Source organism: Calliphora vicina, chromosome 4 (assembly GCF_958450345.1).
Source record: "Calliphora vicina chromosome 4, idCalVici1.1, whole genome shotgun sequence".
Taxonomy (NCBI): Eukaryota; Metazoa; Arthropoda; class Insecta; order Diptera; family Calliphoridae; genus Calliphora; species Calliphora vicina.
In genome coordinates this window covers 99,433,712-99,505,800 of record NC_088783.1, presented here as the reverse complement: position 1 = coordinate 99,505,800, position 72,089 = coordinate 99,433,712, and the positions used below count along the sequence as shown (strand labels likewise).

At 30.0% G+C, this 72,089-nt stretch overlaps 2 protein-coding genes across 2 annotated transcripts; both read right to left on the bottom strand.

Annotated features, from left to right (window-relative positions):
• Positions 1-11,686: 11,686 nt before the first annotated feature.
• Positions 11,687-12,984, bottom strand: LOC135957024 (uncharacterized). The gene has a single exon (XM_065507681.1). It carries the CDS (start codon positions 12,967-12,969, stop codon positions 12,109-12,111), a length of 861 nt encoding a protein of 286 aa, XP_065363753.1. The 5' UTR covers positions 12,970-12,984; the 3' UTR covers positions 11,687-12,108.
• Positions 12,985-24,290: 11,306 nt separating this feature from the next.
• Positions 24,291-55,824, bottom strand: moody. The gene is made up of 6 exons (XM_065507848.1): positions 54,348-55,824; positions 37,107-37,166; positions 33,796-33,936; positions 31,435-31,605; positions 25,651-26,450; positions 24,291-25,579 (listed from the first exon to the last, which is right to left on the bottom strand). The coding sequence occupies exons 2-6, from the start codon at positions 37,163-37,165 to the stop codon at positions 24,879-24,881; spliced, it is 1,872 nt and encodes a 623-aa protein (XP_065363920.1). The 5' UTR covers position 37,166; positions 54,348-55,824; the 3' UTR covers positions 24,291-24,878.
• Positions 55,825-72,089: the final 16,265 nt, after the last annotated feature.

Below are 72,089 nucleotides of genomic sequence, written 5' to 3'. Positions count from 1 at the left end.
CAATAAGCGAATCTTCACTACTGTAATCTTCTTCATCACTTTCCGCAGCATTCATAAACTCCCTTATTTGATCGTCACTAAGTATTTTAAGATTTAACTTGTTTCGACGTTCCATACTTATCCAAAAATCTAATAAAAATGGTTGAAGCTGAATGTGTACAATTTTTGTATTTTTCACTTAAACCGGCAAGACCGTCTTGAGATGGTCTTCATATTACGTAAAAATATGATAATAAAATTATTAATTTTTACTTGAAACCAAATATACACTACAGTACGGATTATCCTTATCCGAAAAAAATTCCCGTTAGAATAAAATAACAACAAGTAATAAAATTTTCTCTTTGAAAATATGAATATAACAGACAAAAATTTTTTAGCACTCACATGTTGTAACTCCTTAGTTCGATGTAATTTTAATCGAAAAGAGAGTGCACTCTCTCTAAGAAATGTTTGTAGGAATGTTTTATATAGGTTCCCTTTCATATTTAAGAGAAAAATATTTTCCCCTTGATTGGAACTCAGTTAGAGGGTTAATGATGAACTTTGTTTTCGAATGTTTTTTAACATTATCAATACTTGAATTGTTAACTTTAACGTTATTTTTTGTTTTTCTTTAACAATAAAATATTAAAAAACCTAAATTAAAAATTTTAAATTATTCGATTAATTTTAACCGTGTGATCGAATTATTCGAACAAGTTAAAATCTCTTATTCGAATTATTCGTTTTATTCGAACAAGAGAAAAATCGAATAATTCGAATACCCTAATATTTACAGTCGACTTTAACGTCAAAAGTATATTTTATCTTGTCTATGGTAGACCTAAAGTCCACTCTTAAGTAAAGACGACTTTATTTCTCTTAAAATTTGGCACAAACTTTCGGTTAGAATTGGCCTATTATTTTTTCTAGACCCCATACAACTGCCCTATCTGGAAATAGTTAATCTCTCATAAATATGTTAATAATTAACATATCCAAACCAAATAAGTTTTAAATTAGCTGAACTCGTACTACCACATTTAGTAACGATCAGTCCACAATGTTCCATAGTTCCCATATAAGCACAATTCTCGAAAATTTCATGAATGTGTCTAAATCTCTGAAATAAGTTTGTGTCCAAATAAAATTCAACACAAATATGTTCTATACCCAAATCATCCCACCAAATTTTGTGACCATAATTAGTCATAGCTTCCATATAAAGCCCACTTCCGAAAATCGCTTTATAGAGCATAAATATTTAAAAATGTTGGTATTCTAATAATATTCAATACAAATAAGACCCCTTTCACACTAGGCAATTAAGTTGCGCAAGTCTCTTGCCCAACAACAAAACAACATGCAAAATTTTCTTCTCCTTAACCCGACATTACCTCTGGCATCAACAAACACAAGAGACTTGCGCAACTAAATTGCCTAGTGTGAAAGGGGTCTAAGTTTCATATCAAAAGAAAACTGTTTATAATTATATTGTTACGTTTTAACCTTTTCAAAACGCTGGTTTACTTCCTTTAAATAAACCGGATACTTTTGATTGCAAATAAAAGCCGTTCAGTAGTTTAAAAATTGTAACAACACTTTATTTATTTAAAATGTACAACAGAATTAAATAGTCACTCGTGTTTTTTTTACACATTTATAAACTCGCAGAAATACAGACACACTTTATAATGTACACGAATTCACTTGAAAATACAGCACATTTTAAGGCACTCAGTTGATGTTTATTCGAATAGCGTCTCTGATAAACTAACTCGCGACTGCAACCATGGCCACTATTTATAACACTGTCATCTGCACTCTAGATTGTTCCTTAACTGTCAAAGCTCGTATATTCGAAATCTAGAACTTTCGAATACACACGCCATCTCTTGTGAACTTTCAACAATGTTCTTTAACTGTCAAAACTCGAATATTCGAATTCGAATATACGAGTCTCAGCAAACATTCAGCGTTGCCATACTTACGATCAATGATCAACTCAAAGCTTTTATTCAATGTTAATAATGCCCACAGATATGTTACAGTTTGAGAGGCACTGCTATTTCAAAGCATTATGCAACTTTAAATCAGCCGTTAAAATCGTTATATTTGAATTCAAGTACAATTTCGTAACGATATACTCGGTGAAGGGTATCATACGGTCGGGCTTCATGCAGTGATATTAAATTGATTCATATTGTTATGAAATTGTACTTGAATACAAATATAACGATTTTAAGGGCTGATTTAAAAGTAGCATAATGCTTTCAAATAACAGTGCTGTAATAGTAAACTGTAACATATCTGTGGGCATTATTAAATAAAAGCTTTCAGTTGATTTGATCGTAAGTTAGCAACGCTGTATTCGAATTCGAATATTCAGATAAAGAACATTGTAGAAAGTACACCACAGATGGCGTATGTATTAGTAAGATCTAGAATATTCGAGTGCAGATGGCAGTGTTATAAATAGTGGCAGAGGTTGCAGTCGTGAGTAGTGTTTATAAACCGGTTAACCGAAAAACCGGGTTTTCTTCGAAATCTCGGTTTTTTGCGAACCGGTTAATTTAAAATGTTGATTTTCGGTTAACCGGTTTATCCGGTTTTTATCACTCGGTTAAACGGTTTTTAAAATTTGGGACTAAAATTGATAAATTTCATGTTTTGGTGCAATTTTTATATTCATTGTACACACATTATTGGTCTAATTTGAAATCTAAACTGCTGATTTACAATACAAACCTATTTAGACTGATATTTTTAAGAATTGCAATAATTCTAAATAGTAGAAGACGATGAGTTTACTTTAAAACTTTTTCACAATAAATTGCACATGAAACTATTAAAAATTAAATTCCGCATAATTCTAGAAGTTAAGCTAAATCGTAATAATGATTCATTATAAACTTAGTGATGATTTTACCTAACGTTAACTTGAATTTGATGTGCATACCTTCTTTCAATGAATTTGACTTCATTAGTGCATTTTGTTCTTAAAATTTCATTTTATTAATCATTTCGTTAGCTTAGTGTTCCTTTTAAGAAATAAACGGTCTAAAATCCATGATTTGAAATCTGATAATGGAGTTTTATTAATTATTTAGTATGATTTATAATGACAAATAATCACAGCTAAGAAGAAGTGAAAGTCGAGGTGATAATAAATTTTTAAAATTATCAAATATTTAATTAAAAAACGGATTTACATTTTTTGGTTGAAATTTAATGAATAAACAAAAAACTAAAACATATTTATACTCAATTCCATTTGAGTGAGATAACATTTTTTAAATTTTTACAAAATAAAATGGACTTAGCACTTTTGAATATTCATAGTTATTTAATATTAGCCATTACTGATTACTCTATTGGTCTTTTTATGTTTTCTACGCATATATGACGGTTAACCGGTTTAACCGGTTTTTTCAATATCGGTTAACCGAAAAACCGGTTTTCTAAAAAGGCCAATTTTCGGTTAACCGACAAACCGGTTTTTTAAAAAGTCGGTTTTTTATAAACACTAGTCGTGAGTGAGTTTATCAGAGACGCTTTTCGAATAAACATCAACTGAGTGCCTTAAAGTGTGTTGTGTTTTTCAAGTAAATTCGTGTACATTATAAATTGTGTCTTTATTTCTGAGAATTTATAAACGTGTATAAAAAAAACATTGAGTGGCTATTTAATTCCGTGGTTGTTGTACATTTTGAATAAATAAAGAGTTGTTACAATTATCAAACTACTAAACGGCTTTTATTTGCAATCAAAAGTATCCGGTTTATTTAAAGGAAATAAACCAGCGTTTTGAAAAGGTTAAAACGTAACAATATAAAGTTTGAAGACTTACACAATTATAGTTCTTCAGATTTTCGAAATTAACTATTTACTTTGTATGGGAGGATTAAACTTTTTGTTTTGAAGTTTGGAGGCTCACAATTATTGTTCTGCAGATATTCGAAAATAACAATTTACGTAGGCATGTGTGGTGCAACGCCCATTTTCAGCCAAGAACCACACAATAGTACCAATGTAAATTCTGCGAAGTTTTTCGGCTTTCACAATTATATTTCACCAGATATTCCAGAATAACGTATATAAGACCTACAATGGGTCAAAATCCGAATTTTTTTTTCGCAAAATATTAAAGAAAAAATTTAAAAACCAAACAAATTTTAAATTTAATTCGAAAAAATTTATTTTCCAAAAAATTAAAAAAACAACTGGAAAAAAAATAAATTTTGTTTACCTAAAAATATTTAAAATTTTTATTTTGAAGTACAATTTGGTGAAGGGTAAGTAAGATTCGGCACAGCATTTTTATATTTTATTTCAAATATTAAACAAACATTTTCGACACAAATACAAACTATTATGTTCCTTAAAATTTAAAAATTAACTATGATCTGAATTCTGTCGAGGTTCAACTTTTAATAAGAATGGTGTAAAATTGGGCAGTTTAAATTGTAAATAACTGCCTAACTAATTTTTACACGATTGGTCTGATAGTATTGGTATCAATATATTTCCTTTTTTTTATTTATTGTATCTTCATTCATGAACTAACAACAAGTACTTCAAATCTTATATCTAATAATTATAATTTAATTAGTCCATCCAGTGCCGGACGAAAAATTGTTTATTCATTTAGCTTTTATTAAATTGGCATTCTTCCTTCTATTCTTTGGATTAGGTCTGCTGTGTCCCTAATTTTTAACCGAGTGTGGCCACGGTTATTTAATATGTTGCGGGCCAGTGGGTTTGGGTGAATTTCAAGTTTTTTTAAATATTTTTCTACATTTTTCGTGATCTCAGTTTTTACAAGGGGCACGTTTAGATCTTTGTGTATATTCGCGTTTTTGATATACCAGGGGGCAACTGTGATCATTCTTAAAAACTTGTTTTGGCGTCTTTGGATCTTTTCAACATTTGACGCTGAGGCCGTGCCCCATAGCTGTATGCCATAACACCATATTGGTTTTATGATCATGTTGTAAAGTAGAAGTTTACAATCTAAACTAAGCGTAGAGTTTCTACCAATAAGCCAATTAATTTGAATTGATTTCAATTACATTTGAATCAACTTTGCATCTATATGACTTTTCCATGTTAAGCGACGATCGAGATGTATTCCGAGGTATTTCACTTCCGATTGTTGAATTATTGTTTGGTTATTGATATGAATAGGGGGGCATGATTCTCTATGCAATGTAAATGTTATATGGGTACATTTTTGCTCATTGACTTTAATTTTCCATTGATTTAACCATTTTTCTAATTCAAATATGTGATTTTGTAAGTAATGAGACGCTTCTTGAGGGTTTTCATGAATGCTTAGAATAGCAGTATCATCAGCAAATGTTGATGTATGAGTGCGATTGTTAGTTGGCATATCAGACGAATATATCAAATATAAAAAGGGTCCCAGGATACTGCCTTGGGGGACTCCAGCTTCAATGGGTTGGGGACTACTCAAAAAGTCTCCTTCTTTAACCTTAAATGTTCGACCAGTTAAATAGCTTTCCAATAGCTTATGTGTGTTTGCGGGTAAATTTTGACTCAGTTTGTATATTAAACCATCATGCCATACTTTATCAAACGCTTGACAAATGTCAATAAAGAGAGCGGAACAATATTTCTTTTCCTCAAACGCTTTTCTTACAATATTTACAAGTCTATGGGTTTGTTCGATAGTACTGTGTTTTCTTCTAAAACCAAATTGATGATTCGGAATACAATTGTTTTCAATTAACATCGGGTACAACTTGTTCATGAGTATCTTCTCAAATAGCTTTGATATATTAGACAATAGGCTTATTGGTCTGTATGACTTTACTTTTGTGTGATCTTTTCCCGGCTTAGGTATCATGGTAACCAGTGAAACCTTCCATTCTGGAGGATAATATTCAAGGCGTAATATAGCATTAAAAATAAAAAGAATTATTTTTATTGCTATCCGGGGTAGCTCCATAAGCATCTTGTTATTGATTTTGTCAATACCAGGTGCTTTCTTGGAGTTTAAATCAACAATAGCCTTTTCGATCTCTCGAATCTCAAAACGTAGGGGTACGACTGCTCCAAAATGGGGTACAACAGGTGGCAACTCAATTTCTTCATTTGATGTGTTCGGTGTAAAATTTACACTGTAAATACGTTTTTCAAATGATTAACAAACAGATTCCCTTTTTCAGTATCATTTCTTGGCCAACCACCACTTGAATTTCGCAAGGGGGGCTCACATATGACAGGTCTTTTAAGACTTTTTGTTGCTCGCCATAATGAGTAATCTGATTGCGGGGTTGCGTCCAGGCTTTCTAAATATTTATTCAATGATTCCATTTTTCGAAATTCCAAGAGCTTTTTAAGTCTTTTTATACAATCTTTAAGCTTCGATTTGTGTTGGGGGGATCTCTCTTCGAACTCTTCTTTTGTACTCAAAACATAGTCCTTTTATGAAGGATATCATTACCACTTTTTTTTTATCAAATATATTTATATTAACCCCGGTATTGTGAATATTCAATTCATATTTTTTGCTGTGATTCGTATTGTTACGAAATTGTACTTGAATTCAAATATAACGATTTTAACGGCAGATTTAAAAGTAGCCTAATGCTTTCAAATAACAGTGCTGTAATAGCAAACTGTAACATATCTGTGGGCATTATTAACATTGAATAAAAGCTTTCAGTTGACCATTGATCGTAAGTTGGCAACGCTGTTTGCTGCGACCGTATATTCGAATTCGACTATTCAGTTAAAGAACATTGTAGAAAGTACACCACTGATGGCATATGTATTAGAAACCTCTAGACAGTTAAAGAGAAATCTAGAGTGCAGATGGCAGTGTTATAAATAGTGGCAGAGGTTGCAGTCGTTATTGAGTTTATCAGAGACGCTTTTCGAACAAACATCAACTGGTGCTGTGTTTTTCAAGTGAATTCGTGTACATTATGAAGTGTGTCTGTATTTCTGCGAATTTATAAACGTGTATAAAAAAACATTGAGTGACTATTTAATTCTGTTGTTGTACATTTTAAATAAATAAAGAGTTGTTACAATTTTTAAACTACTAAACGGCTTTTATTTGCAATCAAAAGTATCCAGTTAATTTAAAAAAAAACAACGTTTTGAAAAGGTTAAAACGTAACAATTGGTGTCAGAAGTGGGATTGAAAAATAATAAGCTTGAAGTTTGAGGAACTAAAAGTTGAACAACTCAATAAAGAATTGAATAAGTTGGAGCTACTAACAGCAGGTAACAAAGCAGAATTGCAGAAGAGGCTCATATATGAATTCAAGCGGCGTGATATTGATATTGGAACTTACGAGTTTGAGTATAAAGAAGAGTTGGAAGTTTCTACCCGTGCAACAACAAGCAGCATGGATTTAAGCACTATGTTTGCTGCTATGATGGAAGAAGAAACAAATGAGAAATTTGCTTAAGTTCAAGAAAATTCAAGAGTCAACAATGAGAAGCTGTTAGCTGAAGTTAAAGCAGAAGTTCAAGAAACTTCTAAAGTAAACAACGAGAAACTTATAGCTGACGTTCAAGAAACTTCTAGAGTCAACAATGAGAAACTTCTTGCCGACAATGAGAAACTTCGTGCTGAGGTTAAAGCTGAAGTCATAGAAGCTATCAAACACTTAGCTGAAATGGAAGCGAAACTTCAAGAATCCTCTCGAGCTACAGATGAGAAAATTTAGGAAATGTCTGAGATTATTAACAGTAGAGTGGATGTCATTGACAAAAAAGTGTCCGAATTAGAGATCAGCCTAGAAAAACAATCCCAAGATGTTGATAATAAATTTCTCGATCTGGAAATGAAAATTAATAATCTTCAATGCCAAGACGGACCGGTGCGAATTATTTCAGAAACATCGAGTAGAATAAAGGCTCCTAGTTTTGATGGCAGCACACCATTTAATGTTTTCAAGTTCCAGTTTGAACAGTTGCCAAGAGAAATGTATGGAGTAATGAAGAAAGAGCTATAGAATTGATTTTGGCCTTGAAAGCGAACGCAGCAATAGTTCTTGAAAGCGTACCAGTAAGTAACAAAAATTGCTATGATGACATAATGGATGCTCTACAACATTGGTAGGCAAAAAGAGGCATTTAATTTATGTGCTCTTTTGGGTAAAAAATAAAATATCCACAACAACATCAAGAAACTGAATGAATTGTGTGTATTTTTACGCTCTATTACGCTCTTTTGTTACCATTCGGGTTGTTTGACGAAAATCATCGTAACCTGAACAATATGAACGCCTACCATGGCTCTACAACGTAAGTATGGCGGAGAACACATGAAAGAAATATACCGAATGTAGAGTACAAAAACCTAATGAGACGCTACAAGACTTTGCGGCAGAAATCGAGCGTTTGGTGCAGCTTATTTATCCAGGGGACCATCCGATTTTGGAGCATTTGAAGATCGAGGCATTTGTGAATGGTATTCGCGATCCAGAGATAAAATATGCGGTATGTGCCACACCAAAGTCATCATTCTTTGAAACCGTCTCATTCGCGCTGGTACAAGAAACAGCAAAGATAATTTCAAAGCCTCAGATGTGTAATGTGCGGAAAATCGAGGTTGTCGCTGAAAATTATAGATGTATGGTCAACGAATTAAAGGAATTAAGAGAGGCAGTTTTAAAGGCTTTAAGTAAGAGTTGTCTCTTACTTAAACAAAGACAAAGTTAAATGTTATAACTGTGGAAAAATGGGTCACATTCAGCGAAACTGCAGAGCACCAAGAAAGCGAAGCAGATATGTTTCACCATCAAGAAATAACCAGATGGCGAATCATCAAGCATTACAGGAGCCACATTTAAAGCGAGCTAGCACTGAGGGACAGGATCTGACATCCACACCTGATGGCCCTACCATCTCCATATCAGTACTGCAGCAGGAAAATAACATCAACGGTCGGAAGCACATCCTTACTATGGACACGGGAGCGTCGCAGTCTATCATCAGAACAGATTTAGTAAAGAAATCGATGGAACCAATTTGCAATGTAAGTCTACGCACCGCTACTGGAGAGCCTGCCGCTGTCCATGGTAAAGTTAATGTGAAACTAACTATTGGTGGTATTAGCGTAAATCATGTCTTTGTTGTTGCCGATATTGTGGACGAAGTAATCATTGGTGCAGACTTCATGATTAATCACAGCATTACTTTGGATATGGGACAAAAAGTCATGAATTGGCGAAATGTTAAAATACCCCTTGACGTCGGATATGAGAGCAAGTCTCAAGTAAGAAAGTTAGTTTTTGTTGAGCACAAAAGGTTGCCACCGCAGTCAGAGGATTTGGTATGGGCCCGTGAGGAAGTGGAGGATTGTATAGACAATGGTTTGTTGGTGTTGGAACCAGCGGATGTGAGAAGTGGCCATGTCAATGGAAGCCCTCGTTGAACAGTGCAACGACAGAATGGTTCCTGTTGGAGTGCTGAGATGTCCCGCAGAGAAAAGATCATCAGGCCGGGTTCCAAGATGGGTGAAGGTGCGTCAGACAAAGAAATGCATGAACTCGTTCGGAGACGAATTAAAATGACAAATGACCAAATGAAAACCAGATATAGCTCACAACGTAATAAGGGTTTGTCATCCAAATTAAGGAATCACTGCAAAGGACAACATAGGGTTGTTAAGAAATTGGACGACATGGTTTATAGAATACGGAAATGTGGAAGACCGATATCGGGAATTAAGGTTGAACATCTGAAACTACTAGCTGCCTATGGAAGAAGTGAATCTATGCCTATTCGGGACGAACAGGCTTAAGCAGGGGGCTGTGTTACGAAATTGTACTTGAATTCAAATATAACGATTTTTACGGCTGATTTAAAAGTAGCATAATAATTTCAAATAACAGTGCTGTAATAGCAAACTGTAACATATCTGTGGGCATTATTAACATTGAATAAAAGCTTTTAGTTGACCATTGATCGTAAGTTGGCAACGCTGTTTGCTGCGACCGTATATTCGAATATTCAGTTAAAGAACATTGTAGAAAGTACACCACAGATGGAGTATGTATTAGAAACCTCTGGACAGTTAAAGAGAAATCTAGAGTGCAGATGACAGTGTTATAAATAGTGGCAGAGGTTGCAGTCGTTAGTGAGTTTATCAGAGACGCTTTTCGAATAAACATCAACTGGTGCTGTGTTTTTCAAGTGAATTCGTGTATATTATAAAGTGTGTCTGTATTTCTGCGAATTTATAAACGTGTATAAAAAAAACATTGAGTGACTATTTAATTCTGTTGTTGTACATTTTAAATAAATAATTAGTTGTTACAATTTTTAAACTACTAAACGGCTTTTATTTGCAATCAAAAGTATCCGGTTTATTTTAAGGAAATAAACCAACGTTTTGAAAAGGTTAAAACGTAACCGTATTATAGTTAAGTATTATCCGTTTCAGAAAATTTTAAGATTTTTGGCATCGATTTGTTAGTGCATATTATGTTCTTTAAACTTGTCGGATGTTCAAGAGTGAAAAGGTAAATTGGTACTTTTTATCGACATAAAAGTTGCTGATGTGCATTAGATCGAAGTTAGAATCAAACAAAGCGAAAACTAATGGTACTTTTTGAATTGTTTATAATAATGTACATAGAAACATGAAATAGAGCATATCGAGGGCATATATTCAAAACCCTCTATCTTTGATTTTCACGAAAATTACGTTTTTATGGTAAAATATTCAGTAAAACAGCCCTCATCTATGGTGTGAATTTCATAACAAACATATTTTTTTTACTGTTTTATTTGCATTTTTGTTATTTCTGTATCTTAAACAATTAATTATTTCCGAATGCAAAACCTTCTATCTTTTCAAATAATTAATTTTCAAAATTTTTTTGGGAATAATTTCTTCTTGCAATTCTTATTTTCTTACTAATTTTTGCATACTGAACATGAATTTTACATTTTTCAATCATTTATCAAAATAGTGAATGCCGATTCTGAATTGAATTATAATAAAAATATTTTACCTTTTTTGTTTTTGGATAATATAATCTCCATGGCATAAAAATGAATGGTTAATGTTGGAGTTTACTTAAAAAAGTGTCTACTTTTAAAGTGTCATCTATTATTTTACGATAACTTACACCAATCAAACTCTAAAAATCTTTTTGTTTAATATTTTATATTCACCCTTATCGTGGTTGGCGTAAACATCTAACGCCTACGACTGCTTGGTACTAGATTAAAGCTAAAATGCAAACTGTTTCTTTAATCTAGTACGAAACTGACGTAGGCGTATGACGTTTACGCCAACCACGATAAGGGTGATTGTTCATTTTTATACCCTTCACCTTCGTGAGAAGGGTATATATAAGTTTGTCATTCCGTTTGTAATTTCCACAATATAATTTTCCGACCCTATAAAATACATATGTTCTGGATCCTTATAGATAGCGGAGTTGATTAAGCCATGTCCGTCTGTCTGTCTATCTGTGAAAAAAATGTATAAAACAACTTTGGAAAAAAAATAAGTTTTGTTTACCTAAAAATATTTAAAATGTGTATTTTGAAGTATAATTTGGTGAAGGGTATTTAAGGTTCGGCACAGAAGAATATAGCTCTCTTACTTGTTTTATATTGTATTACAATAATTGCTTCAGAAGATGTAGCGGGCTGACTTTCACAGGCTCGGCAAGGAAACCTTTTAATAAAAAATTAAACAAACTCATTTAAAAATATTGTTTTTGTATTTATTAAATTTTTAAAAAATAAAACATTTTAATAACTAAATCTTAAGGTAGGTCACACATGGAAAATATTTACTCAAAAAAGCTAACCACTTTATTTTAGCACAAATATGTATTTTGTTTGATCTTACAAGTGCTTTGTAAGATTAAAACTGTTCACAAGTGTTTTCTTTTGGCAGCTATCGGTTTTGATTTGATGTTGACTGTCAAAGTTAATATATAAAAAATACTCAGCTGTGCATATTATATCTTATCAAATCGAATGAACGATATTAGAATATAACGAATAGTTCTGGGTTATTGTGAACGCCATATTAGTTGGGGTTCTACTCAAAAATATACTTTGTTATCATAGGCTTTATTTTAAATAGAGTATTTATATTTATTAAAAACAAACAATAATTTATTTCTTCTGGAGCACTTTCAAATTGTCCACATCGGTTTTTGATTTTATTAATATTGGTTCACAGAAACTCGATCGAGTTTTCTTGGCATACACACAATTGTTTCTCCAATAGATTGAGGTGAAGCCATGGGTTTTTAATATTTTCGCATATTGATACAAATTGAACACTTCATCGCTCACATAGTCGGTGATTTCTATATCATTCAAATTCGACTGTAGCTTCAATTTTTCTTTATTCTTAAGAAATTCCACTTTCATTTCTGCTGTTCGAAACTGCACAATCAATATGATCTTGTCGGGTGTAAGACTGTGACGTTCGTAGAATTTCCGCTCCATGGTAGAAACCTTAATGATGTCTTTCTCTGATATTTTCAGTTTCATATGACGTCCCATGTTAATAATATTTATTTTGGGAATTGCATTCAATTGACGTTCGGTGAAACCTTTAACTAAAACACTATTTGCCTCGGAATTGTTGTCGTCAACATTGTTTGATTGCGGTGTTTTTATTCCGTTTGGTTTGCAATTGGTTTTTTTAAGTTCCTCCAATTTTTGTTGGATTACAGTTGCCTGCATTTTGAGTAGTTTATTTTCACAGTCCAGTTTACCATTTTGGGTCTGTATTTCTTGTATTAGCTTTTTTTGGAGTTCGTCATGTTTTTTAAATTCTTGAATCTGCAGTTTTAATGAAAAATTTTCTTCTTGTATATCAAGGCGTTTTGTTTCGTTTTCTTTATTAAAGTTTTCCCATAAAATACAGTTTTGTAATTTTCTCTCCAGCATTAGTATGTATATTTTAATCTGGGAGTCGGCATTTTCTAGCTGGTCGGCTGGTTTTTTTGCAAGTATTTCATCCATTTTATGTTTCCATTATAACTAAAAAGTACACAATCAATAGGAATAAATAAAATCCAAAGACAATAACTCACCCATACAAAATGAATGCAAGATAAAAAATAAAAAGTAGCCCCTTTGTTTTCTGTGTATAAAGAATCTACGTTCTCAATTTCATTAAATAAAATTGTGCTGAATAAACATATTTTAACAGAGTATAGTTGGTCAAGCCCGACCATATGATACCCTATACCGAGTATATGATTATAAACAGTTTTCTTTTTACATGAAACATTTTTAAGATATTTTTGATCGATAGAGTGATTTTCGGAAGTGGAGCTATGACTAATTATGGACTGATCGTCATTGGTGGGATGATTTGCGTATATATTAATGATATTTGTGTTGAATTTTATTTTGATACTAACATATTTCAGAGATTTATGCACATTAATGATTTTTTTTTGAGAATGGTGCTTATATGGGCAATTCCATATCATCGTACGTGACATTTGTACGCCTATAGAGTGGAATAGATTTTAGCAAAAATAAGAGTATCTGAAAAATAATTTGGTCTTTATGTTCCATTCAGAGGGTACTATATTTTAAAATAATAAAAAGTTCTTTCGAAACATTGTTGTCCCAAATATCGAGCGAAATAAGGGTACATGTAGAAATATGCGAAAATTTTCGAATCGTGAAAGGCGTTATGTTTTATTTTAATTTCTTACACTTAACGAAATATTTTTCCTTTACAATCCGTCACATTTAAATAAAAACAATCTTTGGATGATTTTATTATAAATAGAATTTAATATCGTACGTGACATACCGTATGTGACAGATTTTTCTCTGATAATAAAACAATATATATTCTGTAAATATATGTATACAAAAACTAAAAAAATTAATAGAAAATATACATTCGGTTTCAATAAACAATTTTATAATAGCAAATAAACAATCAGAGTCAAATTCATTTCATACTACAAGCTAATTGGGAGCCTAGTTTTCGCCGCAATTTTATCAGTTTAAACTATTATTTTTGTCTTTAAAATGTAATATGATCTAAATACTTTCACATAGTAACATTTTATTATTTCTTCCTATTCAAATCATCTTTAAAAAAAGTTTCAAGAGTTTTTGTTTTTTCAGTCGTGGTAGCAATTCTCGTGGAATTGCCCATATGTGAGTAGAATTTAAAAAACCGGTTTCCAGTTTAACCGAAAAGGTGTATTTTTGAAAAAACCGGTTTTGATTTTTATGTTTTAAAAAACCCGATTATCCGGTTTTTGTTTTCCAAAAAACCGGTTAACCGGTTTATAATAAATTTTTATTCAATATGAAAAATACGCTAATTTAAAATTTTTGAATTCTTAAAGCAATTATTTTATATATTTTACGAAAAATTGTCAAATGCTATAATTTTCTATAAAATTAATCGATGTTTTCAAAAATGGTATCAAAGTTTTGAAAAATATGTTTAAATGAGCTTTTGAAAATATATTTCATTAAAATCGGTTAACCGTCTTACAAAAACCGGTTAGTCAAAAAACTGAAACCGTTGGAATTTACAAAGATGAAAAAACCAGTAGATCGGTTTTCGGTTTCGGTTTTGGATACTCTATATGTGAGCCATGGAACATTATGGACCGATCGGTACTAAGTTTGTGCTGAATTTGGTTTGAATATGTTTATAATTAAGATATTTATGAGAGCTTAACTATTTTCATATAGGTAGTTTTCATATACTGATTCAATAGGCTTAATCCTTGGGGCAATATTAAAGTTTATGCCAAATTTTGTTCAATTATCTTTAAAATTGCGAACTGTAGTTTGATTACAAGGTTTACATGGACGGACGGACATCGCTTAATCGAATCAGATAGTGTTCTTGAGCAGATTGGTATACATACATTAATGTGGGTGTTAGGACAATATTTTTGCATGTTACAAACATCAGCACTAACCCAATAGACCCTCCTCCCCACTATGGTGGTGTAGGGTATAATAAAAAGTACTGATTAGGGATTCCAGGCTTTGAAAATTGTATAATTATACCCTTCACCTTCGTGAGAATGGTATATATAAGTTTGTCATTCCTTTTGTAATTTCTACATTCTTCATTTCCGATCCTATAAAGTATATATATTCTGGATCCTTATAGATAGCGGAGTCGATTAAGCCATGTCCGTCTGTCTGTATGTTGAAATCAATTTTCTGAAGACCCCAGATATCTTCGGGATCCAAATCTACAATAATTCTGTCAGACATGCTTTCGAGAATTTTGCTATTTAAAATCAGCAAAATCGGTCCACAAATGGCTGAGATATGAGGAAAAAACCAAGACAACCTCGATTTTTGACCTATTTTTGACGTATATCTGGATTACTAAGACATTAATATAGACAATATAGATATCTAATGATAGATAATTCAAAGACATTTGCAACGACGTATATAAGACCATAGTAAGATGGACCTACAATGGGTAAAAATCGGAAAAAAAATTTAACCCGAATTTTTTTTCACAAAAAAAATTTAATAACAAAAAAAAAATTTTAAATAACAATCGAAAAAAATTTTTTTCCAAAGAATGAAAAAAACAACTGGAAAAAAATTAAATTTTGTTTACCTAAAAATATTTAAAATTTTGAAGTATAATTTGGTGAAGGGTATATAAGATTCGGCACAGCCGAACATAGCACTCTTACTTGTTTTAGACTGTATTTGTCGCAATAGATTTGAATAGAACTTTAATTTAAAACCTTATATATAGAAAACTTTTCGATTGGGAACTAATCACAACGAATTTCCTTTATTTGCGCAAAAATAATAGTGATTTTAGGAAGTAAACTTATAAAGGAGACAAATTTCCCGACAAACAAATTTTCGGGGAATTCCCGCTGAATTAAGAACCCTAATATATAGTACATGAGATCCAAGGCGAATTTATACAAGGTGGAGTCAGTCAAACAGCTGATAATTTTTTTTTCGCTTTTTGGTTCTAACATCTGTCAATGCTTCTTTTTATATTTAAATATCTAGATATTCTAAGCTTATTAGCAAAATATTTATTGTTTACATAAATAAGTAAAGCACTCACTATTCAAGTAGATAACACTATATTAAGTTTAAATACTTATTAGTTTAATTTTTCATTTTGGTTTTTTGACATTTGTTAAGACCAATCGTTGTTTTTGTAGAACTGACACCACCTTGTATGAATTCGCCTTGATGAGATCTAGGGTTCTATAGCTGAAACAAAAAGTCGACTTTTCGACCTTTCGACTTTTTCCGTTTTTTAAAAGGTCGAACTTTCGACTTTTTTCGTTTTTTAAAAAGTCGACTTTTCGAACTTTCGACTTTTGGTAATTTATAAAAGTCGACTTTTCGAACTTTCCACTTTTTAGTTAAATCGACTTTTCGACTTTTTTAGACTATTTTCGACTTTCCGACTATTTTCGACTTTTTACCATTTCTTGTAAAAAATACATTGTTTCTACATTTATTGGCGCGCCTTTTGTAATGTTTAGCAATAAAAATGAAATTTATCAAGGCGATAATAGTTAGAAGGATGTTGTGTAGAAAAAAGCTTTAATTTATAAACATTTATTTATTATTTATATTAGCATACACTACAAAAAATGCAAGTGTACCAAATTGCAATAGTTTTAGTATAATGTTGGAATTAAATTTTTTTTTAACAATCTAAAAAGTCGACTTTTATCGACTATTCGACTTTTATCGACTATTTTCAACTTTTATCGACTATTCGACTTTTTTCGACTTTTATCGACTATTTTCGACTTTTATCGACTATTCGACTTTTGAGATAACATAATCGATTGTTCGACTTTTTTCCGACCAAAAAGTCGATTTCGATTTTTCGACTTTTTTCAGGAAATAGTCGATTGTTCGAACAATCGAACAATCGACTTATAGAACCCTAATGAGATCATTCAAAAGCTTAGTTGCAGTGCTGTCAAATTAAATAATGCTATTATTAAGAGCTGCTTTTTGACTTGAAGATTAAATGGCGAATATTAATCGCTGTAATTTGTTGTCAACAACTAGCAGTACTGTTAGGCTTTTTTTTGAAAAAATCGTCAAAATTATGAAAAAAAAATCGTCAAATTCGTCACAAATATTAAAACAAATCGTCATAAAATCGTCAAGACTTAAAATCATGTATTCATTTAATTAAATTTTTTTTTTAATAAAAATTTTATTTCTTTAAATAAAAAGCATCAATAAAACACTAAAAACATCGAATTTAACAAAATTAACAATATTTGTTTAAGTACATTAGTATTATTCAGTACGGTGTTTTTGTTATTAACTTTTTTTCAAGGGTTTTTGTCTCAAAGAATTTCTTGTCTTAGTTTTATTTATATTTATTTGACTAAAAATACTGATGAATTTTGTAAAACTATTAAATCATTTACAAAATCACATAAATTCGGAAAAGCTGGTTTATTGTTTGATTTGACCTATTTCCAGAAAATATTAAAATCGAAAGAACTTGCACTTTTAAGCAGAGACTCGATAGAATAAATTCTTAATTCCATTTTCGAACTCAAATTAAACTGTATCTCTTAACCATTCCGGTAATGAATTCATTATGAATTAATTCATAGACTTAATTCATTTGTCCTTCGAGCTTATTGAATTCATTCCTTTATCATTAAAATTTTCCTTAATTCAAATCCATTACAAAATAGCTTTAAACATGTTTTGAATGATTACATTTTTCTTCAATTAGATTTTGATTAGATTTGAATTAACACAAATTTTATGAATTTTTTTACAACAATTATATTTAAATAAAAGCATTTGAAAGAAGCTAAAGCTCACACTGAATTAATTTGAAGCTCTGGGTCGAATTACCGCATTCGATATCGAGTATAATGCATCGTAATTTTGTTATTTGCGATTATGGTATTCGATATCGAGCAAGAAATTCGATATCGAAAATATTTTTCGATACGATTGCTCACGAATGCGGTGATTTGCCCCTGCTTATAAGCCAGCAGCTTAGTTGAATATCAACAGATTTTTAGTTTCTAAGCGGATTTAGAAAGAAGAAACTATCGAATGGTATATATGCTATTTAAGTTACCTTGAGAAATCTTAATATATTTCTCACCCCTACTCGACAACACCTACCAGAAAAATAGTTCATTCTCATTTGTATCTACAACAAATTGATTTTAAATTTCAATTGTACATTGAGAAATCTTTAGTTTTACATAAATTTCAAGAAAAACTGGCTCTCTTTTTTATATATTTATTTTAATTTCTAAAATAAAACTTAAGTGGAAAAATCGTTGGCATGTTAGCGAATTTACAAAAGAAATCGTCAAACGTCAAATCACTAAATTTACTCAAAAAAATCGTCAAAATGACGTAAAATCGTCACACCTAACACCACTGACAACTAGTTACATAATTAGAGAATTTTGGATAAAAAATCGACTTCCTGATAGTCAACGAATTGAATTCACATACCGGTTAAATATTGTCAGTTATTTGACCAGCTATCTAACTAGTTACTTGATCAGCTACATATTTTAACATTTACGGGTGCTAATTGACCTCAAATAGTCAGTTAAAAACTTCTCATAGACAGTCCAATAACCGATTGCTTGTAAACAAACCTTTCCAATAGATTACTTCTGGTAGGAAATATAACTACTTTCTAAAGTAGGTTACATGGAATGTCAGTATACATAAGCATGAAATAAAATAAACTATATGAAAATTATATCAATACAATTTGTATAAAAGTGCTCCAGATTAACTAGAGGGGTTCTAATTCATTTTGGGAATTGGGGACTTTATTCGCAGCGCCTTACTTATAATAATATCGATAAATGTTCATTATAGATACATATTACTAAACATTATTTTTTGAACGAATCTGTAGCAGGATTCGTTATTGAATGTTTCGCGTACTTACATATTTATTTTCATTTTATTTCCAAACTAAAATTACATGATATTTTTGACATTCACATTCATAGTTTTCAAATAATTATTGTTGATTGATCTGTTGCATTAATGTTGTGCTATCTTTAAAATTATGAATAAAAATTCCCAGGGAGTTTTTTCCCATTTTTCCTATTCAAATTCAATGGGAAAAAACTACCAATGAATTTTTTATTCATAATTGGGCTGAATATATCGTAAGATGCATATTTCTGTGGTGGTTTGGAAAAACTAGGTAACTCCATTTTTTGAAAACACGAGAAAAACACATTTAAAGTTTTAAACATATTGTTACGTTTTAACCTTTTCAAAACATTTGGTTTGTTTCCTTTAAATAAACCGGATACTTTTGATTGCAAATAAAAGCCGTTTAGTAGTTTGAAAATTGTAACAACTCTTTATTTATTTAAAATGTACAACAACCACAGAATTAAATAATCACTTAATGTTTTTTATATACACGTTTATAAATTCTCAGAAATAAAGACACAATTTATAATGTACACGAATTTACTTGAAAAACACAGCACACTTTAAGGTACTCAGTTGATGTTTATTCGAAAAGCGTCTCTGTTTCCACGGCAGTCTGAATTACTTAATTCGCGTTTTGAATTACGATTGCGAATCAACCTGTTTACACGGCAACATTCGTAATTCAGTTTGACATTTATTTATTTCTTCTTGTTTTTTTTCTTCTGTTTACATGTTTTGTTTTTTTGTTTATTTTGTTTGTTTGGTGCGAATTTTAAATTTGGCAATGGATAAAAAAGGTAAGTAAAAACATAAAATTGTAGCATTATTAATTAAACAAATATAATTTAACTATTATTTTCATTATTAGAAAAAAGTGCAAGCAAGTGGGACCAGGGCAGCGAGCGGGCTTTATTAGAGGTGTGGGCTGAAAGAATGACAGAGCCGCTACTTCTACAAATGAATTTAACTTTAATCAGACTTTTTATTTCATTTAATTTATTTATTTAATACAAAAATCTTTTTATTTTGTTTTGACATTTTTCTTTGGACAGCTGATTTTGATACATAAATAATCGATAAAAATTAGAGATGACAGTCATTCGTTCGTAATTCATAAGGTAATTCAAACTGAATTACGTACGAACAAGGTAATTCGCACTTGAAATTTTGTATGGCGAATCATGTAATTCAGTTCGTAATTGGGGGTTGAATGACGAATGATAGCGTGAATGACGAATAATGCCGTCGTGTGAACATGGTATTAGTTAGTTGGCATTTAGTTACAACTTTACCCATGATTAAGTGCTAACTAATTGTGCTGAAAGTAACCAATTAAATAGGTACTTAAAAAAGTTAACACTTGGTGATCGTTTATGAATATACGCAAATATCTTTCTAATCTGTATTTAACCCAAATTTTTACTTATGAAATATACGAGAAAACATGAATTTTAATTTTGATGTTTACAACAAAAAAAAAAAAAACACTCACACAAAAAATAATTGACTTTTTTGAAAACTATATGAAATATTATGGCCCCTATTACCGTTTACAACAGTTGTATTTTAGTGTTGTATTTTTTAAAATGCGATCATGATTTACATTTGCATTTTAAAAAATACAACACTAAAATACAACTGTTGTAAACGGTAATCGGGGTCTATAGAACAGCGCATATTTTGTATTACTCAGTTCATAAAACACGGATTTTGAATTATGTCGTTGTTGCAGCAAATAGGCGATATGTTTACAAAAATGATCTCAAATACCTTATTTGCTGTTTTTTTATGTTTTTGAACACAAAATTCGTTGTTGTATTTTCAATTTAAAATGAAAATAGAAATTATTCGGTTAATCGAATGATTTTAAATTAACCGATTATTAACTGAATAAATCTAAACCTCGATTAATTATTTGCTCGATTAACCGATTAAACCAGAGACCCGATTAATTGAATACCCTAGTTATTATGCATGCGCATTAAACAAAATATAATTTTAAATAATGTTGAAGATTTCTGGTTCCATTGAACTCAATTTTGGACATTAGAACCGAAAATCGATGTTTTTTTTCGAAAAATGGAGTTACCTAGTTTTTCAAAAAAAAAAAAAATATTTTTTTAATTCATTTTTATATTTTACGGAATTAAGGCAACTTTAGTAATCATTTGTGGTAAAACATTGACTATTTATCTGTTTTTTTTACGAAAAAATGGAGTTAACCAGTTTTTTCAAAAAATATTTTTTCCTTTTATTCTTATATAAGCTGCGGTCAAAATAATAGCACCACGACATTCATATTGTTTTATAATAATATTGTTACGTTTTAACCTTTTCAAAACGTTTGGTTTATTTCCTTTAAATAAACCGGATACTTTTGATTGCAAATAAAAGCCGTATAGTAGTTTGAAAATGGTAACAACTCTTTATTTATTCAAATGTACAACAACAACAGAATTAAATAGTCACTCAATGTTTTTTATACACGTTTGTAAATTCGCAGAAATACAGACACAATTTATAATGTACACAAATTTACTTGAAAAACACAACACACTTTAAGGCACTCAGTTGATGTTTATTCGAAAAGCGTCTCTGATAAACTCACTAACGACTGCAACCTCTGCCACTATTTTTAACACTGCCATCTGCACTCTAGATTTCTCTTTAACTGTCAAAGTTCGAATATTCTAGATCATACGCCATCTGTGGTGTACTTTCTACAATGTTCTTTAACTGAATATTGGAATTCAAACAGCGTTGCCAACTTACGATCAATGGTCAACTGAAAGCTTTTATTTAATAATGCCCACAGATATGTTACAATTTGCTATTACAGCAATGTTATTTGAAAGCATTATGCTACTTTTAAATCAGCCCTTAAAACCGTTATATTTGAATTCAAGTACAATTTCGTAACACTGCCCCCCCGCTTAAGCCTGTTCGTCCCGAATAGGCATAGATTCACTTCTCCCATAGGCAGCTAGTCGTTTCAGATGTTCAACTTTAATTCCCGATATCGATCTTCCACATTTCCGTATTATATAAACCATGTCGTCCAATTTCTTAACTACCCTATGTGGTCCTTTGCAGTGATTCCTTAATTTGGATGACAAACCCTTATTACGTTGTGAGCTATATCTGGTTTTCATTTGGTCATTTGTCATTTTTATTCGTCTCCGAACGAGTTCATGCTTTTCTTTTTCTGCTGAAGCACCTTCACCCATCTTGGAACCCGGCCTGATGATCTTTTCTCTGCGGGACAGACCAAGCACTCCAACAGAAACCATTCTGTCGTTGCACTGTTCAACGAGGGCCTCCATTGTTACATGGCCACTTCTCATATCCGCTGATTCCACTTCCTCACGGGCCCATACCAAATCCTCTCCCTCAGTGCTAGATCTTTTTAAAGGTGGATCTTGTAATGCTTCTTGATACGACTGCTCGTTGTTTCTTAGCGGTGAAACATATCTGGTTCGCTTTCTTTCTTTTACCACAGTTATAACATTTAATTTTGGCTTTACATTGTTTCTCATTTAAAGCCTCTAAAACTGCCTCTTTTTGACATTGAACATTATTCAAGTCCGACACCTTTTTATCAATGCCATCCACTCTGGTGTTAATAACATCAGACACTTTCTGAATTTTCTTATCTGTGGCTCTAGAAGATTCTTGAAGTTTTGTTAAAAGTTTGTCGTTGTTTACTCTGAAAGTTTCTTTAATTTCAGCTAACAGCTTCTCGTTGTTTAATTTCTCGAAATGCATTATGCTACTTTTAAATCAGCCGTTAAAATCGTTATATTTGAATTGAAGTACAATTTCGTAACAATATTCTTCGAATGTTATAATAGAAAAACCACAATCAAACTATAATTTTAAAATCTGTGTGCTTGTAAGATAAGATGAATATATTATCTTAAATTTTGGTTGAAATTGGATTCGGAGGACTTTCTATAGAAGTCTGATATCAAACAATATAATTTGTTTAATTATTTGACCAAAAAGTGTTTTGGTACTTGAATGTTGAAAAATGGTAATGCGACTTCGGAAATTTTACCTTTAATAGAGGATGTTATATTGTTATTGGTGAAACTTTTCTAGGATTTAAATAATTTAAATTTTGTTCTTGTAATGGTCAGCGCATCACGGCAACACTAGTCGTCACTTTTGGCCACCGTGCAGAACATAAATGTCTGATGTTCGAAACGGTGGGCCAAGAGTGCTATGATTAAAAGCGATAAGAGGTTGCGTAACCTAAAATTTATATTTTTATTTCAACGCAATGTTTTTAAAGGTATTTATAGACGGCAATACTGAGTATTAACACTTTTCAAATTTAAAATATTATTGAAATCATTCGGTATTTAAAAAAATCGTTTCGAAAAAACATTTAAAGTATTACAAATAGTTGATGGATATTTTTCTGCAAACTTTATTTTTATTTTATATTTTATATTTTCTTGATATTTTTGTTTGTCTTATTTGTATTTATAAATACATACCCGATACATATGAAAATAAAAAGTTTTTGAATTGTTTTAAACTAATTTTAAATCAAAAAAAATCATTTGTGTATTTTGAAAATCTAATACAAATTTTGTTTAGATGATGAAATTGTATTATGATACTTGATTTTTTGACAAATATTAATACTCAGTATTGCCGTCTATAAATACCTTTAAAACAATTTCTAAATATCTATAAATAGTTTTATTCTGAATTAAGCTAATTTGTACGTTCAGAAATCATAATTTTTTAAACTAGAGCTCACATATACCACTTTTTTTGTTAATAAAAAAATTTGAAAAGAAAAATTAATTTTTTTGTTTTTAAATTTATTCATTTCGATATACATACATAAATAGATTTAAATTATAATTTTATGGCGATGTTTTAAAACAAAAATATGAATATTCTATATTTTTTCGACAATTTTTTACGATGGTGCTATTATTTTGACGGCACAAAATCTAGGTATTTTTCAAAAATACCATATAATTGATTGAAAAGTAAATATTTCTTAAAGAAAATTTTACTCATAGAAGAAATAGAGATTAATTAATGATCTAATATAAGATCATTAATTAATCTCTATTTCTTCTTATTTAATTAAAATTACTATGGAAATAAATATTTTGACCGGCACTGTATGTGCCGGTCAATCTTGAAACACTCAAGAGCAGTCACAACCTCAAATTAAATCTCTATTTTTTTCTTAAATGAGCTAGATCCTTGGTGACATGGCTTATTCAATTATATATGTAAGAAACCTTACCTGATTGCTATTTTACACTTAGGCTTTGGACCTAATTAGTGTCTCTTTCCTAAACTTGAGTTTTACAAAATTACAACCAGTGTTAAATTTTCCATTATAAACAGAGTTTTTTCATGTTTTTCTTTTTAATATTTTAGATTAGATAAAAAATTAAAAATATGTTTATTTTAGTAATTATAATTGGTATTGTGTTGCTGATTGATATATGTATGTATGTATGAATGTATGTATAAATATATAGGCACGATTCAATTCGATTAAAACCCTAATAATAATAATAATATATTTAATAAAGTAGAATCTATGTATGTATATTAATAATTGTAATGATAGAATAAATAAATACAAAACTTATGTGTAATCATATAGTTACGAATAGATTTAGATTACAAACTAATTAATTAATTATTTATACTATGTATACATATTTATTGATGAATTTATTTATTTATATCTTAAAGAAATTTGTAATTGCTTGGAATGTGTAATAATATATTGACTTAATATCACCACGCTAGTTTAATAATCGATAAGTCGTACGTACATTCGATTTGTAAAGGTCTAAAGTAGGGAGACTCATCGTAAATGGAATGTGTGATAACCAAATACATACTCGTATTTATTTATTTATAAACTTATTTATTGTATTGTATTTGTGTAGTACTTATGTAATTAAAGCATTGTAAGTAGTCTTTTAAAGTTTCGGTTTGGTTAAAAGTTTTGTGGAATTTTTATTATCTGGAATGACGTTGATGTTCTGGCCGTAAGATGGGTTTTTCTTCTGGTGCAACACACTCGCGTTCACGTAAACTGGCGTCGGTCGTTGGCTCACAATGGATGGAGGAGGTGGCGATGGTTGTGTCGTCTGTTCTATGTTCTCCTCTTCCACCGGTGGTGATGCTGTCATCTGTCTCGCTACCTCCCTCTCTTCCTCCTCCTCCTCCTCTTCTTCCTCTTCCAAAATTATATCTCCGCCCACCAGAGCTATGCGTTTGATGGTCCTGGGCGTTATTATATTCGTTGGATTGTTGACTTGTTCGTTTTGGTTGTTGATGTTGTTGTTGATATTGGTATTCTTGCTGTGGCTCTGGACAAGAGTGGGAATGGGCGTTTGTTCGATCGCCGATGCTGTCACCACCAATTCGTCGGCGTTCACTTTTGGTTTGCTCGCATTCTCTATAGAGGTCGCAATCGGTGTGGGCTCTGATGTCTGCAACGGCAACGGCACTGGGATTGATTCTATCGTATCTTTGGCTTTTGTTTCGTTCGGTTTGCTGCTCAATTCCATAGCTGGCAATTGGGCGGAACTGCTGAAGCTGGTATTTTGCTGGTCCACTGCCGAAACCATTGTGCGACTGTGCGACATTCGGTTCAATCCGGTATCTTTCCATTTCTCTAAAACAAATGAGAGTGACTTAGTTCTTTGCCCCAACATCACTCGTCAAATAAACAATACAATCACATACCTGCCACACTACTGCCATTGGCATTATTGCCACCGCCCCCAGCATGTTTGCCAAAGTGCAACAAACGTCCCGGTTGGCACATTATCACTGTCTTGTATGCCTTGCGATACTGTTTGTTCATGATCACATAAATGATGGGATTGATGCAGGCCGACATATACAGCATGATGTAACTGAGTATATGGAAATTGGGATGTTCCACATCCCGATCGGCTACCTTGGCAATGGTAATGGGCAAATAGCAGATCACAAAACTCAAGAATATGGCTAGTACCATCTTAGTAATGCGCCATTCATTGCGTTTCGCCCTCACCTCCCGTTGGTCCTTGATGCGTGTGGTCTGCTTTTGCACCGACTCCTGTTTAACATCCGTCGAAAAACTACTACTATCGGCTGAAGATACTCGGCTTTGGCCATTGCCCGTTTCAGCATTGCTACCCGTGGCAACGGAAGTGGTACGCAAATTATTTGGTATTGAGTTCTGCTTGTTAGCATGTCGCTTCATGCGCTGTTCCGACTTGTGAACCACCCAGAAGATTTTCGTATAGCATGCTATAATTATTAGGCACGGTATTACAAAGGCGGTCACAAACAATGTTGTTTTGCTGCTGTGACCATGATCGTCCTCCAGTATAGAACAGGTGCCCAGTTTGGGATCATAGTCAAACGTACCCCAGGCACCGACTAAGGTGGGCAATTGCATGCCATAGGAGAACACCCAACAGAATATGATCATGGCTGCAATCCAATGCCTTTTGTAGATTTTTCCATACGAACTATGATGGGCAATCATAACATATCTGCAATGACAATGGAACAACAAACGTTAAATATTTAATAATATAAGAACAATTAATTAAACTTATTTTTTTCTATGGGCCCTTGATAATTCTTCTATATAATTCTAAGGAATGTTAATAAGTTATACATTAGGGAGGCTCTTATATATCACAATCCTTTGATATAGTATAATATATACATGCATGTAGTTTATCACACATATTTTAATATTATTTTTTACACCGAAGGATATTTTAAAAATAATGCGATATTTTTATGGAGCATTTTATGGTATCAATTTATGTTTTTGACATATTTACCCAAACATTACACAGGGCAACAAAAACGAAAAAATTTTGGAGGCTTTTTAAACCACTACACAATTTTGATGTATTGTGGTTCTAGTAGTACAAAAATGGTAAATTTGTTTAATTCTATGGATAGATTTTTTTTAAAATTTTTTTTTTCTAAAATTGTGAATTTTGTTAGATGTTTCTCCACATAATTTATGATAACTCAAAAAGGGTTCGACCGACATTATTGAAGTAAACTTAGAAAAGTTTATATTTACATAGCCTTTAATCCGTTTATATATTGCGTTTTAATCGGCTCAGTAGTTTCGGAGTTATATTAATAAATTGGAGCAAAAAATATATTTTTTATGTGAAAATATAAATTTTTTGATTTAAAAAAATTATGAAAAATTGAAAACGGCAGAAATAGGCCACATGTAATAGGAATAAAATAAGATATCGATCATAAAAATCGATGGATTACTTTACAATTTATTCACAATTAAGTGAATTCGCTTATTTTCAGAAAATGGTATAAAATTGTATGAGTATAAATTTTACATGTGTTTTGATATGTAACAAAAATTTAAACAAAAACAAAAATTTTAAAAAAATCTATCCATTGAATTAAAAAATGTTGCCATTTTGGGACTCCTAATGGTCCCACTCTGAATTTTTGATATGTTTTAACCATACAATGACTTATAATCAGGGAAACCGGAAATATGCTCTAAAAAAAGCGTTTTAAGCGCTTTAAATATGCAGTAAAAACTTTAAAATATGCTCTTAAAATTTAAAAAATATGCTCTTAAAAAACAAACTTTTATATAATTTTTAACCAAAAAATATACTTTTATTTAAAAAAAATCAATAGCGGTATTCACAATGTAGAGTACTGGCCTGACAATGTAGTAAAAGAGCACAATATCCAAAAAATAAAAACAAAATACATTAGAAATTGAAACGTTTGTCAATAAATAGATCTTCTGCTTTTCTACTAGGCCAAGTACTCTACATTGTGAATACCGCTAATACAATTCATTTCTAAAATGGTAAAGTAACATAAAATAAGCAAAAATAACATGAACTAAAACAAGTATAACAAAAAATAAATACAACATTAAAACTATAGGAACTTAAGCTATGAAAAGGCCTCGAGATGTATTTTTTGATGATATTTTATATAAATATAAAGTCACTTCTTCAATTAAGGTTATTATTGCAATAAATTACAAAATATTGACTTAAATTTTCAAATAAAAATCGTTGTCTATTGTATCTGAAAACATTTTTATACATAGAAAGTGTTCTTTCGACATCTACTGATGTTATAGGAGCAAATTTAAAAGACAATATTTAACACTTAGAGCGGTTAAGTTTGAATTAGAACTAAAATTTGAAATTTAGATGGCGCTATTATTAAAATAGTGCTTATTTTATATTAAAACAAGTAAGAGAGCTATATTCGGCTGTGCCGAATCATATATACCCTTCACCAAATTCTACTTCAAAATAAAAAATTTAAATATTTTTAGCTGAACAAAAATTTTTTTCAGTTTTTTCATATTTTGGAAAAACAAAATTTTCGAATCGTTTTTTTTTAAATTTAAATTTTTTTTAAATTTTAATTTTTTTTTTTTGTTTAAAAGCCATCTATTATTGAATTTTAAACAAAGGAAGTATAAACCTATAACACAACAGCGAATAAGTAAGACAAAATTTGTTTGATAAAGTCAAAATATGCTATTAAATAGTAAAATATGCTCTAAAAACGCAAATATATGACATAAATATGCTCTTAAAACAAATATATGCAAAAATATGCATTTAAGGGTAAAATATGCAAAAATATGCACTAACATATCGATGCCAAAATTCTTAAATAGTTCTGAAACGTGTAAATATCTTATCCATTTGCTCATTAGGCTCACCAGAAAAAACATGCATTTGCATATTTTGGTTTCCCTGCTTATAATTAATTATAGTAAACTTTTAGAAAATGGAAGATATCTTTTAGGAGATGTCCTTTGTTCAAGAAAATTTTCCTATATTAAAAAAAAAAAAGGATTTTTAGGAAAATATGTTGAAACTATAAGCAATAATACGAAACCAATATTGTAAAAATTGAATAAGCGGTTAAAAAGTTATACTCAATATAAATTAAGCAATTTTATATCATACACAGAGAAAACAGATTCGTAATGGCAACCGAATTTGTTGCCAATCGAATGATTCTGCCTTGGTGACCGAATTTTACAGTTGTGGATACAAAATTTTAGAACTTGTAACAAAAATTTGGTTACTTCAACTGAAATTCTTCTTTATCAATTGATTTTCAGTTGCTAAAACCGAAAAATTCAATTGGCAACAAATTCGGTTACCATTACGAATCTGTTTTCTCTGTGTACTTATATAAAATTTGGGATGAAATTTTATGATTTCTTCTACATAAAAATGTGTAAAAGAAATACAAAAACTATTTTGAATTGAATACTTTTACGGCCGTATTCATAAAAATTTTAAACAGCATTTTAAGGCATTTTTAAGCAAAATTCCTTAAAATTGTATTCATAAACGTATTTTAGCTTAAAATACCTATTTCAAATGCTATTTTAAGGTATTCTTTTTACATTTTATCTTAAAAAAAAGGAATTTTAAAGATAAATGTTTATAAATTTGCAATAATAGACGATAATATTGCAATTGCTAAACGTAATTCTAACTCCGCTGGTGAATAATTACCATTATAATAATATATGATTTTGTTAGATATTCCTCCGGCAGTGAGCTACATGAGGTTCACAAGTTAGTTTTATAGACATTTTTGTAATTTACTATTAACGTGTAACGGAATGTAGTAATTAAATGTGAAAACATCGTGTAGGAAGGTCCACACAATCTAATATACTCACTCCGGCATTAAATTTAAGAGTTTTCTCATAGAAAATCATTAGATTCTGTTACAATTTAACAAAATGACAATAAAAATAAATTAATAAAACAAATCATAAAATAGTGATGTTTATTTAATCACAGAATATTCGTCATTCGAATACTTTTAATAATAATTGAAAAATATATATAAAAATGTTTGTATATTAATACATTTAGGCATAATTAGGGTTTTTAATTTCCCGACCATTTTTGATTCCCGGGAATCGGGAAATTTTTTTCTACATTCCCGGGTACCCGGCTATTCCCGAAATATATAATGATACTGTAAATTAGGAATATTATAACCAAATTTCATATAAAAACTTAGTGTTATAATTATTAAATATCAGAGCTTCGGATTAATTAATAAAATTTGAGCTTAATTCACTAAAATCTTAATCCGCAATTCAAGAATGCCAGCCTTTCATTTCATAAATCCATTCCTAATATTTAATTTAATTAATTTTAAAATTAATTCATAACATAATTTATTAAATTTTTGAATGATTACATTTTTGTTAAATCAAATCATTTACAAAATTAATTGAAAAAATTGTCTTAAGCCTTTTTGTACTACATTTGAATTGAAGAAAAATTTAATCATTTAATACATTTTTAAAGTTATTTTGTTATGGATTTGAAAAAGAAATTTAAATAAATTAGAATAATTCAATAAGAAATAAATTCTATAAATAATGAATTCACTTATTAAATTTTCATACGAAAAACCCTAAATAAATAATAATAATGATAAGCGGTCTATTATTGACGAGATATAAGCAAAAAACTGTAAAAAACTTTTCACTGTTTTTTGGTGAAAAAAATAGAGTTCTACCTTGTTTTCTATGTATTTTTGTCAATTTTTAATTCCCGGGATTCCCGACTAAAATTCCCGGGAAATTTGTACCGGGAATTCCCGGTATAAAAACCCTAGGCATAATATAAATAGGAACGGTTTTTATTCGCTGATTGTGTAAGTTTAACAACAAGTTTAATCTGTAATTTCAGATTTTATTTACTGAAAAATAAAATATTACGAGAACTTTATTATTTAATATTCATTGTTTTGCTGCACTATGATTGAAGTGGCACATAAAAGTTATAGTGTTACCATCACAGAATTTAAAAAAAAATATTAAAATACTGTTTACTTAAAATGCTGATTATGAATACGAATTTATAACAAAGCTATTTTAGGCCTAAAATGTGTTTTAACTAAATTGTATTTTAAACCTTAAAATTGATTTTTTTATGAATACGGGGGTTAACATTTATCAGCCTAACTACAAAAGCCTTAAAGTCGATTTTAAGTCAATAAAGTTGGCTATTATTTTAAATTTCGTACCATAAAACAAATTTCAAATATAATTTAAAATGTTGTTTTATTATTGAAAAAAAACTTTTTGTTTTAAACTGTTATGTACATTTTGTTTTTTTTAATTTTTTTGAAAATATTTTTTTATTTACATTCATTGAAAAATACTTTCAATTATTTGAATATATATGTTGAAAACAGCTTTGAAGCTTTTTTTCAAATAAAAACAAAAGTTCCATTTTAAAATAAAGTCGACTTTAACAAAAATTAACTTTAAAATTTCTTTCATAGATAGGGTGTAATTAATTTCTTGGAAAATATTGCTAATTTGACTCAAAATATGAAACTTTAAATAAAATGTACAACCTCTAGAAGTTATTAGTTTTTGATAAAATTTTAAATATTTGAAAATAATGTTAGAAGTCACAAAAAGGGGCCGGCCATTCTAAAATACATACTAACCTGTTAATGGTTATCATAGCAATACATAGAAGGGAAACTCCAATATTGCCATACTGAATAAATGGTATCATCTTGCAGAGAAAATCTCGGGGTTTCCAGGTGCCCTCAATGAAACGAAAGGCATTAAATGGCAAAACCAAAGCGCAGAATAATAGATCGGCTATACATAAGCTGCAATTAAATTATTATAAATAGAATAATGTGTTATAAAGACGTAAATGGAAAATAAAAAAGCAAATAAGATTTTACGATTAAAATTAAATTTAGTTTTCACGAACACAACAAATCACTTTTACACAGTTTGATTAAAAACATATTCGTGAACTAAAATCAATTACGTGTAAGGTAGGGCCACGTTTTTGCAAGAAATTTAGAGAAATTAAATAAATATTTTTGCATTTTAATGTAAATTAATCGCAATGTGAATATGTTTCATTTAAAACTTATTAGTCAAAATATGGCAAAAAAAAAAGTTTTTCCCATAATACAAAACAACTATGGAATTTATTGACATAATTTTTATAAATTTTTATTCCCTTATATGTTTATTGTCAATAAATCCCAAAGTAATTACACAGGTCAACAGCAAAAAAAAAGGTTTCATTCATTAACCACTATATAGATTTGATGCATCATGGTTACCTAAGTACAAAAATTGTAAAATTTTTGAATTCTATGGATAGATTTTTTTTTTTAAATTTTTTTTTCTAAAATTATGAGTTTTTGTAGATGTTTCTCCACATAATTTATGACAACTCAAAAAGGGTTAGTCCGATATTATTTTAAAAAAGTTCCAATTTACATAACCTTTAATGTGCTTATATTTTGCGTTTTAATCGGCTCAGTAGTTTCGGAGTTATAATAACAAATTGAATCAAAAAATATATTTTTTACTGAAAATATCTATTTATTACTTTATCACAAACCCACATATTATGGCAACAAAATGAGGTATCGATCATAAAAATCGATTGATTCTTTTTGAATTTATTCACAATTAAGTGAATTCGCTCATTTTCACAAAATTTTACTTTTTTGTTTGATATACATAAAATTGAGTAGTTAATGTTCTTCTTTCGATTGAGTCCCATGCTATGTACAAATTTTCTTATACATATATATTGCGTCTCAATCGGCTCAGTAGTTTCGGAGTTATAATAACAAATTGGAGCAAAATATATATGTATGTTTTACGTGAAAAATGGATTTTTTTGTTTTATAAAAATCATGAAAAATCAGCAGATATTGTTCAGATTTATTGCGTTATCGAAAAGTAATTGGAACAAAATGATATATCGATCATAAAAATCGATTGATTCTTTTCGAATTTATTCACAATTAAATGAATTCGCTTATTTTCAGAAAATTGTATGTGCGTACAACCGTGTACTTTGAGTGTACATTTTACTTGTGTTTTGTTTTTGTTAAAATTTTTGTTACAATAACAAAACACATGTAAAATTTACACTCAAAGAACGTGCTTGTAAGCACATACAATTTTCTGAAAATGAGTGAATTCACTTAATTGTCAATAAATTCGAAAATAATCAATAGATTTTTATGATCGATATCTCATTTTGTTGATATTATATGTGGGTTTGTGATAAAGTAATAAACCTGAACCATTTCTGCCGTTTTCGATTTTTCATGAGTTTTTTGAAACAAAAAAATTTGCTATTTTCATGTAAAAAATATATATTTTGCTTCAAATTGTTATTATAACTCCGAAACTACAGAGCCGATTAAAATACATTCACAAATTAAAGGCTATATAAAGTTTTTTTCCATGTTTATTTCAGTAATAGCGGACTAAACCTTTTTGAGTTATCATAAATTATGTGGAGAAACATCTACAAAAATTCGCAATTCTAGAAAAAAAAAAAAATTTAAGAAAAAACTTCTTCATAGAATTTAAAATTTGGACCATATTTGTACTACTGGAACCACAAAACTTCAAAATTGTGTAGTGGTTTAAAAAGAATCCAAAATTTTTTCGATTTTGTTGCCCTGTGTTATCTAAAAATTCGAAAATTGGTCATACTAAACAAATAAATACAAATAAAAACGGATATATTTAATCTAAACACTTGGTTTTATTTGCATATTTAACAAAATTTGTTAATTTTCTTTCTACATTTCTTATTCAAGTGACCCAGGACACGTTAATGGCCTGGGGAATTTTTAATAACTTCAACATTTTTTAACCAATATCTTATTACGTACACATTTCGATTCTTTTATATTAAAATTCTTTTACATAATTATTTAATGGCAACATTTTTGCAAAAATTTAAAGAAAAATGCATTTCCAAACTTCAGAGTCGTAAAATATATGTATGTATAATGAAATTATGTTTTTACCTCATTATGAAAGCTGCTGCTACATTGCGGACTTTGGGGCATTTAATTAAGGCTGCAACGGTAAGGAAATTGCCAAAAATTCCCACGACCATGATCAGCAAGGTCATCACGGCTGCAAATGTAAGCATTGATGAGGAAAATCTGAAAATAGATGGAGCAATAAATGTAATTAATATTACTATATAATAGACATATGTATGTATGTAGATATTCTCTCATTTGCTGCAACAACGTCATAATTCATAAAAAGTCGTTTCGAGAAAAACGGCTTTGAATGTTTTATGACATTTTACTATTTCTTAAATAAATTTTCAATAAATCATACGATTTCAGAAATAAAATCTGATTTAAATAGTAGATACTAATATCTTTCTAATCTGTATTTAACGCAAATGTTTACTTGTCAAATATACGAGAAAACATGAATTTTAATTTTGACGTTTACAACAACAACAAAAAACACTTTCATACAAAAAATAATTGACTTTTTTTTAAAACTGATAAAACGATATGAAAGACTGAAGAACGGCGCATATTTTGTATTACTCAGTTCAAAACACCCGGATTTTTAGTTATGACGTTGTTGCAGCAAATGAGCGATATGTAGTATGTATATGAGGGGTTTTCTTTTTCGGTAATTTTGAACGATTTATTATCATAAATATGTAGCTTATGCCAATAGCGTAACGTTCTATACCTCTTAACTGCCAAATATAAAGTGTGGGGAAAACAGCAGCAAAAATCGCCTCGTGAAAGTATTGTTGTAAAATTCAAACTTATACACCACAAAAACTAAAAAAATTTTAGAGACTTCTATGAAGTAGATAAGAATATGTAGTCTATTTCTAAAATGATGAAGAAAATGTGATTTTCTTTATTGTTTTGGTAAGAAGACGCAGTTAAATTTCCGTGTGACAACTGTGCGATGATTCTAGATGAATGAAAGCAACTGTAATTCCAAAAATAAAGTCGTATACATTATTTTTTGTATAAATTCTGTTGTGGTATCAACCCTTTGAAATATTCTGTCGTACTGCTCTTTATTTTTTATTTTTTTTTGCGATAACCTCTTTATCAGAAGGAAGTGTCATTATTATTTACATCTAGTTCTTTCAAAATACTTTGGAGTTTTTAATGATTTGTATTTTTCTTTGATTTTCAATGAAACCCATTGATTAGTCAGTGTTAATACATGACAAACCCATAGTTATTTCAAATATTCGGTTGAGTGGACGGAGAGTTGCATACATTCGATTGGTAAGCAAGCGCAGGAAATGTTTCAATATCGTAAACATAATCCCAGTCATTGTTAATGCATCACACTGTTATCTGTGTTTATTTGTTCAAGAATGTGTGAGTGAGTCAAGTAGGGAGCGTGAAAGAGAGAGAGAGAGAGACAGCAGTAGGTCATAAATGTCACCAAAAGAACATTTAGAAATAATCAAACTATTTAAACAACACACATCAACTTATCTAAATGACAGACGAATTTAAACATCATTTAATTTTATACTATGTGATCACTTAATTCATAGTTTCGTATTTTTGTGCAGTGATGGGCAAACAAATATTGTAGTTTCAGCTATTACTGTTCAGAACTTTGTTTTATTGTTAGATTAGTTAAACCAGAAAAAAATTTAACTTCGTTTAAAACAAAATAAAGTTTATTATGAATTTGGTTAAAAACAAATGTTTCATCAAATAAGCAATCAAACTAAGGTGCGCATACGAGTACTTTGCACAGTTTATTTTTATACCCCTCACCTTCGTGAGAAGGATATATATAAGTTTGTCATTCCGTTTGTAATTTCCACAATATAATTTTCCGATCCTATAAAGTATATATATTATGGATCCTTATAGATAGCGGAGTCGATTAAGCCATGTCCGTCTGAAGACCCCAGATATCTTCGGGATCCAAATCTTCAATAATTCTGTCAGATATGCTATCGAGAAATTTCATATTTAAAATCAGCAAAAAAAAATGGCTGAGATAGGAAAAAAACAGGACAACCTCGATTTTTTACCTATATCTGGATTACTAAAGGTAGGGTCACACACGACAAATATTTGACGAAAAAGACCCAACCACTAAATGAAATACATTTGAATTCTTTTATTTATTTCAAAAGCTTGTTTTACATAGGACTATTTAAAGCAAAAAATTTAGTGTTATTTTATTTGATGCTGTTTGACACAAAGTATACAGAGGTGTCAAATTTGACAGTTCAAAAACACTAAAATCAGCTTTTTTTGAAATTGTTTCTATAGAAATTTGCGGTTTAATACAGATAGTGCGTTAAAACAAACAACTATATAAATAAGCACAAAACCAAACCAGTTGAAATTGTTTCGAACGACAGAGACAAATATATTTTTTTGCCGCGTCGCCACTGTATACTTTGTGCTGTTTGATCTTACAAAACACACATGTGTGACCCTACCTTAAGTCATTAATATTGACAATATGGATATATAAGACCATAGTAAGTTGGACCTACAATGGTTCAAAATCGGAAAAAATATTTTTTAACACGAAATTTAAAAAACAAAAAACAATATTTTTAAATTTAAAAAAAAAAATTTAATTTAAAATAAATTTTTTTCCAAAAAATTAAAAAAACTACTTTGGAAAAAAAATAAATTTTGTTTACCTAAAAATTTTTATATTGAAGTATAATTTGGTGAAGGGTATATAAAATTCGGCACATCCGAATATAGCTCTCTTACTAGTTTTTTTTTTTTTTAAATCAAAATAAGTAATGCATTAAACACGGCAGGCTACCAACTGCAATCTGTCAAAAATAATATACACACGTTTAAATGAAGACGATTCATTTGACGACAGCCACTCGATTACTTTTGCCGCTGCAGCTGAATTATGCTAATTTCTATATTTGTCAACTACAAATCAGAATAGTGTTACTAATATAATGAAAAATGTAAATGACTTTGTAAAACTTTGGAATTATTTTTTATTAAAGTAAAAACAAAAAGAAATTCAAGTGGCACCACTGAATTATAAATCAGCTGTTTACTTTGTAGCTGCCGTCTTTAAAATAATTCAGTAGCTGTCACACAAATTCAGGGCCTATTCACAAGTCGGCGGTCGACGGTTACAGTTCATTGTGAATAAAATGTAAGTAGTAGATCAACAAGTTGCAAATTGAGAAGGCTCATATTATCCGAATAATACCAAACATCAGCATTTGGCCCAGACTTTGGTACAATAGCAACAAATCAAGTTGTATCTATGCTTCAAATCCGGCTTATCAGCATAGTATTTCTAAATATTATTTAATTAGACTTACCCATCTTCGGCCTCCATATCGTTTGTGATATTGTTATTGTCATAGGTTGGAACACTCATACTGTAATGATAAGAAAATACAACAAGATCTTATAAACATTATTTTATTGAAAAATATTATTGTTTACATTTTAAATTAATATTTGTTTTTAAATTCAAATACTTAAATAAAAAACGGTTAAGTTAGATATGTATTTTTACTAGACTTCTTTTAATAAGAATAGAAATGTTTGTTAGACATTTTTGTTATCCAAATAAAAACGTAAAAAAGTATTAATGGTTATTTATTACAAATACTTGGTTTGAAAGCTTGATAGAATCATAAATTTTTTTTTTTTTTTGTAAATAGCATTATCTTTTTTTGAAGGCTGATCCGGCCTAAAATTTCTATACCGCTTTTCTAATAAAAAAGTTTTTTGGTTTGTTCCTATGCAATATTGGTGTATTAAGATTGACCTCTAAATTAAGCATTTGCTAAAATATTGGAAATAAAATCCTCTATTATAATATTTGGGGTATTCAAATGGTCTGCTATTAGTCATATTGTCATAATGTCCTAATATATTATTGTTGTTGAGTTTTAAACAAAAAAAGTATTATTTTATGACAAAACAATAAACATATGTAGTTCAAATAGTGTTATTAGTTTAGAACTTTTTTGTTCGAAACACAACAAAAATTAGTTTAAACTATTATTATGACAATATGACCAAATAGTAGACCGTGTGAATACCCCAATTGTATTGTATGTTAAACCTATCGCAGTGTGTAGCAGTGATGCCGTTTGGTTAAGATTTCGTTAGTTTCAATAAATATTATTGCTGGATCACATAACTCTGTTTTTAGACAGTTAAAGAAGTCTGCTGTATCCGTCATTTCATACACCTAGTGGCATTCAAATTAGGCTAGAAGATAGAATAATTCAGTTGAGTGCACTATGAGAAATATCGCGGGATATTTATGTTGAAATTCCTAAAGGTTATATAGATTTCAAAATAGCAAAATTTCTTTTAATTAGACAACCATAAAATTTTAAGTCTAGCAGTAACAAGATAGCTTTCATTTAAATCAAGTGTAGGCGGAACTCTAGAGCAACACACAGAATTAAAGGAATACTAATGTATTGATTGTTTAAACATCGGCATAACAAAAATATATTTGGTGTTCCTTTCATATACTCTAGAACTTTTAAACGATTTGAACAAAAAACAAGTGTCGAATCTTAGATACCCTTAACCAAATTATACTTCAAAATACAAATTTTAAATATCTTTAGGTAAACAAAATTTTTTTTTTCCAAAGTTGATTTTTAATTTTTTAGGAAAACAAAATTTTCGAATTGTTATTTTAAAATTTTTTTATTTTTAAATTTTAAATTTTTTTTTTTGGTATTTTAATTTTTTTTTTCGGTAAAAAAATTCGGGTTAAAAAATATTTTTGAAGATTTGGATCCCGAAGATATCTTCAGAAAATTGATTTCAACAGACAGACGGACATGGCTTAATCGACTCCTCTATATATAAGGATCCAGAATATATATATATACTTTATAGGGCCGGGAAATTATATTGTGGAAATTACAAACGGAATGACAAACTTATATATACCCTTATCACGAAGGTGAAGGATATAAAAAGCAAATTCTACTTATTTCGCAAACAGAATTTATTTATTTATGTATAATAACAATAGCAAGCAACTATGTATGTATTAAGAATTTAATGATATAAAAACAATGTCTGATTTTGAAATTTAATTTTCAAATCAAAATTACATTTTACCATTGGAAAAACTGTATCTTGGAGATTTAGCTCAATTTAAAAACAGCTGAATCAGAAACATTTAGTGAGTGAATCCTATCTTGCGCATTTCGTCTTTTATCCAATGATATTTCAGTATATATATGGGCAAATGGGCAAGATATGATTTGATTTTAGACCTATGGTTTCTTGAGGAATCTTTCTAGAAGTTTCTGCTATACGATTTTTTACTTTTTGATCGTTCATACAAATCGACGCAGCTTAATGTACATATACATATATCTCAAAACAATTAAGAAAGTATGGTCGGTCTAGTCGAAAAAAATTGTAATTTTATGTAATTTTTATTGTTTTTTTTACAAAAAAAAAATCTGTAACATAACATATTGGTATTAAATTTATTAGACATCAAAGGTACAAGTTTTAAAGTAAAGTATTGGTAAAAAAAATGAAAAAAAACAACTTTGGAAAAAAAAAATTTGTTATTTGAAGTATAATTTGGTGAAGGTTATATAAAATTCGGCACAGCCGAATATAGCTCTCTTATTTGTTTTAATTTAAGTTGTAGGACAACTGATAAATGAACAGGTTGTTCTCAAATAATGCTTGCTGTTGCCAATGCTCAGTTTTCAGTAAAGTATTAAATCTTTTAAATATTCACATTTTCAGACATTCGGCCAGGTTCACTTTACTTATTCCTGTAGACCTCAATATAAATACTGTATAATGAAACATTAATAAGGCAATAGTTAATCCTTTATATCTTAACACTCTAAAAAACCAAAAATTTTAGGAAAACAGAGATATTGTTTTTCATTCTTGTAAGGATTTTTTAAAAAAAAATCCATTTGTCTACAAAATTTATCCACAGTTATCCTGTTTTTCCCTAAAAACTTTACACTCTCAAAAACGTTTGTGGTAAAGTAAATAATTTATTGAAATTCGGCACGCAAATTATCTGCTACGTTTTATTCGGCACCTAAAGGTACACAGTGTTTTGTTTTCAAATCTTTTTTTTATTTCTAATTAATTAATTACCGATTGATTTTTGGTTTAAGATTGTATTTTTTTTTTAAATAATAATTCAATTGTCTTTTTTCACAGGAGACAAACCGACACACACTTTGAGCGCGAACTTATTCCTCTACAGTAGTAGTTTCGAAATAAAGTGCAAGTTTTTGAAAAAAATAAGAAAGAAACCCAAGATCTTTTTTTTTAAGAAACTAAAATTTATGAATAAAATACATACATACAAGTGCGTATGTGTAATGAATTTATGTATGTATGTACATTGTACATACATAATAAATAAATATAAACGGGTGAGCGAGCAGTAGATGCCTAATTTGTCTATAGGAATAAATAACGATGCAATCATACATACAAACCTACAAACAGACATATGATTCCAAGCGGGTTGGGTTAAATTGGTGCCAACATTTGGGTTACGTTACTCTCATTTTAAATTAGTGTCAATTAAATAATTTAAGAGGGTCAGTTTCGTTTCATATAGACATACATATGTATGTATGTATCTGTATATGCGAAGTATCAAAGCACCCAGCAGTTCTCGGAGACAGTAGCGAACTAGTGATTTTACCCATCATTTAGGGTGGGAGCTAGTTACTTCAATAGCCACGTGACTAGTCATTTTAACACGGCCATGTCCTAAGCAGGGGGTCAATTGTCTCTTTTTGATTACAATGGGACCGTCTAATAGCTGGTCCAAAGTAGGCTTCACATACTGGTTACATAGCGTCAGTTACCTTACTAGCTTTGTAATTGGTTACTTGATCAGCTACTTGACTAGTTATTTTAAAACGTGCATGTCCTAAGCAGGGGATCAATTTTTGATTACAATGAGACTGTCTGATAGCTGAACGAAAGTAGTCAACGCTTCTGGTGGGTAAAATAAAGTGCAGTACAAAAAATATGTTTGAAGTGACTTCACCATAGGTTACTAAGAGCCACTAAAGTGACTATTGACTTCATGCTATGTTACATGGGATATCAGTATACTTAAGTAAAAATAAAAATAAACTGTCTGAGAATTATATCAGCAGAATTTGTATAAAACCAGTTTGTACGAATTACTCACAAAACGTATAAAGTGGCTACACTTTAGATTACTTAGAGACACTTAAGTGACAATTGTCTTCTCGCTAGATTACTTGGGATGCATAAAGTATCCAATTGTCTTCTCTCTGCAGTACAAAGAGCACACACGTGTCAAATGAGCAAAATATATAAAATGGAGTCAGCCAAGTGATAAGACATTTGTGACAAGCAAGTAGTACTGGTACAAACTGGTTTTACACAAATTGTGCTGATATAATTCTCAGACAGTTTATTTTTATTACTGCTTCAGTATATTGATATCCCATGTAACATAGCATGAAGTCAATAGTCACTTTAGTGTCTCTTAGTAACCTATGGTGAAGTCACTTTAAACGTTTATTTTGTACTGTACTTTATAAAGCAATCCATTGGAGAGTTGTCGGAGCAAGGTTTGTTTACAATCAATCCTTTTTTAGACTGTCTATGTTATGGGCATTTTCCCTGAATGGTCTACCAGGATCGAAAAATAAAATGTTGATAATCATCGTGTTTTATTTTTTATAATTATAAAAAACAGTCTATGTTTTTATAATAAAAAGTTCGATTAACGGTTAATTTTTACTTTGTTTTTTATCTATGTTTTAATCGTACGTTCGCGACCGAAAACATCATTTTATTGTAATTGCTTTTCATTAAACGTCAACTGGAGCCAGGCAGAACACATTTTCATTAAGTTCGCTGTCACTGATTTGTAAATAAAAAAAAACTTTTGGGTTACAATTAAATAAAGTTTCTTTTTTTTAATTGCAAAATTTCATACGTTCGCGACCGTAAGTAAATTTTTTTCATAAAGAATACATTTATTTTCTTAACAATATAACTTTCTGAGTCGATCTGAAACGATGTTCGTCCGTACGTCTAATAAAATTTGGTTCATATAATTTTTTCGACCCAAGAACGAAGCATATTGAAACTGGCTGAAATCGGTCCATTATTTCACATAGCCTCCATACAAATGTTCGTACGAAATTGGACTTTATCGGTCATAAATATTTAATTTATATAGATATATAAACAAATATCGTTCCAAATAAGTTTTTTATATACCGAATTGATGTCACCAAATTTTATTATGATCGGTCCATACTTAATCGTAGCTCCCATATAAGACCCGACGCACTTTAACGTGCATAAATCTCCTAAAAACATTGGTACACATATAAAATTCAACATAAATAACTTTCATAAAGACATAAATCACACGACCTAATTTCATGGTGATCGGTCAATAATTGGACATAGCTCCCATTACTTCCGAAAATCACTCATTGAAAATTTAAAAGAAAAACGTTTTTGTTCATTTACTTAGTGTAGGGCATTATATGATAGGACTTGAGATCATACTTTCTTACTTGTTTGTTAAGGAAATTTGAAAATATTTTTGGGAAAATGCATGGTGATAATAATAAAAAAAACATATGGAAAAATCATACGTTCGCGACCGGTACTTAAGCCAATTCAACAAAAACCAATAGAGATATTTGATTGTTTAAATACTGGATAGATACCTACATTAATACACTTTTAAAATAAATTAATCGCTTTTATATATTCCGTTCCATTTCGCAGATTCTTTCATTTCACTACTGTCAGCCAAAGTTAACTACTATTTTGCGTACGTTCGTTACCACATGTTTATAACCATAATTATGAAAACTTAAACATGATGAACTCTTTTGCACTACGTACATGTTAAAATAACTAGTTATGTAGTTGATCAATTAACCAATTTGGTAACTGACGCTATGCAACCAGTATGTGAATCCAATGCGTTGACTACTTTGGACCAGCTATTAGACAGTCTCATTGTAATCATAAAGGGTCAAGGACATGCACGTGTTAAAATAACTAGTCACGTAGCTATTGAATTAACTAGTTCCCACCTAAATGATGGGTAAAATCACTAGTTCGGGACTGTCTCCTAGAACTACTTGGATTTTATAGATTCATATTCATACATACATATGTATGTAGATACTTTGTTATATCTATGTATTATGTATGTACTAGTATTATTTCTTACAGACATCTAAACATTTATATGTTTTTTGTGTGTACTCGCATGTAACTTTATTGTATTAAACAAATAAAAAATACATATATTAATGAATAAATAAAAAACAAAAGCTAAATGAATGACTGACTGAATGATCGAGTGAATGAATCTATGTATGGATGTATGTATGTTTGTACATTGAATGGGTGGATGGATGGATGGATCGATCGAGGGATGTACACACAAATGTGTGGACAATGTACAGTCAGTCTATACAATAAATTGCTGAAAAGAGTTGTCGTTCAAAATTCAATATTGGACTAATAGTAACTATAGTCATTGTCTAAGTACTCGAACGAGAGATGTATGATTTTAACTAGAATTAAATATATATGTACATTTATATTATACATATACATATGTATATTGGTAAATATGTTTGAAGTCTCCTTCATCACTAATTGTTTGTTTCATTTTATTATACAAAAAATAAAATAAAAAAAAACAAAAATCGTACAATAAGTTCAAAGATCAATCATTCATTAATTGAATTTTCTCAACAATTTAGTGAAAGTTTCGTTTAAAATATGCACCATTGATTAAGATCTTAGATTTTAAATTTGAAGCAGGAAAGCTATTCAATTAACTTACATACATCATTAGACATGGCACTGTATTTTTTGCTTCAGAAAAAATCGAAGCATTTGACAATCACTTGGAGAATGTACTTACCCCAAATGATACAAATTCATCTATTAGAGATAATGTCATAAATAAAAATTCCGGTTCTCTACCGTGAAGACGACAATCAAAGGTCTTAAGGCTGGAAAATCACCTGGTATAGATAAAATTATTACCACGATGATAAGTAATCTGCCAACTCAGCACTGAGAATTATTTTGTTCATATTTAACTCAAGATGTCACTCAAGTGACATCATACTGTCCCCATTAGCCAGTTGTCAATATTCTCAAAACTTTTTGAAAAGTTGTTACTTGAGAGACTTATAGTGCACCTTGACGAAAATTGCATTATTCCTGACCATCAATTTGGTTTCAGAAGGAAACATAGTACTATCGAACAGGTACATCGGATAACTACACTTATTCGGAAAACCTTCGAGAGCAAGCTGTATTGCTCCGCATTATTTATTGACATATCTCAAGCCTTCGATAAAGTCTGGCACGATGGACTAATACACAAAATTACTAGATTTCTACCTGCGCACGTACATAAACTGCTTAAAAATTACATACTAGAAAGATCTTTCCAAATCAGATCAAAGGCTGTGATCTCGACACGTCGAAAACTGGTGTACCACAGGGAAGTATTCTAGGGTGTTCCTATATATTTTATATACTGCAGATATGCCTACGAGCGCACTGACTCACATATCTACATTAGCGGACGATACCGCTTTTTTAAGTACACATGAAAACCCCGCAATAGCTTCTGAACAACTCCAGTCTCACATCGGCGATTTGGAACAGAGCCATGTGAGATATGTCGGTATCCATCTTGATCGCCGTTTAACATGGTCCCACCATATTAAAGCTAATGTTAAACAAATCGAATTAAAGTCAGTTCAATTGTACTGGCTTATTGGCTCTAGATTTCGAATACAAAGAGCTTTTGTACAAAACTATTTTAAAACCGATATGGCTATTCAACATTCAGCTATGGGGAACAGCCTCCTCATTTTTTTTTTTTTTTTCAGTTTTTGGTGTTGAAAATTAGTAAAATCAGTTTAAAAAAATTGGTAGGAATATTATGACAAAAATCAACTAAAAATTTTGAACCAGTAAACAATTTAAGCACATACAAATTGTTGGAACTATATCTTTAAATTTTTGCTCAAGCATTTAATTATTTGCATCAAGGAAGCATTCAAAATACATGCTGTATTCTTGCATGGTTGCTCAGAATTGTGTTTCAACAGCCAAAACTCTGTAACTTTTGAAACGATTTAGATATCTTTGTATTTTTTTAAATACAGATAGATTCTTGAACACCCATAGTTAAATGGTCATAAAATCATATATTAGACTCATAAATATAAGAAAGTAAAATAAAAACGACTACAAAGATTTAAATTAAAATGCCATAACTAATATAGAGAAAATTGGCGTTATTTGAATACAATTTTTTAATGTTAATGTTTTACGAGCGGGTCCGGGCGTTTATAAAATTATATATAGGGTTAAAGAGAATACTTTTAACTTTATCTGGGCGATGTACATATTTTTTGAAAGAAAAATTCAGTTCATTATAGATAATATTTTAGCTATGATCATTTATATCTGATCAAATATAAAAAATTAACTTTTTTTCAAAATTAAATTAAATATTTATGTTTATAGGATGCCACCCGTAATTTCTAATATTTTGACCAAATATTTTGCAAACCTTATGGCGTTTTCTTTTCTGACACAAAATGTTGCCAACATATTTTGTACCATTTATTAAAGATGTTTTACATTTTTAACGATCACAATAGAACAAAAACCATTACCATTTATGCAATTTTCTTTTATGTACCTTCTAAACTATACATTTTTCTGTTTAAAAAGTGCTGCATTTCTAACCCTTTGATAAAATTGAGGGTGAAACGTGTAGCATATCATCGGGGTTTTAGGGCAACATTATTTGAAAAGAACACGTTATGCCCTTACCAAACTACATTTTTTTTTTAGAAAAGAACACAGAAAAGGGTGAAAGGCAGAATAAAGGCATCATTTATGCCAGAAAAGAAAACGCCATTAGTTTTGATATGTTTACTAACTAATAGCAAAATTTATGTTTTTGCCAATGAAAATCAATTATGTCCGACGACGTGTATAATTTTTAGAATATTTTTTTCTGCATTACATGAGAGGCATATTTGCCATATATTCACTTATTCTCCATCGATTTCGAAGTTATCACAGAGGATTACTTTATACATAATTTGTTTTTCATATAAAAAATTTGCCCAAGAGCATTTTGCAGACCAGGTGATAAAAACGAGGTTTTAAAAACATCGTCATATGATATACATACGTGTAGCCACATATTACGTTATTTTAAAGTTATGGAACAACATACAGGAATAAATATTCTTATGTTCTTGCATTTGAACTTGTGTTATATTCATAAATTTGTATTTGTCTATTCTTCATAGTAACATTCTAAATTGTTTTTTGTGTCAAATGTATGCATTTTTTTAATTAAAAATGTTAGCCCTTTTTTAGTCTTTTTTTCTAAGTATTTAGCCCTTTTTGTTCACCAAGAATTGGTAACACTGTCTAACGTTGAAAAATTGCAAATGGTACATTCGCAATAGTAATATCCATAGGGATCTCAATGTCCCCATAACATGCGAGGATATCAAACTCTCCAGTTTGAACTACCTTTCAAAACTAATGGATAATCCAAATCCCCTTGCCAGGGAGTTGCTGTCATTTGAGGGTCATAGACGACTGAGGCGATTGGAAACACTTGATCTGGCCAGATAATCATTTTAACGAGCACTCATATTGGACATTGCAGCGGCAATATCAACTTTAGTTTTAGTTTAGGTTAAGATTTCAATAATTATTGTAAGTTTCTCAAAAGAAAGATTCAATAAAGAAAAAGATAAAGAAAATATTCGTAAGAAATTATTCGATTAATCGAACGATTATTACTCGAATGAATACCCTAAAATATACTTTTAACAAGCATCTGGCATCTCTGCCTCAAAATATAAACATCGTGTTAATCTCGCAAAAATAAGACAATTAATTTTTGTGTTATTCTTTATTAATTGGCAATGTCTGCTCAAAAGAGAAGATTGCTCTGGGGCAATAGCCCCAAATTCAAGGTGCCAAAAACTTTTGACGGAGCCAGCACCAGTTCAAACAGATTTGATTTACTTGCTGAAGATGAAGAAGAAGCAGTTGTTATTAAGGATAAAATTCCTCCAATAATCGTGGATTCAGTCCACAGTTTTTCGACAATAATAGGATTAATCGGTGACAAGTGCAATTATAAACGTATGTCTATTGGTACAAAAATTTTAGCAAATTCGATACCGCTTTACAATGAGGCTTTGTGTGTACTGAAATAAAGGAAATTTCAGTTCTATACGCCAGCATGTTTCGAAGAGGGAGGTCATGAAAATTAGATATTTTTCAAATATTGCAGTATATTGGAGAAAACCTCTTAAGGGCAATGAAACCATACCACAAATTTCAACTTGGTGGCTATAAAATTTATAGAGAGGATCGTTCTACGCATGGAGGTGGGGTTCTAATTGCGATAAAAGGTGATATTAATTATACGCTGTTACCGAAAATCAAAACTGCTGAGAGCATCTCAATACAAGTTATGATTAATAGACGTCCAGTTATATTTATTTCAGCGTATAATCCAGTTCACACCACCAATTTCAAGGCTGATTTGGTTAAACTTACATCTTTTTCTAACGACTTTTTTATATTTGGTGATCTGAATGCCCAACTTACACTTTGGAACTGTATGTCAAATAATTCTGCTGGCAATGAGCTGTTCAGCCCCTGCCTCCAATCTAGCAACTACATTTATTACCCAAATGAATTTACCCGCTTCGGACAAAACATCAACGCAGTCCAGCCGTCTACAGTAGACATACTTTTATCAAACTCGTGTCTGAATTTTTCAGTCCTTGAGACACAGCCAAATATTTTACAGTCGGACCATGTACCAATTTCTTGTGTTATTTCCGGAGATGTTCAAAATATGATAATTCAGTTCCCTTGTATCATCTTGCAGACCTGTCAGTAATCAGAAGCTGGGTAGAAAATGAAATTAGATGTCAGAACATTGACCAATCTGTTACTAATGCAGGTAATCTGGACGTTTATTTCAATAAATTAATACATATATAGTTATTGAAGCTTTTCAGAAAATTCCTGTCTGTAGTAAACATTCTTGGCAACGAGAAATCTCTGAAACTAGTAAAATGTTAATTAGTCAGAGAAATAAGTACAAACGAAAATATCAAAGATGTAGGGATTATAATACAAAAATTCAATTAAAATGCATTCTGAGACTATTAAATAATCTAATCGATTTTCATCTTAATAAAGACCGAAATGAATCTTGGTCTAAATTTATTGCAAATTTGCCTCCGGGATCTAAAAAATTTTGGAAATTAACAAAAGCTTTTAAAGGCAATTTAATGTCATTTACAGATCTTCATGTAAATGGCAATGTTTTAAAAACTGGCGCTGAAAAGGCAAATTCCGTGGCAGATGTTTTTGAAAATGCACACACCATTACATTAAATAACTCTTCACCTATGGACAGAGATGTTTCTAGATTCATTCTTGATCTTAATTACATAATTCTTGACAGATCTAACATTGAACTTACCAATTTATCTGAAGTTAAATAGTACATATTTTTATTGAAAAATAATAAAGCAAAATTTAGAATTTTTTGATCTCAGGATGATTTTTTTTTACCAATGTTCACCAAACCGGAGGGTGAGACTGGCCAAAGTCCAACTTTTGTTTATTAAGGGTCACCCTAGTGATACATACCTCTGTTACTTTGTGCCAATCATTCTGAAGGTTATAAATAAAAATTGTAATATGACTAAACCTAATCGAGAACTTGTTCAATAACACACAAACATTACGCAAAACTTTTTGAAAATTTTAAAAGGAAACAATTCAGTCTAACCAATTTTATATTAATAATTATGCCAGATGTAAGTTTATTTAATTTTTAAAAATGTTAATAATTTCAATGACTCTAAAACATGTGCAAATTTAAATAGAATTATAGTCGAGTAGCCAGAACAGAACATGACCAAATGAATAATGTTTGTTTTTAAATTACAGTCACGCACGTGGTTTGTTGTTATTTATTTGGAAACAAAATTATTTTGTTTACTTTTTTTTTATTTATTTACTTTTTTTGGCAATTGAAATGTTGCCATATATTCGGTGGAATGTCTTCAAGTTGAGTTTAGTTAAGCCTGGTTTAAAAGAACTTTTGAAAAACTACATGATAATATTACATAAAATTTTCACAGAAACAACAAACACCATTTATGATAATTCATAATAGTTGTTCTGTTATTCATCAGACCATTTGTTATATAAATTTAGTTAAAACTATTTATGTGGTGTCAAAAAAAGTCTTCAAACTTTGTATTTATATTTTATTAAAACTACAATTATTATTTTTTTTTTCAAAAATACACGCTTTTATAAATTTCTTAGTTATATTTACATACATGTAGATCGATCTTACTTACAAAATACCCAACTATTTTTTATTTCTGTGGATGAATTATGATTAATTTCAATTGAACAATCATCAACTTCTCTACTACTTTTCAAGTTTAGTTTCAGTCATTCGAGTTGTTTAGCCGAATAAAAATACTCATGATGAATCATTGCCGTTTTTACACAACTCTTTTTGTTTTTTTTAAAATTAAAAAAATATAATGTATTGTACAATTCTATTCCCAGAATAGCTGATTAATATTTTCACAACACATTTCTACGTCTCATGTTCTAAAGAATGAAACAAATAATAAAAAAAAACACTTTAATTTGATCTGAGTTGATCGTTTGCTCGTAAATAAAATAACTAATTTTCACCTCATAAAAAGTAATACTTAATTTATAATATGAATTCGTATTATTAAAGTGATTACAAGTATTGTGGGTACCACATATGAAAGGATGTACATATGGGCAATTCCATATCATCGTACGTGACATTTGTACGCCTATAGAGTGGAATAGATTTTGCAAAAATAAGGGTATCTGAAAAATAATTTGGTATTTATGTTCCATTCAGAGGGTACTATATTTTAAAATAATAAAAAGTTCTTTCGAAACATTGTTTTCCCAAATATCGAGCGAAATAAGGGTATATCGTACGTGACATAAAATGGAAGTCATTTTGAGGTACATGTAGAAATATGCGAAAATTTTCGAATCGTGAGAGGCGTTATGTTTTCTTTTAATTTCTTACACTAAACGAAATATTTTTCCTTTACAATCCGTCACATTTAAATAAAAACAATCTTTGGATGATTTTATAATAAATAAAATTTAATATCGTACGTGACATACCGTATGTGACAGATTTTTCTCTTATAATAAAACAATATATGTATATTCTGTAAATATATGTATACAAAAACTAAAAGAATTAATAGAAAATATACATTCGGTTTCAATAAACAATTTTATAATAGCAAATAAACAATCAGAGTCAAATTCATTTCATACTATATGCTAATTCGGAACTTAGTTTTAACCGCAATTTTAGCCTAAAACATGTCAATTAAATGTAGTCAGTTTAAACCAATAAAATCTTGTAATAAACTCTAAATACATACACGTAGGAATATTTTAGTGTTTTCTCCTATTAAAATAATCTTGTAAAAAAGTTTCAAGGGTTTTCGGTCGTGGTAGACATTCCCGTGGAATTGCCCATATGTATGTATATTGAATAAGTAGCCATCGTATTCGTTTAATTACGCTTTTCTTAAATTGTCTGTGAAATTGTCTTATTGGCGAATCATTAATAAACCTACAGAGCAGCATAAATATTCAGCACACTTTATTTGAGTACATTTGATTTAGTAGAGATTATTTTGTAAATAACAGAGAAGATGTCAGCAGGAAGTTTAAACTTTTTATTTTGAAAATATGTAAATAAAATAATAAATATGGGCCTTTCCTGTGGTTACGAACGTACGTTCGTACGCTTTTGATGACCCAAGAAATTAGAAAAAAAATACTTTTCCTAGCATTTTTCTTGCGATTCGATAGCATTTTGCTAGCTCTATGTTTAGTGCAAAAGATGGATTCCATCGACTTTACGTTTTCATAATGATATTTAGAATGATCAAAAGACCTTGCAATGCCAAAAAACTTTTCTGAGTGAAGCCAGTTTTTGATACACCCCAGAGTAATTTCATTATGAGTTAAATCCCCAATTTTAGATATGAAATAAATCCCCAAATAATGAACTAAATTTCGTTGTTGGTTTTTTCTATATAAAATTATGGGGCCCTAATTGATTTGCAGTTTGGGGACTTTGTTCGTAGCGCCTTTCTTCACACTAGATGACATTGGATATACATATAAAGTAACCAATTGACTTCTCTGTGCACTACAAAGAGCATGCCCAAAATATATAACCAACCAACCAAGTGGTTAGACATTAGTGACAATTACTGTCTATAAGGGATACATTGACTACTTGCTTAACTTTGCTGGGATGTGCTATATTTTCTAACTATACTGTGCCTGATCGAGTAAAAACATACATAGATACACATGTATGTATGTATGTATCGAAATGTGTGTGTAGTATATTTAAACGATTCTTATCAGTAGAACTTGCACTTGTCGAAGAACATCTATGAATGTGTGAACGGAATATAGAGAATTAAAAAACAAACAAAAAAACTTGTTTATCTTAAACAATAATGAGCACGAGAATCTTTAGTACGCAATCTGTAAGATATGAGATGTAAGAGTATAAATGATGTGTTGTTGTAATCAATTCGTATTGTATCCATATATGTAAGTGTTTACATAGATTCTATATACATTCATACATTCAATATGGTTGTATGCGGGAAAAGGTATTTAAAAACAAAACAATATTTATAGTTATTTTTATTAAATGCAAAAACTCTCTTTCAATGACTAATACCTAATGATGCCGTTTTATAATTAAATAAAAATTCTCACGGGGTAAAGTTGAAAAATTATTGGTGAAAATTTGTTTTGACAGATTTTGATTTTCTTGAAATTGTTGCGATCATATTTGGCAAATAGTTGACGAAATCGAGATATTTTGCTTTCGCTTAAACAATCTAATCTAATATCAAAAGATACAAAGCCTGATATCCCAATTTAGACTAGATTGGAATATTACTTGAAAAAACATTGTTGTTGGATAGAAAATTAATAAATAAAAATAAACGTTTTAATTATTATTTGTTTAAAAACAGGCATTTGTTTAACTTATTTTTATTTGTTTCTATAAAATTTACACATGCTAGCATCTAAAGCTAAGTACTCTGTTCAAAATTCCGTGCGAAATGTTGTGAAACTACATATAAAATATTTGGAATGATATATTTGCGAAATAATTTCGCAAAAACAGTACTCTGTTGTTTTTGTGAAAAACATGTGAAATAACACTATACAACAAAATCAATTTTTTTTCCAAAATTACTAGGTCCAACCGATTTTGATAGAGAAGACAAAAAACAAAGACACGTGTATCGGCGTTTTGAAAGTTTACATCTGAATTTCATTTGAGGCGGGGTTAAAGTTTCCCAACTCTGACACATTCTTATTGTTAATCTTCATAAGAAACCATATGATCCTTACATTTTAGGTATAAAATGTGTTCAGCAAAGTTATGTAAAATGTTACGGAGAATATTTTTGTAGAATCTGTTAACCGTCTAAATCCTCAAGGCATGGGTCTTTTTTGTCCTACTTATAAAAAAGAGCAATAATAATACTTTAATACTATAAAACGTTTCAATAAAAGAAGAAAAGACGATTTCCCCTTACTTATACCGGAAGTCAATATTGTTCTTTATTCGTTAAATCATGTTGCTAATGCAAATAATTGTTCATTCGTTATATACGATTTTCGTTAAATCGGTATTTATTATACCGAGCTTTGCCTGTATTTTTTATACAAATACTATTCTAAGTATTTCTATTATGGTGAAAATTCGGTTCAGGTTCTAATTTTACCAATTTTAAAAATGTTCACATCTAGAGTGTCCAAAAAACCTGCAAATTTAAAAAAACTGGTTTCCGGTTTAACCGAAAAAGTGTGTTTTTTAAAAAACCGGCTCCGATTATTCTCCTTTAAAAAAATCGGTTAACCGGTTTAGGTTTTTATCTTTTATTTAATGGAAATTTAGCATACTTGAATTCTTTATGCATTATTTTATATCTTCTTCGAAATGTTGTCAAATGCTATAATTTTCTATAAAATAAATCAATATTTTTTAAAATGGTATCAAAGTTTTTCATAAATATGTTTGAATGAGCTTTAGAAAATATATTTCATTAAAACCGGTTAACCGTCATACAAAAACCGGTTTGTAAAAAAACCTTATGGACAGCTTTAGCCTAACTTAAACTTTGATACATGGTGGAGTGCCAAACAAAACTCTAATATATAAAATTAAGCTCTAATCACTTCAAAATCGAGATAATTATCCATGATTTAGTGATTTGTTAATCACTTCAAATTGACATGATTAAAAATTAATCACTACATTAATCATCTCAAACCGACTATGATGTAGCATCGGCCACCTTTCAGTGTAGTACCGATAAATAAGTTTTTTTCTCCTTAAAAACCCTTAAATAATCCATCAATATAAACAATTTTATCATTAATAAGTTTAAAATAATTTGCTGATATTATTAATAACGTATTTATTTCCATATTTAATGCCTTAAAGAAATATAAATTTGTTTGTTTTATTTGTTTACTTAATCATGTTACTATCAACTACTAAAACATCTCAAATTTAATGTGAACGGCTTTGATTAACTTAATCAAATTTTGCTTAAAACCCAAGTGTGAACATAGCATATAGGTCGTTTGGCAGTTCTTGGACAAGGATCTTCTTAAGCTACTTTTCCGCATACACCGTAATCGGCACCGAAAACGAAATTGCATACATTTGCACCCAAATAAGTTCGTTTCAGAAATCGGCAACGAAAATTGGGAACGAAACGGCATCGATCAGTAACGAAAAACCTGTCATTTGGGGCCGGAACGAAAACAACTTCAAGTAGGTTGTTTTCGGTGCTGTATGAACGAAATTATTTTAATTATTTTTTTATTTCAAATTTAAAGAAAATCAAAATGAATAAAAAAAATTAATTTTCTTTATTGGAAGAGGAAAAAATAATAGATTTTGTCAAAAATAATGTAATTCTATTTAATTTCCAAATGACAACTTAAAAAATAATTTCGTTTCTGTTTTATGCCGCAAAGCACCCAACTGAAACGAAAACAATTCATAGACGTTTTTCAGTTTCAGTTTTCGTTATCGGCGCCGATTACGGTGTATGCGGAAACCCAGCTTTAGGCGTAAGCCATAATTGGTGATGGCGTTATGAATATTTCGAAGCCAAATAATCTATCTTTATAAGTATGTTATAAGCAGTGTTTCATCTCGAAAGACTCTAACAAAAAATCCAAATTATAACGTTATATTGGGGCGGCCAATAATGTAGCGCTGGCAACCTGAAGCCGGAATGATCTGAATGACTGACTAACTGGCTGACTGGTTGTATGAGTAAGTTTCTAAAACTGAGTTGTTTGTTGTCTTTGCTTTTACTTACATGAATAAATAAATTATTAAAAACAGCAATGTTAAAGATGCTGACAGAAGGTTGGTTGGTTGATTCGTTGGTTTATTAAATGAGAACTAACTGATCATTCTTTGGATGAGTAAATGTTTGAGATGTGTTGTTATTGTTGTTATAGCTGTAGTGGTTGTAGTAGTAGTTGCTGTTGTTGTTGTGGTAGTAGAAATTCCAGGTAATATATTTTAACTTGTATAAAACTGTGGTGATTCAACATCAGACCAAACGGTTTGCAACATCATTTAAATACAGATCGCGAGAGTGTGACTGACGGTGACTGCAAATGAGACAAAATCTGACGATGAGTAATCAAATTCCTGAATCACACAAAAACACTTGTTGCCATAGTTTATAGATATTTGTTATTGTTGTTATCATTCATTGAAAATGTTTGTTTGTTTGTTTCTTTATTTATTTTTCTAATATTTGTTTGTTTACCTTTACATTCAAGGAGAGCGAACGAGAGAGTTAGAATTTGTATTTGTTTGTTTATTTTTTTGTTTTTCTTTCAGTTTTCACTAGTTAATGATTTATTGGTTTGTTATTGTGGAATGGAAATATTTATTTCATTATCGTTTTTTTCAGTTTTATTAATTTTTTGGTTTTTTTTATACAATTTATCATTTTAAAATATCTAATGTTATACTCTTTCTATCTACTATTGTTGTAGTTAGTAGTACCTACTATGTATTTGGTTATGCAGTAAAAGTATTATTCATTTTGGTGGTGATCGTAACACTAATATAATTAACATAATTATCGTAAAATATGCGCAAAATTCGAATTCGAATTAAAATAAAATAAACACAGTGCAAAAAATCGCCAACTTGAAATTTCCATAATTTATTCTAAGCACACACGTACTCAAACAACAGTGGAGCACCAAAAACAACAAACAAACACTTTTAAGTTGCCAAAATAAAAACAACAAAAGGCGAATACGACGATAATTGTAGGAAATTGAAACAGTTTTATTTCTTCTGGTTTTGCTTTAATCAACAAAACTTTTATGTAATTCTCATTTATTTATTTATATTAAATAGAATTTTAATGCTTTTATAAATATTTACATAAACACACTCGGATTTATTTTGTCAAAGTATTTCAAAACTGACCGATAAACACTTTTTTTTTAATTTAGGGTTTGTTGTTTTTATTTACTTATTTTTTTTTAATATGAAACGATAAGGTTTATTTAGTTTGGACAATATTAATACTCGTACGTAATAAATCCATACGTACAGTGGACAAATGTTCAAATTATTAGACACTCACACATTTTTACACACACACACACTTATAGAGAAAGACAGACGACGATCACAAAAATGTTTAACTCCGATCCGATCTTGTAGGTTTGTTAGTTGGTTGCTTGATTCGGTTCGGTTCGTTGTCGCCGTTTGTTTGCTGTGACTCTGTTGATTGTTTATCAACGAATGCTTCAGAAAATTATTGGAGAGTTCATATGAAGCGCGTTGTTTAATAATAATACGACGACTAATGTAGTAAAATAAAAAATATATAAAATAAAATTATTATGAGCGGGCGATTTACCATTATATTTAACTTCGCGCCTAATAAATAAACGTGCGCTCGCTCCATCCGTCTGTAGCAATCAAGTTAAAACTTCGTCATATGAAATGCGTGTTTGTTGTTGTTGCTTTTTCTTTGTATCTGTATTTTAACTTTGTTTTCTTACTCATTTATAAATCGAAATGATCTGATCATGGTGTGCAAGTACATACTGTCATCACTCATAATCAGTTTCTATAAAAGCTATGATCGCTGGAATTGGTGCGACAAGCTGCACTAAGTAAACGAAAAATTTCAATAATAATATTATACATATTAAGCACTTTTGTCAAAACGCGAAAGCTAATCTTCGTTCGCGGCATACTGCTGTAGATCGCCTGGTAAAACGCAGTGCATGCAATGATAAACGCACTTGGATAAGCAACATAGCGACAGAGGCTCAAGTGGCAGCCGACACAAATCGCAGCGGAGATCTCTAAAAGCTCGTTAAAAGGATAATAAACAAACCTAGTGTATCTGGAAGGCCAATAAGAAACGACGATGGTATACTTATAACATCCAAAGATGAACAGCGTGATCTATGGGCTGATTATTATTCATCAATGCTCTCCCCGGGGCCAAACTACGATCCAATATGTAATTGTACTACCCACTGCAACGTATAAAATATCTCCATCACCACTCCTGCGTTATCTGATATTGTATGCGCAATCAAGACGCTGAAAAACAACAAAAGCTCTGGAAATGACAACATATCTCCAGAACTTCCTTAAATAGATACTTATACAAGTGCACAAATCCGTTTGCCCTTAGTAGAAGATATCTGAATTAACGTAAACGTTCCCGAAGAGCTTAAAGAAGGATTAATAGTAATACTACCTAAAAAAGTCGCAACAACTGGCGAGGTATCACGTTACTCAGCATGGTGAACAAGATAATAACCCGCATAATAACAACAAGGCTCTCTGACGCTATAATACCACAACTCAGAATGCAACAAGCTGGCTTTCGTCCGAATAAATCATGTATTGACCACCACTTTTATTTAATATTGTGTTAGATATTGTTATGACCCAGGCTATGTCGGACAATAGTGGGATCGTATGGGGACTTCGGGATCGGTTGGATGATCTGGAATATGCTGATGATATCTGCCTTCTCACTCATAGGTACTCTGATATGACCATCAAATTACAATGTCTCACAGAGCTCTGCAGAGTTTGGCAAAACTAAAGTGATGCGAATTAACACAGATGTCGCAAATATCTTTACAATTGATAATGAGACCTTGGAGGAGGTCAATTCATTCTGCTAACTTGACGCTATTCTCACAACATCTGGTGGCTCAGGTGCAGATATTGCCAATCGGATAAAAATAGGCGACGCAAGCTTATGGCTAACTCAATAAGATATGGAATTCTCAAATTCTCTCTCGTGTCAAAATAAATCTATTTAATTCAAATGTTCGTTCTACATTACTTTATGGCTGCGAAACGTTGAATGCTGCCCTGCAAGTTTTTACAAACAAATGCCTTAAAAGAATCCGTCGATTTTTTTTTTGGCCACAGACTATATCGAACAACCGATTATGGCATCCAACGAACCAGTTACCTATAACGGTTGAGTTACAAATGCGAAAATGGAACTGGATAGGTCACACAACACGAAAGCAAAGCTCAGATATTGCTAGAACTGCTATTGAGTGGAATCCGCAAGGCAGCCGCAGAAGAGGACGTCCAGCTCATACGTGGCGTATACAAATTGAGATCGATGCTGCAAACATGCATACTAGCTGGAATGAAATTAAAAACATCGCTATGAACAGATCCAGATGGAAAAACTTTGTTAAGGCCCTATGCTCCTAGTAGGAACTACGGGATAAATATATTAAGCAATTAGTATATATATTAAGTAATTTTGACTAAATGATTATTATTTCGAGATCACTTCGTGGATTATAATCCTTTCTTTAAAAAATGGAAAATACCTTTGTAGGAACTACGCGATAAATATTTTAAGCAATTAATATATATATTAAGTAATTTTGACTAAATGATTATTATTTCGAGATCACTTCGTGGATTATAATCCATTCTTTAAAAAATGGAAAATACCTTTCTTTTTGAGATATTCTATGTTCTTAGTTATTTACAATAGCTATTGAGCGATTTTTGGAATATATCAGATACGTTACTCAAGTGATTTAATTTGTAGTTAATATTCTCTAAATTGTTTGAAAAGTTGTTACTACTTGAAATCCTAATATTAGACCTGAACACTTATTGTGTTATTCCTGACGGTCAATTTGGTTTCAGAAGAAGACACACTACTATCGAACAGGTACATCGAATAACAACCCTTATCCGGAACAAACAATGCTTTTGATTAAAGTCTGTTACTAGTACTTAAAATTAATTGCTTATTACCTGAGAATAATTTTACCTTATTATATACCGATCGCACTAATTCACACACCAACCTACCAAGTATTATTTGATTTCTTTTTTATCAAGTTATCTTTGAAAAATATGTCAGTTATTATGTTTAATGTCAGTTATAATCATTTGTTGTTAATCTCATTAAAATGAGTGATCAGAAAAAAGTAGTAAAAGTATTAAATATTTTCAACAAACCCAACTTGGTCCTACAAAATTTGGCTAAACAATCAAAGGACTGCCGTCAAACTGATTCCAATGTTATTAAACAGTATCAGGAGAATTTGTCCGTTGATAAAAAAAAATCTGGTTCAGGTAGAAGGAATGGTCCACATGATGTTTTTAAAGCAAATAAATAGAAAGCATTTTCAAAAGAACTCCCAAAACTTCCTGTAGGAAAGCATTACTCGGAATATTTGGTACGAAAAGTTAAAGCCAAGGCTCAAAAAGTTACTGACCCTGCTAAAAATTTAGAGGCCAAAGAGAGAGCACGGAAATTGAAGTCAAATTTTATAAAAAAATATATCTGCTACATGATGGATGACGAAACGTACGTATGGAAAATTTTTGCAGCATCCGCACTGTGGTTCCAAATCAAAATCTAGGTGCTCTTTATATATAGAGTTGGTGTCTTCGATTCCAAAAAAAAATTTTTTTAATATATCAATATAAACTTTTTTCAAGTTACAGTAGGGTCCAGATATATAAAAATCATTAATACAAAAATTAAAAAAATAAGTTTCAAGGGTTCTTGGGCTTTCAGTCGTGGTAGTCATTCTCGTGGAATTGCCCATATGTATGTAAATATTTTTATTTTATTGCATAAAATTACATTTTCTAATCACTGACTCTCAAAATAATTTAAAAAGAAACCAAAATTAAAATGGTGATCAAAATTTTCGATATTGTTTTTTATTTGGTGAAAAGAATCGGGCGGGCAATAAAGGTAGGGACAACATTTTATGGCTGTTTGGGCTTCTTATTTTTACTGGAACCAGCATCCAGATATTCTGGAACCTGAAAATACGGTTATTATTTCCTTTCGGATACCTTGCTCATAGTCAGTTATGAATGTGGCTGCATTAGAACAAATGCAAACGGAAATAACTGAAAAAATTACATTAATATTTGATTAAAGACTTTAACAACATAGAACTCAATCCTAAACATAACTAATTCAACGGAGACCAGTTTTGTAATGGAAAAAATAAGAGAAAAATAGTTTGTAAGTTCATTTAGGAGTTATTTCATAATGAAATAATTGTCAATTTCCTTATTGGCAATTATCGTGTCGCCTTTCTGTACATCATGAATCTAATTAGACAAAATAAATAAAAAAGATAAAATAGACCTAAATTTGTTATGATCACTGATCAAAATTATCAAAATTTTGTCGCCATCGCCTGACGTTGCAATTGTGTACTGATACGAATAAGAGTATTTGTTATCATTTTCATCATTGTTGTTAGATCGAATACTCGTACATTTACTCGTAATTAAAGGCATTTCACTTACACTTCCATTCGTACCGTAAATACACAATTATTGTGTTCTGAGTTGATTTTCTGTTTTAGTTTGTTATTGTTTTGTTGGTAAAACCAACCATATTACTAATGCAACCAACCATCCATCCAGCCATGGTTGCTGCTGCTGCTGACTTTGTATTTATTTTTATATCAATAACAAAACTCGATCAAAATCAAACACACACACCCATGTAGATACATACGATCGCACATTCACACACCATTCTAATAAAGAGTGAAACAATTAAATTGTATCTCCCCTCTATAGACCACAATTCTGTTTAACCGGCGATTTGGCTGAAACCAGCATAATTTTAAAATCTCTCTAATACTCACTTCCCAACATAAGAAACCATAATGAAAATAAAAGTTTTATACTCGAATACGAGTATTTTCTTACGGTCGGTTTGTCGGTCGCTGTTTTTATTATTATTTTCTCATTTTCTCTCATTTTCGTTTGATTCGGTTGGTGCCAGATATGACAATTTTATTTTAGTTTGTTTTTGTTTCTAATATTAAATCGCTATAGAAATATGATCATTAATCACAAATACACAATATCAATAAAAAAAAAACAAATATTTTACAAATTCTTTACACCCAGTTAACAATGTGATTGAAAACAAATGCAATGACCCCTATTAATGTTCCGTTTTTGTATGGGACTTTAAAACTAATGAGATTTAATTTAAGAAAACATTTTATTTGCTTCTACATGTATTCTGTATCGTTATATGTAGATAGCGGAGACAATTTAGAAATGTTCGAAATAACCCATATAACACTAAAATTTGTTAGTAATACATCCAAATCGATCCATGTATAACTTAAAAGTGTCTTTTTGGTAAGCAAATAATTAAAAAATACATATGGTCAATTCACAAGGTCTCTTATCATGTCATAATGTCCTAATATTTCACAATGGTTTTTATTGCTTTTCAAGCAAAAAATGCCCTATAATAATACTGTATGTTGTTTATTGTGTTATCGTAACCAACCAGCAGAGACCTGCTCCGAACGCCTACGACTCGGTTAAGCCGAACCGCCGAGTCGGGAAATATTAGGACATTATGACAATATGACTAATAAGAGACCTTGTGAATTGACCAATAATATATTAACCTAAATATAGTGAGAATTACATAAACTACACTGGAGTAAAGAGTAGAATATCCAAATTCAGGAATTATACGGATTTAAGTTAGTTTATTTTATTTGATATCAGTATTTTCTATATTGTTAGCAAGACAATTTAAATATTTCAAATGCGTAAAAATGTTATCTAATTCATCAATTTACAATTGGTATAACCACCGATTCGTACTGTTTGTAACAGAACTTGTCGCGTTATAATGGAAATGTGTGTACTTTCTAACAATTTATAGTTGATACATATTTGGTCAATTCACAAGGTCTCTTATCAGTCATATTTTCATAATGTCTTAATATAACTCGACTCAGCAGCTCGGCTTAACCGACACTTAGGCATTCGGCGAAGGTCTCTACTGGTTGGTTACGATAACACAATAAACATAGCATACAAAGTACTATTATTTTAGGACACATTTTACTTGAAAAACAATAAAAATCATTGTGAAATATTAGGACATTATGACAATAGACATGATAAGAGACCTTGTGAATTGACAAATTGATTTTCTCGAAAAATCAAAAAATCTTAAGTTTCATCAAAATCGGACCAAAAATACATAACATTTCGCTATTTTACCATGAGAAATTCCAAATATTGAAAAATTTGACCTTTGACCTTTTCGATTTAAGGGTTGACGTTTTCAGATTTCACTAAAACTTTCAGACTATATTTAAAATATGGTCAACAAATTAGTTTTTCTCGAAAATCGCAAAATTTAAATCGCAGGTACGGAAAAATTATAGGAGGTATTGACATGCTTTTTCACATTTTTATTCCCTATTATGTAATCAACAAATTCTGAGATTTGTTTAACAAAATTTTTAAAAATTTGAAATTGGAGTTTTGAAAATGCCATTAAAAAAAATATTTTTTTTGGTCATACCTGCGAATAGGTTAAAGGTATCCTACGAAGACAAAAACTCATATACAAGTAAGTATGTATATATTTTAAATAAAACTAACCTCTTATTTTAATATTTCTCAAAATATGTTAATTTTGTTCCTACATTTCTTGTTCTAGTGGCCTGGCGATTTTTTAACAACTTTAACATTTTTTAACCAATTTTTGTGTAGATATAAATTATTAGGACGAAAATTACGTACACATTTCGATTCTTTTATATTAAATTGCAAAAGTAATTATTTAATGGCAACATTTTTACAAAAACTGAAAAATTTTTTCCCCTTGTAAATGCACCACAAAACTAAATAGCAAGTCGGCACGGGTTGCAATCATGATAGAAAGACAAAATTTCATATTTATAGTTTTATATATTTTTTTTTTTAAAAAGAGAAGTAACACTCAGGCAATTAATTATGCCTATATATAAATGTGTTACTTTCTTTGGAAAGGGGATAGAGTGTAGAGGAAAAGGTGGTGAAAGGAGGAGAAAAGCTGTTAATTAACAACTCTGCAATTGCGCGTTATGTTTGTTATTAGTGCAGGTTGCAGCGCCTCTGGTGGTGAGATGGCGCCTTAGTCAAGCCAACATCCTTTATTTTATTATTTTACTTCGGTGGCGTTTTAGTGTTATACCACCGAAGGAGGGTGCGGTGATAAATATTAGTTATTAGTAAACTAATAATTATTATAAACTGTACCGCAATTCTGTAACAAAATTTTGTCGTTAAGTAATCAAAATTCGTTAGTTAACAATATTTATCGTTAAGAGATATTCCGAATTAAATTTTACCGATTATTTTCGTTAAAAATAGTCGGTAGATAACGAAATTTGTCGGTAGGTTAACGACAAATAAAATGTTCTAGTTAAGCCATAACGATAATTGTTTAGGAGTTAGTTTTGTAACATAAATATTCGAAATAAGTTGTTTTTTGAAAGTACGGTTGGTCAACTTTTTTGTGTTTGTTAGATACGGACTGATTTGGGTTTTTAATATAAAAATTAACATGCTTTAATTATCTTTTTAAGATAAATTTGGACATATATTTGGTCAATTCACAAGGTCTCTTATCTCGTCTCGGCGGCTCGGCTTAACCGACTCTTAGGCATTCGGCACAGGTATCTGCTGGCTGGTTACGATAACACAATAATCGTAGCATACATAGTAGTATTATTTTAGGACTTTTTTAGCTTGAAAAGCAATAAAAACCACTGTGAAATATTAGGACAATATGACATGATAAAATACGTTCTGAATTGACCAATTATATTAATTTTAGAAAATAATATTCGAATTTTAAGAGCAACTTTTATTTGGGGCATAATATCCATAATTAACACATTTCTGGAGTGTATAATGTTTATCCCTAATTCAATTTCCATTTTTGGCGATGTGATACGATTATAAACTTATATAAAAGTTATAAAATCGTTTTTAAGACAGTATTCTAAGAAGGAAATTCATCTGAATTTGTCGACTGTCCTTATAACAACACATATCTAAATTCTGAATTAATGATCACTTGTGGTGGCATAGACATATGTATTAGACTGGGTTACTTTTATTTTTAGAAAAAAACTCTTGTTCTTTTGTTTTCAGTAGGTTTCGCGAACATATTTGGGTGAGCTGATGCTTGATTTTTATATATAAATGCGATTATTTATTCACACGACTACGAATTTATCTGCAAACATGAAAAAATAGTAAATATTTTTATGATTTTTTAATTTTAAAAATATTGACATTTATATTTTTAACTATATACGTCGTTAAAATTTATTACCGAGAGATATCGTTAACTTCAAATAGTGAATATTAAATTCGTTAAAGCAACCGATAGTTTTCGTTACTTAACGACATCGGTAAGAAAGTATGAAAAGTTACAGAATTGCGGTACTGATGTTGTTGATTGGCAGTGGCTGGGAATCGAACCCAGGCCACAAATACCATATCATGCTTAATGATCAAACGCGCTAACCAATTAAGCCACATAAGTTCTATCAAATAATCCACTATAATAAACCATTACTTAATATGATATAATATACTCGACCAATTACATAAGTATACTCTAAATAAGTTTTATATATAGTTATATATATATAAAAAAAATAGAGGGTATGCGTTCCAAAATTCCAAAAAATTTGGGACACTCTACTGCCCATATTCAAGTATGTATATATTAATTGCAGTAATTAACTTCTATCATTCTCTTGATAAGTACGAGTAATATTACATTATTCGACGATTTCCACTATTTAACTTATGTTATACATGGCGAGAACCAAATATTTAACACTGTTACTTGTTCGTTTAATGTGTTTCCCTAAGAATCAACATCATCTTTGATCATTAGTAGTTTTTGAGTGCATTTCAGATAAAATGTATAAAACTGCATCATTATTGACAGACTATTGAAGATTCTGTTAAAAAATTAATTTACTAAATCACTGAGATTAACACAATCAAATTGATTACGTGCGTAAAACTTATGTAGATTTCATAGATAAATATACATACATACATTCATATACATAAATACATATATGTATATTAGGGTGTCCCGAGAAATAGTATTTTTTTACGAATCTGTTCTAGGAATATCACTTATGTGTACCAATGTGTAAGAAAAATTACAATAGAAAATGTGTTTGAACAATTTGTATTGATAAATCGATTTTTAATCGCTGAAGACCTACATACATACATATTAGGGTGATCGGGCCGGTTTTTAATAACCGGTTTTTTTGAAAAGCTCACATATCGAATATAGAAGAAACCAGGTTTTTCCACTCGAATAACCGGTTTTTTCTAAAAGTGTGTTTTTATGAGTTTTAGTGTATTAAAATCTTTAAAAAACATTCAATATCCAAAAAAATTTAAAAAAAAAATACTCCAACTATTTTAGAAGAATTTTTATATTAAAAAAAAATGTCACAAGCGATCTGGAAAGCTTGAAAACTTACTCAATTCTTTGTTAACTACATTTACGTCCTACAAGTACACTGAGTGAAATGTCATTTTCAAATATTTTTTGTAATTAGAACACATGTATATTCTTTATTATAAGTACGAGATCTTTTAATATAAAATAAAACACTTTTTCGAAGAAACCGAAAACCGGTTTCTAAAAAATGTCGAAGAATCGATCACCCTAATACATATCGAGCCCTTAGCGCCAAATTATCGTAAGCGTAGAGATGCTAATCGGGACTGATTTTTGAAAATCTCGGGATTCGGGATACTTTAGGGTCTTTTTTATTACAGTTGACTGGACTCAAAAAAGCCGATTTTAGCCGTCAATTTTTAATTTTTTTTCTTTACAAACCATCTCCTGAAAATTTCGAACCGAATAAAAAAAAATCAGCCAAATCGCTCCAGCCGTTCTCACGAGATGACATTACATACATGGACCATTTCATTTTTATATATATAGAAGATTAGACACTTACCCCCAGTAACACGAAGTCTGGTTATGTTTTAACTAATAGTTATACTGACAGTTTTCATACAAAAATAAATTTAACCGACTATATAACAATTAGTTAAGGCATAACCAGACTTCGTGTTAATGGGGGTTAAAAGCATAAAATACTTGCATGAGTACATTATATAAGAAGAAATAACATAAATACATTAGGGTGGGTCGATTTTTTTCACGAAAAATCGTATAGCAGAAAATTCTAAGAAATTTTCCCCAAGAAACCATAGGTCTAAAATCAAATCCTATCTTGCGAATTTTGTCTTTATTATTTTTTTTATTTATTTAAGTTTTGGAAGGCCCCAACACAGTAAGGTTATATAGGCCGTAATAATTTCGTCTTTTATCCAATGATATTTCAGTATTTTTTTTTAATAGTTTTTTTATTGGATAAAATACGAAATATGCAAGATAGGATTTGATTTTAGACCTATGGTTTCTTGAGGCATCTTTCTTAGAATTTTCCGTAGATTGCGTTTCTACTAAACGTTTTTTTGTTTTTGATCGTCAATACAAATAGACCCAGCCTAATGTACATACTGCTAAAAACAGTACCTTATCTTTTATCTTTTAGCAATCGATATATTTTCATTTTGTTCGAGCTCCTCATCCGAGATAAAATCTATTTCATTTGAAGAGAATTTAAATTGAGTTTTTTTAGACAACTTACAAAAAAAGGTCAAGAATTGATTTTCTAGAGCCCCATTCAAGGAAAACCAAAAATACTGTATTCCTTTATTAACTATATTGTAGCAGTAGTTCAGCTTAACTTTGTGATATTTGGTCATGTAGAATGTCAAAATGCATGAAAAAGACACACAAAAATGAGGAAATCCCGAAAACCCCAGGATTTTCGGGAACGGGATTCCACGTTTGCATCTCTACGTAAGCGACAAAACACAGATTTTACAGGAGAAGGTTTTTTTTGAATATTTTGAAATGTTATGAAATTAGATATTTGTGTATTTTTCAAAAATATGTATAACTTTTGAGAATTAAAAATTCATGGAATACTTTATTGAAAAATATGACAAAAATTTTTTTTATTGAATTTTTGCATAGATACAAGGTATTCAATTAATCGGATTTCTGGTTTAATCGGTTAATCGAGCAAATAATTAATCGGGGTTTAGATTTAATCGGTTAATTTTAAATTATTCGATTAACCGAATAATTCTATTTTAATTTTAAACTGAAAACAAACCCACGAATTTTGTGTACTTTATTAATAAAAAGAACAAAAACATAAAAAAATAAACAAAGCATAACTAACAATTCAAACAAAAAATAAATAATTTTCTTTTGTTTTAATAAAACCTGACTTGGAAAAAACTTTCTCGCTGATTGAGAAATCGAAAGTAAGACATGATAACGAATATCCAATATCTCAGTTCTCTTTATTTATATTTTTCTATTTAAAGTCCTCCATTATACCATTGGAGTCCTTTTTGGATTTTTTAGATTTTGAATACTTTTCGATAAGTTCTTATAAAAGACTCATTTCGGTAAAGTCTCGAGTTTCGTTAATTATCATGTCAGTTGTTATATTCACTAAACTAAATTTTACTTTGACTTTTCTATTTGAATTAAAACGGAAAATAAATACAAAAAAATAAAAGTTAAAGTGCAAAATAAAGAAATTTCGGTTAATCGGTTTATTTGTTATTTGAAAATCGGTCATTTTGAATTATTCGAACAGTTAACCGACCAAATTATTAACGGTTAATCGATTGAATACCCTAATAGATACACATTTTTCGAATTGAAATAAAATTTTTATTTATGAAAAGTGTTTAATGAAATTTCACATTTATGTAGATTTTTCTATTTAAAATGGAAAAATAAAAACGAATCTTGAAATTTATTATCAGCAATACCACAATTCCCAAAAAAGTGTTGAAAAATTCCAAAAATGGGAATTTGTATTTTTTTGGCTATAAAATACATACCAGGGCCGGGTTTATCGGAACCCTTTACAAGATAATTAGAAACATATTGGGACACCTATAATCGGTTAATATATTTTGATATCGAATATTCGATTTGAGAATTTTTGCCCCAAATTTTACATAAAAAATAGGTGTTTTTTGAATGGACCTAGTCCCCTCGGTAACAACAATTTTTAATTTTTTTTTTTTCATTTAAAATATTTTACGAAAACTTAGCTTTCTTCTTAGAAATTTTTTGCGATAACTTAAAAAGAAAAACCTTCTTTTTTTCCAAAAAATTAGGGAAAATTGCATTTTTAAAATTTTTTTAAATTCAAATGCATATAACTTGGAGAAAATCGGGAAATATTTGGATACGCTGTTATCAAAAAACTGGAGTAGGGTGGGTAAAAATGTTGAAAATTTAATTTTCAAATGCGAATATCTCCTAAGCTATAAGAGATAATTTATAGTTTTGTATTGTGCTCGATGAGAAGATTCTATATGTGTAATTTTTTTTAAATCGGAACTAGGGTTCCTAATTTCCCGGACTTTTTTCTTTCCCGGGAGGAAATTAAAAAATCGTTTCGTTCCCGGGAATTCCCGGGAATTTTTTAACACTAAATTAAACCAAAAACCAGAAAATTTTTTTCAAATTAATTGATTTATAATTTCACCAGGGTTTTAAATGAAGTATAAAATAACTATATTTGGTTGTACGATGTTGGTCCAGCCTTTATAAGGGTTTCTAGTAGTTTTAATCAATATAAAATTAATATATTCTTTGTTTAATTAAAAAACATAAGAATTTAAATCTCTAAAACATGCGTAGTTAGAGAAATTATTAAATCTGATTGTAGATAAACAAATTTGAACCACTATTATTGTTATTATTTTCTCTAAATATGAATAATAATCATTGAATATCCCTAAAAGTTTTTATGTTAGGCATCTTAATAATTTCTTTAAGAACAAAAAACTTTAAATTTGTTTCATTCTTAACAACCAAATTTTTCTGCTGTGGCTTGAGTTGAGTGAACAAAAAATTCGGTTATTTCAACAGTAATACTTCTTAGCCAACAGACTATCTGTTGCTAGAACCGAAAAAATCTATGGATATAATAGAATTATTCAATTCGCAACAAATTTGGCCATCGAAACGTATCTGAATATTGTAACTTTTAGATGAAAACTTATGAAGAAATTCCCGAAAATTCCCGACAAACATTTCCCGAAAATTAACAAAAAAATATTCCCGGGAATTCCCGGGAAATTTTTCCCGTTTAGGAACCCTAATCGGAACACAAACGAAGGATTGTTTTAAAAATGCAACATACCGGTGGTGTCCTACTTTCAGGACACCACTTCTTCTTTGCGAATGTGAATTTTCATTCAAACCAATCTAACCATTTAGAAGTAACAGATTTATTTCCCTCTTTTTTTCTATACCACTGTGTGTCGCTTACGATAAAATTCGTTTACAGTAAAACGATAAAATCTTACCCCTTATAATTCTGAAGTTATTAACAATTTTGATATTCTGAGAACGCTAGACATCAGTCGGTCCATAAAATTTTAATTTCTGTAATAAAAAAACATTTAGAAAATGTCGCTTACGATAATATTTATTTATATTTCTCGTATTCAGTAGTATTCTTACAAACTATTGATCTAAGGGACACTCTAATAATATGTTTTGTTTTGTGTATTTATAAAAAAAGTGTGTATATTTCACTAAGAATGTATGTTTATTTCTAATACATACATTCATACACATCTAACAACAACAACACTAATTTTCTTTTGTTATAAAAAAATTGGAGAAAATCATTAAACTATTCATTTAAATATAAAAATATACATACAGTATATCACAAAAGTATTTTGCACATATATAATTTTTTTGCATACATTTGTTTTTTTATAAACAAAATTGTAAATATAAGTTAAATTGATAAAGGTACGTAGATGCCATTCTCTAAATCAATGCACGGCAGCAAATTCCCCAGGTGCCGAACATGATCGGTTATTTACTTTTAAGCAAGCAAATAACCGACCAACGAAGTTCATCAAAATTATCACAAAATTTAGTTAGCCTCATTATGCCGACAACTGATCTAAATACACCATCAAAAATGTACTATCACGAGTTGAGCGCACAAAATAGGAGCTAATAGAAAATACTTCAAAAACGAAAAAAAATATCAAATTTGACCGCACCAACAATTGCTCTAGTTTAAGAGGTTTTTGTTCATGATGTGAAACATAAATGGTGTTTTTTAAACCGTATAGAACTTTAAATTGTAAAAAATAACACAAAAATGTAAATTTTAACCAAAAACAAATGTATTCGAAAGATCAGCCACTAGAGTGTCCAAAAAACCTGCAAATTTAAGAAACCGGTTTCCGGTTTAACCGAAAAGTGTTTTTTAGATAAAACCGGTTTTGATTATTGTCTTTTAAAAAACCAGTGATCCGGTTTCGGTTTTTGTCTTCAAAAAACCCGTTAACCGGTTTATAATAAATTTTTATTTAATACGAGAAAGGTTTACTTAAATTTATTTTTGGACGCTAATAGGAATTGTGTTAAGAATTGTGTACTTCATCTTCGGAAATCTAGCATTTTTGAATTCTTAAGGCTCTATCTTTATGCATTACAAAGATAGAATCTGGACAAGATACCCTTGAATAATATACGCCCTTGAATATGGTGTAATTTTAACTCCCCAAATCTTTAAAGTTGAATGTTGTGTGTTCTGTCGCCATTTTCGAATACTTCTGTTGACATAATAACTATAATTTCTGCAAATAATTATTGCTTGACATCTTAACTTTACGATACAAGTTGTTTTATGGTTAATTTCAATCATTTGCAAAAATCAATTATGAGATGCATACACCTTATATAATCCACTGTGCCTTTTGGTCCACTTTTTCAAGCATTACTTACCGTATGTCACGAATAACACAGCTACATCACATGGCAAATCGCACGACCTTAAACGCCAATTGACAGGTCCATTTCTCGAAATCAAGTTATCTCCAAATTTTGATTTCAATAAATCAATGGTGGCGTTGTAATGGAGTCTGTAGGGTCTGTTGTGGATGGGTCTCACTACATTCGCTGAACACAATGACGGATGTTCATAGAAAATTTGTTTAATTTGGTAGCGTTGTTCAAGCGCCAATCTATTCTTGATGATTTGCCAGAGTTCACAAATTATAAATGTCAAGAGGCAAATTTAAAAAACCGGTTTCCGGTTTAACCGAAAAAGTGTGTTTTTGAAAAAATCGGTTTTTATTTTTGTCTTTTAAAAAAACCAGTTAACCGGTTTTGGTTTTTGTCTTAAAAAAAACACAGTTAATCGGTTTGTATTAAATTTTTATTCAATATTAAAAATTTTTGAGTTTTTAAAGCTCTACTTTATAGCTTTTACGAAAAATTGTCAAATGCTACAATTTTCTATAAAATAAAACAATATTTTTAAAAATAGTATCAAAGTTTTTCAAAAATATGTTTAAATGAGCTTTAGAAACTATATTTCATTAAAACCGGTTAACCGTCTTACAAAAACCGGTTTCTCAAAAAACCTAAAAGTTAAAGAAAACCGTAACCGGTCGAGTTTACAAAGAAAAAAGAAACGGTTTACCGGTTTTGGAGACTCTAATCCAGGGCGTCAAACTTTTGAGATACATATTTATTAAGAAAGAAAATACTAAAAATAAAATCTTGTGAATTAATTATGAACATTGAAATGAAACAAATTTAATTTAAATATTCTTTACATATTTTTAAGACAACTGTTTTTCTTAAGTTTCATAAATTTTTGCAGTTATAATATTTTTGTAATGTACTGTACTATACTAACACTATTTTAAAATACACTGCAAGAAATTATTTTATACTTATTATTGGTAAATTTTACATGTAAAAGTTTTTGTGTAATGTGATTATAATTTATAGATATACACATAGAGCGGAACTAGAAAAAAACTTAAACAAATAAATTACGCAGCTTTTTTTACTAACACATTCCAACTACATACGATTTAACAAGTGAGTTAGGTCTTTGACAGGAGAGTTTCCGATCTATGTATGTTTATCTATGGCTATTACAACCGTTTCACAATTCAGTTATTGTGTTATCTGTCACAGTGTAAGTATAAAACTGCAGAGAAATATTACATATCATTTTAAAAATAATACGATTCACAGTGTTTCAGAAACATTGCATTCCATACTGTGGTAGATTTCGCAAGAAGGCGGTGAAATGTATATAACTTCAATTTAAGATATTCAGGTATGTGATAGAAAGCGATTTCAAAAACGAAACGATTTGAAAATAAACAAGTAATGCCATGTTTCCACGGCAATCTGAATTACTTAATTCGCGTTTTGAATTACGATTGCGAATCAACCTGTTTACACGTCAACATTCGTAATTCAGTTTGACATTTATTTATTTCTTCTGTTTACATGTTTTGTTTTTTGTTCATTTTGTTTGTTTGGTGCGAATTTTAAATTTGTAATTTGGCAATGGATAAAAAAGGTAAGTAAATACATAAAATTGTAGCATTATTAATTAAACAAATATAATTTAATTATTATTTTCATTATTAGAAAAAAGTGCAAGCAAGTGGGACCAGGGCAGCGAGCGGGCTTTATTAGAGGTGTGGGCTGAAAGAATGGCAGAGCTGCTACTTCTACAAATGAATTTAACTTTAATCAGACTTTTTATTTCATTTAATTTATTTATCT

What these genes read in the sequence shown, in the direction of transcription:
- LOC135957024 (XM_065507681.1), bottom strand. Translation starts at nt 12,969, where the DNA reads ATGGATGAAATACTTGCAAAAAAACCAGCCGACCAGCTAGAAAATGCC.
- moody (XM_065507848.1), bottom strand. Translation starts at nt 37,165, where the DNA reads ATGAGTGTTCCAACCTATGACAATAACAATATCACAAACGATATGGAG. An exon ending in GCAGCAGCTTTCATAATGAG is followed by an intron (nt 31,606 to 33,795) that starts GTAAAAACATAA and finishes ATTTAATTGCAG; the next exon opens with CTTATGTATAGCCGATCTAT. An exon ending in GCTATGATAACCATTAACAG is followed by an intron (nt 26,451 to 31,434) that starts GTTAGTATGTAT and finishes TTGTCATTGCAG; the next exon opens with ATATGTTATGATTGCCCATC.